Source organism: Nothobranchius furzeri, chromosome 5, assembly GCF_043380555.1.
Source record: "Nothobranchius furzeri strain GRZ-AD chromosome 5, NfurGRZ-RIMD1, whole genome shotgun sequence".
In the NCBI taxonomy this organism is placed as follows: domain Eukaryota; kingdom Metazoa; phylum Chordata; class Actinopteri; order Cyprinodontiformes; family Nothobranchiidae; genus Nothobranchius; species Nothobranchius furzeri.
The window spans coordinates 15,938,700-16,008,525 of NC_091745.1; the positions used below are offsets into that span (position 1 = coordinate 15,938,700).

Consider the following 69,826-nt stretch of genomic DNA (forward strand, 5'->3'; position numbering starts at 1 on the left):
AGTCGCACCAGCCATAAAATGTTTAATGAAGAAGAAAAAAACATATATTAGTCGTATTTTGAGGGGCAATTTTATTATTTTTCTTACTAAATCTGAGACCAAGCGTTTCACATTGCAAGACAAGTACCGGTAACAATAACAGAATAAACAACGCAGGCGCAGCAGCGCGCCGCGGTCTCCAGCAGAGGATGGCGGTGTTTGAAACCCTCCCAGCGGTCCAGGGGAGCTTGTTCCTGGGTCGAAGCCGGCCCGCAGCAGCGCGCCACAGGCTCCAGCAGGTGATGGTGGTGTGTTTTTTATTCCTAGCGGGGCAGGGGAGCTCATTCCTGGTCCAGAGCCGGCCCGCAGCAGCGCGGTATAGGTTGGGACAGGCGTGTGGGGTTACCATGGCAACTCTGAGGTTTTGAAGCAACTATTTTATGTTTTTTAATTAGTGCTGCAAGTTTTTTCTTACAGATAAGGAAAAATCCACAAAATGTTATTAAAATAATATTTTAATTCTGAGCACCCTTTTCTAAAACCACACACAGCATCAGGAGGACACCCTCCTTGCACCACAGCACAAAGCCTCACTTAAATAATAAAACTGTAAATCAAAACCTTCAGACGCATCATGAACAAAACAAGAGTTTAAAATTGGCTGATGGCAGCCAAACACCTGAATACGTCAATCTGGATTAACATGGTGCATGGGTCCATCTTTTATTTCCCGGCTCAGTCTGTCCAGTTCTGCTTCTTTTCTGTCAACAGTGTTGGGAATGTAGATTTCTGCAAGTTCAACTGTCTTTTTGTAATTTTAGACAAGGAAGAAGAATCCCCTATAAGCTCAGGGATTGGTCCAGACGTCAATCTGCCACCTCACCACTGTCCCACTTAGTTTTGGGCTCCTGCCACCAGTCAGCCAGGAAGGACTCCTCGTAGTCCCCCATCCCCTCAAATTCAGCATCAGGATGTTCGGAGCGAATGATGGATGTTTCTTCTGGACTCACAAAATCCTAAAGATGACAAGAAAACACAGACAGTTCTCAGAAATCAATCTTCCTCTCCGTTTGCCTTTTAAGTGTCCCCCTCTGTAACCCAGAGTTTCCTGTCCTCCCCCTCTCCAGTCCACGCTGTGTGTTTTAGGAGGTGGGAGGAGCTGACCCCAGTTAAATGGACGTGGCACAGTCTCAGTGGCCGACACCTCCCAGCCACATACCACACACTGCTGGCGGAACACACAACCCCTCCTTTTCATCCTCACTTTTTTTTTCCTTCTTCTTCAACCACAGCTTGGTTTTATGCAGAGTTGTTCTTGTGGTGGTTTAAAGCGTTGTTTCATCCTGTCTGGTCATGCAAAGAGTTTATCTGCTGAGACATCTCAGACTGGAACCTCAGCAGCACCTGACAGCTGAAGGAGTTCTGATTGTGCTGTTTGGAGAACCTCTCTGGGTTAAAGGTGACAGTGGAAACATCAGATTGCTCTGGTTCCCAGGATGACACATGAAAAGGCCTCATCAAATAAATAATCCCAGCTCACCGGAGAAACAGCTTTACTACAGCAACATAAAAGGAAAGATAAGAAGAACTGTGTGAATCCGAGATGAAAATGTTGCATTCCTCTAAGGGGCGGGGCATTTCATCTCATAGTGAAGCCAGCCACTAGGGGGCGTGTCAGTTACTTTCAGCTTTAAAGGGCAAGTCACCCCCTACCAGAGTATTACTCCACTCCCTCTGCCTGTTTGGAAAATGCAATAAATGCTGTTTCCTAGCAGGCCGAGAGGGCGGAGCCGCTAACAAATACACACACAGGCTCACAACGACATTGTGACATCATATGGTACCAGCTAACATTCTAGGGTACCTCTTAGCCAATTGCAATGGAAGATTTAAATTCAACTGCAGTGCAGAGTTCTTACCTGACAACGGCACAACGCTGACAGTTTTAGGCAGAAATTTTTAACTAAAATGCACTAAAGCGCAGAACTATTGACTACACGTGTCTGCAGCACGATTAGACACGCATTTATATAGTTCAACAGAAAAGAAAGTTGATTTGGGGGTGACTTGCTCTTTAACCTCTGACTTACCTTCCTGTGTCTAGTTATTATACAGGATGATGGGTCAGAGGCCCTGATTCACCTCTACAGCAGCTGAACTCAGTATCTTACTGAGCTGTTGTTTGCCACTTGTTGGAGAAGGAAACCTTCAGTTGGAATCTCACTTGGTACAAATGACACATGTAGGTCACGTTTTAGATCTGGCTGGGCTACATGGGGCATAACTTAAAGGATACTTACTATGATTTTTTAAGTAATAATAGCTTTAAGGTCTATAAATAACATGTTTGTAACGTTTTTGCTCTAAAATCTTCCCACATAAAGCGGTTTCAGCACTCTCATCAGTTTCAGTACCTTCCAGAATGAGCCGTTTCAGGGCACTGTCACTTTAAGACAACAAGTTAGAGCTGGCCAAATAAGGCAAATTAGTCTGTTTCATTCTCAGTGTGTTTACCCCCTTACATTTACACTGCTTATTTTGTTCAAACAGAACTGTGCAAACGTTTTAGGCAGGGGTGGAAAAAATGCTATCAACAAAAAAAGATTTTAGAAAAATAAATGACCCCAAATATACAGCCAGTCATTCAGAACCATCTTCAGTGTAAAGAAGTCCAGTGTAGCGTGATGAATTGTCCATTTCTGACCTAAAAGGCCCTGCTCTGTTTTGCTCCGCTCAAAGCAGAACCAGAAGTTTCTGACACAGAACTAATCTGCATGAGATATTGCTCAAGGTCTCATGCTCTGCACCAAAACTGTTTCTTTCTTTCCAGCTCAAGAGAAGAATGAAGACAAAGGACTCTTTCTTTTAATAAATCAGAAGAAGTCTATTTTTAATAAAGCTAATCAAAGTGTTAGTCAATAATAAAATGTGAACCAATCTGTGAAATGACAATGTTTATGATTAGATTTTAATAAGTAATGTAACTTAAATTGTTTCCACTAGACTGATCACACGTAATGTTAAGAATCACATGACACATTTCCCTTTTCTGATCCATTCAGAACCTTCCAGATCTGACGTGAGGCATGGTTTGTTGGTGCTTAGTAGATCTGTCCTTTTTTGACTTGACCGTAAATCAAAACATCCAAATTATAAAACTATGCCCACGTCATCCTTAACTTCAGTTCAAAGCTTTCTAGAGAAGTTGTTGGAGTGGCCAATCCGTAACTTTCCTCTTCAGCCGAAAGAACCAACAACAAGCTGGATTAAATCTGTTGCTGTTCCACTAGCTGCAACAGTTCCTTTCAGAATAAAAGCTGAACCATCGACCCCTTTTTGGGTCTCGCTAGATGCCAATAAAACTGTCGTGACCTGGAAGTATCTCAAGACTGGACTGGTCGGCAGCCGCGGCTGTGCTACAGGCTTTGGCTCCAGAAAAGTCCAAGCTGGACCTCTTCACCTCCTGATCTAGACGGGGACTTCCGCCAAGGGTACGTAGACTGACAGAATGGTGTCTCAGTGCGCTATAAATTTCCCAAACCAAGCCTAGCGCGAAACATCATCTTCACTCCCATTAGAACTAATCGTTTCTCCGGATCTGCTGGTTCTGAAATATTCACACATACACCATCGTCAGTCTTACCTCACCTTAGTTACACCATACACCTAGTGTTAAAGTTAGTCTAGTTTTAATTTGTTTAGTAATAAATCTTTAAACTTTTAAAACTTGACTCCTATCTTTTCTTGAAGTTAATACGAAGTGTTGCTCAATCCCTGCAATAAAAAGATCCGATCTTCTGATTAAATTTACTTACAGTAAAGGGGCATTATGGTAGTTTGACAGTCAAAACATGTATAGAAATAATAAATTTGTTCTTCATACATTCTCCTGCAATGCCCTGGTCCTGTACAATGAGCCCTGGCATTCTTACTGTGATTGCCTGTTTTTCTGTAAAATCACAGAAAAAGAGAGATGCTCGGGTCGAGCAGGCTGCTTCATGCGCGCTCACACTCAGGCATCGCCCGTAGCATTTGCTATCCGTAGCTTTAGCAGCAGAGAGAGAGGCAGTGCCACTTTGTCGCTGTTCCTAACGCCTAGTGATTAACCTAGCTACATTTCTGAGGACCCTTAGCTACTTTCTGTAGAACTTTCTTCTAGATATTTCCTGCAAATTAGCAACAAAATAGCCATTTTCACTCCAAACCGTTCTTTGGTTTGACGTTGTTTCAGCTGTCATCAAGGATATAAATGTTACAGATACAAAGGACGTCACCGGTGCTTTAGCTCACCTAGTAAGACGTCGGACTCCCATGCTGAAGTCCTGGGTTCCATTCTGGGTGTGAACATAGGTCACTTAGAGTTTATTTTTTACATTAATGGTATATTTTTTTACAGTAAGATGCCCAAATATTTATTTGAGACTCGCCGAACGGCATTGAATTCACAGATAAAAAAGATGTGGGTTCAACTTTCATTTTGGAACAATTTTTCAAGCAAGTGAAGGGAATGATCTGAGCATGCAGGAGGACTGACCCATCATAAACCTTTCTCGGCTGTGCTGAAGAGAAAGGTACAGAACCACATTATTTAATTAATTAGCTGTGCGTTCTCCTGTCCTCTGTCCTCCGGGCCACACACACACACACACACACACACACACACACACACACACACACACACACACGGGACTGTCTCAGCTGTTATTTTCGTTAAGGACTGTGCACGTACAGCATGCGTGCCTCATGCACGAGCCCCCCTATTGAAGCTGCCGTTACGCTTTTGGCCTGAGGGGGCAGTCGCGAGCATAAAAATTCAAAACTCTATAAAGTCCCTTTAAAGATCCATTAAGGTGATATTTCATATTTTATGGTTTCTAATTAAATGTAGGAACATCTTCTCTACACCAGAAAGGGATGGTCTGGCCCCCACAAAGCCCTGATCCCAGGGTTATGGTTAGTCATCATGGAGTGTGTCTGGGATTACAGAAGAGACAGAGGGATGTGGGGAAGCTTAACCTGGTGAACTAGAAGCTCCATTGGAACCTCTGCGGCCCCTGGCAGCATTCTGGTGGGCCAATCACAGCTCTCTATAGAAGTTTCAAGCCGATAGAACGCTGTGATTGGCCGGCCATTGTGACAAAGGGTGGTCACACCAAAGATTGATTGAATTTAGATTTATCTTGTTTTTTTCACCGCTTTTAGTTGATTAATGTAAATAAATGATTAAAACTTTGAAAGTATCCTACTCCTACACCTGCCTAAGACTGTTGCACAGCACCGTGTATCGTAAATTACATGGAAACTGCATCCAAATTCGTTTAACTCTTTCATATGAAAATAGTCACTTATAATTATAACAAAATTTCAAAATGGTCACAAAGTACAAACATGTCTCAATTTATTCCCACTGTGCTCTCCAACCCCAGAATAAGACTAGAATACCGGCTCAGTCTTGCTGCTGATTTCAGTTACATATGAGAAGCTGCAGCCACAAGGAAAATGAAGGAAAAGCTTTGTTTCATCATTCAAATAAATATTTTAATACCCGATTATTGATTTACTACTAATACCAGCATGTATGCTCAGAATAAAGCAATGAGGAGTCTCTGCCCTCACAGCTGAGAAAAGAAATGTACCTCATCGTCGGTCTGTAGGTAATTCCGTGCAAACTCGAGCATCTCCTTCTGTTTGTTCGTCTGGTTGAAATAACTCAGAGCCTCCTGGAAAATAAAACGCACCAAGCTGACTCCGACAGCAGCTGTAAACAAAGCAACAGCTACAAATTACAGCCGCTGTTTTCTCACTGCTTGGTCTGAAAGGCCTAAAGTTTTTTACAGCAGTGCCAAATTTACTTCAGTGGCAAAGCAACTTTATATGCCGCTGCAGCTCCGTTTACTATGAGGCTGCAGCCAAATTTACACCATGTAAACAATAAGAAAAAAGTGGAAAAGCAGTCTGTTTTTACACGACTATATAAGTGTGTAATCACCACCCTGAGATGGTGTTAACAGCCACGCCGGTGCCGCTTACGCAGCATCTGGTCCAACCAGCAGTCCTGCTGCAGATGGATCAAGACGTGAGTTTTTACTTACAGGCCGAGGCAGAAAGTCTTCTTCCTTCAGGCCCCACTGCTCCCGGTAGAAACGATAATAAGCTACATTTTGCTTCATCACCTGGTCGTCAGAATCAAACAGCATGTAGCTGGCTGCACAGGGAGCAGCGTTCTTCACATCGTTCACTGGAAAACAGGAGGGAACGCATGGGGCGCTGATTGTAAAGTTGTACAGTTAAAATGATCACATTTAGTTTTAAATAATGATAACTATGTGGAATCTAATCAAAATAATAAATTAAATGCAAATATGTAAACAATAAAAGTGTCTGTCAGTTAACAATACTTATCAACAGACATGTAATGCATCTTTCCAACAGAGAAGCTTTTGATTGTAATCATATACGTACACGATAATAAAATACTCAATATTTCAACAATTATACTTGTAAATACACATTTTCAGAAAGGGCACTTGAGCCACTGTTCTGCCTTCTTCTCAAAATTCCCCACGTAGTAATAGCTTGCGAGTAATCCCTTTGCCGAAGTCTGCATCGATGCACACTTGGGCAAAGTGTGCATCAAGGTTGCAAAAAGGGCATGGGCGATTTCTGCACTTGAAAGTTGGGATATCCTAGTACTCGCATCCCAGGAACGCACAATTGAGGGGTGCAAGGGTGGAAGTGTGAGTGTTGGGACTGGGTCAGTGTCTCATTGCAAAAACATGGTAGAAAAACGAAGTCTTCCAGTCAGTTTTATTTAGACGTATGCTTTCCAAGATCTAAATACAGACAGTGGAGTGATCGCTCGTTCTCTGTGGCAGCTACTGACATAACTCTAAATCTGGACTAATCACACACCTCTTTCATAAGGCTTTGGAATGTAACGGAGTGTTGTAATTTGGATTGAATCTTCTGACGTTGATTTTAGCATTTTCATTTTTATGACTGTTTTTATAGTGGTTCTTAAGTGTCTTTGGTGTGTTCTTGCTGTGTTGAAATTCTAATTCCATCTTTTAGTTCTTTTTAAAACACAGAAAGGTTTTATTTACCTGCGACGCTTCGTTTGCGGCTGCAAACTTCGTCAGCCTGAGCGTCTGCCTGACGAAGTTTGCAGCCGCAAACGAAACGTTGCAGGTAAATAAAACCTTTCTGTGTTTTAAAATGAACTAAAAGATGGTTCTTAAGTGTTTTACTTGTTTTTAAATTCCATTTTAAATGTAAAGCACTTTGGTCACCCTTAGAGCTGAGCAGTGTAAAGCGCTATACAAGTAAATGTTGGTTGGCTGGTTGGTTGGTTGGTTGGCTGATTGGTTGATTGGTTGGTTGATTGATTGGTTGGTTGGTTGGTTGGTTGGTTGGTTGGTTGGCTGATTGGTTGGTTGGTTGGTTGGTTGGCTGATTGGTTGGTTGGTTGGTTGGCTGATTGGTTGGTTGGTTGGTTGGTTGGTTGGTTGGTTGGTTGGTTGGTTGGTTGGCTGATTGGTTGGTTGGTTGGTTGGTTGGTTGGTTGGCTGATTGGTTGGTTGGTTGGTTGGTTGGTTGGTTGTGCTTCACAAGACAGGATTTTTTATTTATTTATTGCTGAAAACGAGAAGGTGTGGACACGAGTTTCTTCTTAGTTAAGGTGCGTTTTCCTTTTTACAAAGCCCGACTACACGTGTACACGGTCTTAGATTTCCACATTTTAATTTTGTTTTTTAGATTTGATTCTAAATATTAAGATATAAGAAAAATATTTTTATTCCATTGTGAATATTTTTGATTGAATAAATGCATTTAGATAGATTCTAACACAATAAGGATTCCTCTTTAAACATTTAGTCATAACAGTGGGTTTTCCTAAACAAACCTTCATTTTACTACTTGTTTTATGTGATGCCACAAAATAGCTGCTAATTTATTCAATGTATAACTTTAACAAAGGAAGCTCCGTGAAAATGTGCATGATTTGAGCAGAACTGTAACCCTAAAAGCGATGACTCCTTTATAAATCGTACGTTTATAATATGAGAACTGGAGGTAGTGGTACATGGTGGCGACAAACTTCTCCACAAAGAAACCTCCGACGTTGGGCGTGAGCTGCTCCTCACATTTTACTTTGCACTTCAGCACATCAGTGAAGAGATCTGAGAAAAGAGTGAAAAAACGAAACCTTATTGTATCTGCTGAAAAGAAGCAGCTTGGTTCTCTTTTTGCTTTGTTACCTGCCAAAGTTGGATAGAAGTCCTTAAACTCTAAGATTTCATACGAGCCTTCGCAGCCTGCTAAGCAGAGGCTGTAGCTCTCATAGTACTGCGTGATGGCCTGCTCCATGTTTCTGGCACTGCTGCTGAAGTCCCCATTGTTGTAGAGCATCACACTCTTGAGGAAAACACTCTAAAGACCAGATTCATTTGTTATTTTTAAATAAGATGACGTTTAAAGGTGTGCTGCAGGAATGTAGCGCCACCGACTTCATACGGCTGCTCCTCGAGGTCGGTGAGATGCTCCTCCACATCGAACAGGGTCTTGTAGTAGTTCATGTTTTTGCTCAGAGATGGATCACCTGGGTTTTTCTTCAGGAAGGTGTGAGCTGCTGCTACAGCCTTCTCCAAGTTGTTCAGCTGAAGAAAACAAGAAATGATCACAGAGAAAAAGTACATTTTGTGGGTATTTTTAACACTGATATTTGCAGCTAAAGGCAGATGTTGGTGTTTTTGAATTTGGAAATTGGTGCCCCAAAGACTTGTCATTTGGACGCACATAGCACCAGGCACGATTTCACAAACTCTAGACCAAAGAGGAGAAGAAGAAAGGGGAATTGTTCCACTGGAACACTGGAAAGAGACGTGGCACAAGCTCAACTCGGTCTGCAGGAGGGCGCAGCAGGGAAACTTCATCTCTGACATTTCCTCTCAGCCTCAAACTGAATCCGTTCATTCTAACAAAGGAAGACTTATTCATATAAAAGTTATCCATGTGGTGAGCTGAGACTTGCTGCTTGCACTGAAGCTATAAAAGGTGATGTTTTATTCGGCATCTGCTGTGCCACATCACATCTGGCCTCACCTGGTAGTACGCATACTGGACGTACTTGTACGGAGTCCTTTGCTCAAAGGTTTCCAGTAAATCCCTCTTTGGGTAGGAGAGTTTAAACACCGGGAAGTCCGCCTTGCACTTTTTCAGACACGCAGCCCTCAGCAGGATGTGGCGCACAACGCGCAGGCTGCTGTCCGAGGAGGGGCTGTCTCGGTCCCGACTAACGGAGCTGCAGTTGCGGCCGCAGAACGCTTCGCTGTCCCGCAGCAGCCGGTGGAGCCGCAGGCTGAGCTCCAGGTAGCGGACGCTCTCGGCCCAGTTCTGAGCCGCGTACTGCTCCAGCGCATAGCTGTAGGCGGACTCCAGAGGCATGATGTCCATCTGGGGGAAACTTTTAAAGCTGTACTTCTCATACTGAGCCTCCACCAGGACGGCGCAGAGGAGGAGGAACAGGAGCGGGCTTCTCCGGAGCATCGTTTCCTCCGCCGGTTCTGATACTGACGGATCAGGAGACTTCCCTGCTACTCGCTCATGTCTGCCTGCACGTAGGCTGTGGAATCCCAGCAGAAATACACACTTGGCGCGGGAGCGTCTGTTGGGATTTTCAAAATAAAAGCTTTTATGTAAAACAAAAACTGTTTTCATAAACTCATCAAGTCTATTTTCCCATTATACTTGAAAAAAGGTGTGTTCGTTATTTGTCTGTTCAAAAGTACTTTCTTTCAGTTAGTTTCAAACTGAATGACATTTAATTGTTTATTTTAATAACATTTAGGCTGCTAAATAGTAAATGTAAAATGAATAAATAGACAAAATTACTAATAAAACTACGTGTAAATAAAATCACATTGCATTATCAATAGCAGTATCATGCCACCGGAGGAGGGGTGGGGTGGCAACAATTAAATCTCATAAATCATTTAGCCTATAGCTATAGTTACACAAGTAACTGAAATATAATTTCCCCTGTAAATCAACCCAACCAGTTCATAACATGACCTCTTGTGCAGATCCAGTGTCATTTATAATCAGGTGGTTTGTAAATTCTGCTCTTAACTATTAAAGTGAAGGTATAGATTTTTACTTCCGATATAGATGGGCTAATTATTTTGACTTGACAAACATCAGTCGGGACCTCCTGGAGGAAAAGGTCCAATTTTTTTCATTCTTGTTATTTTCACCTGACTCATAAAGTTCAAAATATAACTAAAATTGACCAATTTACGGATATTGATTAAAATATATACTCTAAGTGTGTTTAGTAAAATTATTTGTGATAACATTAAAATGTGAGTTATTATTTGTCTAAAGACCTTTTGTGAGCACCAGGCTGGTCCGATTCTGAACAGACACGTTTCAACATGGACCGGTGTCTTTGAATATCTATGAGCACATTTATCCATGAACTGAAATTTAAACATTTAAATATATTAAGTTTAATAAAGTCTTACTTCTCACATTTGACGTCATACAGAAGTAGACTTTTTACAACACAGTAGACACATTTGAAATATTTCTCTGAGATGCAGACGTGCAGCAATTTAATGAGGACATAAAGGCTTTTAATCCTAGGTTATTATTCCAAGCTCCATGTCTTCATGAGAACTGGGGAGTCCTGACATGGGGTCGGGCCTTTACACGTTTGCAGAATTCCATCAGAAAGTGGGTGGGGCCTGGGCCCAAGGCACCTCCTCCTCCGTGGGCTCAAGCCCAGAAAGTTTCAGTAAATGGTACAGAAAGAGGCCAAAGAGCACCGGATGTGGTTTTCTAAATAAAAGCACAGAGTTCAAACTGTAATTGTTTTCATCATCCCCACGTTTCATGTCAAACCCCTCTGCAGAACTTTAACTTTTATTCACAAGAACACTTGATGCCCACAGACCTGATTCATAGGAATGTTTTTGTGTTATTTAAAAAAAACTATTAAATTAAAATTGAGAAATTCCTTTCCCCCTAGTTTTTATAATCCCACGTTTCCAGCCCATTTGTGTTTTGTGGATCAGACTGTTTGGGTTATTTTAGGGAAAGGGCGCCCAGACCTTTTAAGGCAAGGGCCAATGTTGTCAAGTAAATAGTCCTCCCAGACCTAGAAACTTTGAATAACAAAATGCAAAAACGATTTTGTGGTGATTTTTTAAAGTTGTACTCCTCCACATAAAATTTGAACATGTTTGAAAATGTTGATCTACACCAATCCTGTTGGAAAAACAAAATTAATTCTTCTAGAAATAATTGGGGGACATAGATGACCCCTGGCCCAAATTGTGGTCCAGGGGCTTCAGGTTCTGGATTTTCTGGTGTGTCCCAACATTGACTTGTTTAGATGATGACCAAAAGAAGGAGACCATACAAACTGCTAAATCGAGTCTTCTCCATAGTGACCAATAAGAAGAGCCACTCCATCATCTGAGGAAGAGCTCAGAAATAAAGCTGCTGTTCCACATAGAACATCAACTGAGCTGGTTCTGGCCTCTATGACGATGTCTTCTGACCAAATATGTTTAATGTCTACTCTTTACAATTTCCAATACACAATACAGTCTGATTCTTAACTTCCAACACCGACATAAACTGATACCAACATAGGCCCTATAACACCACACATTTTCTATCACCCACATAAACTTTAAACATTATCTGTGCCAAATGTGACAACTGCTTCCATTCAAGTTAGACCAGCTGTGCCAAACAAACATCTCTGTGTCTCCCGGTGACGCAAGACCATTGGATGCCCTTTTTAATTGTACTTCGGATATTGAATCCTGGATGTCAGAAAACTTTCTCCAGCTTAACCGGGACAAAACCGAAGTTTTAGTCATCGGTCCTGAGACCCAGAGAGAGAAACTTTTTCCAAAGCTACGTAGCTTTGGAAAAAGTTTCTCTCTAAAAGTAGTCACTAACTATTAACTTGTCTTCTCAAGTGAAGAACCTGGGTGTGATTTTGACTCTGAGCTAACTTTTATTCCCCACATTAAGAATATTACAAAAATTGTTTTTTATCACCTGAAAAACATCGCCAGAGTCCGCCCCTTTCTCTCTCTGGCCGGTACAGAGACGCTGACGCATGCTTTTATCACCAGTAGAATTGATTACTACTGTAATGCCCTGCTTTCTGGTCTTCCCAAAAAAAGTACCTCAGGTTTACAACTCCTACAAAATTCAGCAGCTCGTGTCCTGACGAAGATCAGGAGGCAGGAGCACATTACACCACTCTTAAACATTGGCTTCCTGTATGTTTCAGGATTGATTTTAAGGATCTTTTAATGGTTTTTAAATGTCTTCATGGTCTTGGGCCTTCTTGTATCTCAGAACTGCTTCATAAATATGAGCCTTCGCGATCCCTGCGCTCCCCTGACAGCCATCTCCTCGCCATTCCAAAAGTCAGGACACACTCCCAAGGCGAGGCATCCTTTCAGTTTTATGGCCCTCGCCTCTGGAACAGTCTGCCAGAGGACCTCAGGGCCGTAGAGAATGTTCTTGTTTTTAAGGCCAGGCTCAAGACTCACCTTTTTAGTATAGCTTTTAAGTGATTTTGATCTATTTTAGCCTGTTTTTACCATCTTTTATATATTTTATCAGTGTTTTATTACTTACTCTTTTTAATTTAATAACACATATTTTCCTACATATTTATTTTAACTTGTAATAATTATTAGTTTTAACCCGTCTTAATACTTTGTGGTACAATATTTTACTAATTTAATGATATGTTTCTACTTGGTTATCTTTTGTCAGTGTGTTTTATTTAGATTTTTATTTATCAGCTGTTTATGTTTAATTTGCTTCTTAACTTGTTATCTTAGTCTCATTAGTAAACTAGTATTTCCTCTGTGGGGGCCGGCTGCCCCGGGGGCAGCGGTGGGCTGTGGCAGCCGGGGTGCTTCCCATGTCTACTCTTGCCAAGGCTACTGCTGCCAGTCTTGGTGCTCCCAGTGCAGTTGGCACCTTCAATGGCGTTTTCGTTATCTTTGTATCTACTACATCTGCACTCAGCCAGCTGCCCTTTCTCGATTACGTGTGTGTGTGTGTGTGTGCGTGCGTGTGTGCGTGCGTGCGTGTGTGTGTGCGCGTGTGCTGGAGTTTGCATCTGCTTGGGATGGGATTGAGGGAGGGAGGAGGGAGAAACAAAGGGGATCTCTTATGTGAATCTGTGTGGGAGGAGTGGGAAACCGGCTGCTGTCTGGTTGTTTTTAATATTGTAAAGCGCTTTGAGCTGCATTTGTATGAAAAGCGCTTCATAAATACATTTTGATTGATTGATTGAAACAAACAAAAACATCATAAAATGTACTTCAGATCTGCCATATTTAGACATTCTGGGTGAGAAGTAGTTGTAGAGTGATGTATCAGGTGTGTGTGTGGTGTGTAAAAGTTGTGCCTTTACAAGAGTAAAAACTGATGCCGATCATTTCAGATGTTATGTTTCAAAGCTAACATCGGCTGACTTTAACTGCTTTTCTCTGGAGTCGTTTTAGTCTAAAATAATCATTTCTGTCCTAGGAATGCCCCGTGAGTAGGTAGAAGGGGAGAGTGTTGCTGGATGTCAGTGTTTACCTCTGCAACGTGACGCCACAGAGGATTTTGAGAGGCTATTATTTTGAAATCCCAAAACGGAAGCTGCAGTCGTTCATCCAGCTTGCGTCCGTCTTCCAGCGGTCCAGATCTCTGCTTCCTCTCTTCTCACTGACCCACCTCATCCGGCTGCGGACGGGAGTCTCGTCTCTTGTCTCCAGATGGACTTGGACACATGTCTCAGACTCGTCCTCCTCCTGCAGGCGGCGAGCTGCAGCCCCGGGCTGCTGGTGGACGTGCTTGTGGACCGCTACGACGTACCGAAGGTTTGTCCGCGAGAAGTGCGAACGGAAGACTTCATCCGTTATCACTTTAACGGAACCTTCCACGACGACGGGAAAAAGTTCGACTCCAGGTGAAACGAAAGTAATTTCAATGCTGTTTTTAATTCTCATCGTTCAGCGGTGCGCGTGCACGTGTTTGTGCACGACCGGCCAGGATCAGCTGAGAGTGGGTTCATGTTGCGTTTACTGATGGATGCGGACGTGTCAGCCCACCCGCGTGGTTACAGACATCACTTTAAACGTTTATCAGATTTATGCTTCGGTTCAGTTACCAGAGAGGTCATTTTAGTTTCACTGTTTAAAGCTAAAGAACGACATCTAAACATGAATGTGTTGATTTTAAACTAAATATTACGCTGATCCAGAACTGAAGTACCCTACCAAAATAAAAGTGGGGTGAAGACACCCCCTATACTCCATCTGAGAGTCATTTAGATCAGGTCTGGATATTCTCTCTACACACACGTTACTCATGACTAAACAGACCCACACTAAGGCAGCCCTATTCAACAGGTGGCCCAAGGGCCAGAACTGGCCCATCGGTCATTCAGGGCCGGTCCTTGCCCACGTACCTCTTAGTAAATAATTTGTTTAACAGCTGAGGCTTAATTGTCAGCGCACAGTTAAGAACGTCTTAAGGCATGGAGCGCCGCCATTTACACTGCTGGAAGTTTACAACAGCAGTTTCTTGGGAAAACAAGTTGTCTCCAAAAGAGGAGACGCAAGAAAATAGAAAATGTAAACAAACTAAATGCTGAGGGGGAAACCCATGTGCCTTGTCCGTCACCTCTTTTGTTAGCCTAGTGAACTAGACCAAACTCTTGCTGCTTGCTTATGTTTATTTAGTCTGGCTTGGCACGCTAGTCATTTGTTTGCTATAGATAGAGAATACAGGGGGATTGACAGACTAGAATAAAGACACTAAATAGTGATGCACCAATATGAAATTGTTGGGCCAATACAGACATCCGAGACGTATACATATTGAGATCACTGTTATGAAAACCAATATTTGCCGATACCGATATGCTGACATTAATGCTTCTCAAATCAGCAGATTTTGTATAAAATGAAAATGATTAAAGCTGAATTGCCATTATTATGTACACACACAACACACACATTCACGCTGACGATGATTTAATTCACTGTTCACGTGACTAAACAAATACACATCACCCCCTCACCCTCTGAAACGGGCAAGGCAAACAAATAGAGACAAGATGGAAAAAAGATCAGTTGTTAATATCGGCCCAGTTTTATTTATCGGACCGATACAAATATGTTAAAAAATGACTAATATTGGCTGATACCAGTATTGATGCTGATATATTGTCCATCCCTAACACTAACACTAAACTACCAGCAAAGTTGAGTGATTTTTCACTTGGAAAGCTACAATATCTCTCTGAATTGCATGAATTAAGAAATAAGTCTAATAAGAAAAGACAACGGTACAATACAAAAGATGGAGTACATGGAGATGAGTGGCCAGCTGGCAAAACTAGGGTGACTATTTGACCCAACAAGAAATCTACCTGAATACCCCTGATCTAAAGGGCATGTTATACTGGAGATCTCCTCACCTGACTTATTTTGAAAGGCTTCATCTGAATGTGGAGGTTAGCTTTAGTTAACCACGGTTTTACATCAACATCTTGTCACGACGTGCTGCGGAGCGGAGCTAAGGCGAGGATCCAGACCGGGTGAGACAAACAGGCAGGCAAGTAGGAAAGATTAACATGGGTTTATTAAGCACGCTGACACTGGAACAATGACTCCACACAGGACACAAAACAGACGGGGTTTAAATACAGGAGGACCGGGAGCTAAGGTGATTGGGAAACAAGAGGCAGGTGGGGGTAATTAACGAGACACAGAGCTGAACTAAACAGGGAGACAGGACAGGGTGTGACAGTAACCCCCCCCCCCCCCCCCCCCCCCCCAAAGGCCGATCCCAGACGCCCACCGGAACAAGGAGCAGGGCGGGAGGAGGGGGACCCGGAGGGAGGGCCCAGAGGAACCGAGGGACCGATGGAGAGGCGGCAGGGATCAGCAGAGTCCGGGGACCTACGCCTGCGGCAGAAGAGGAGGCGACAGGCCCTGGGAGGCCGGCGCCTGTGGCAGAAGAGGAGACGAGGACGGACCCTTGGGGGCCTGCGTCTGCAGCATAAGAGGAGGCGAGGACGGACCCTTGGGGGCCTGCATCTACGATAGAGGAGCTCTGCAGGCTGGGCCGGTGACAGCGTCTCTGCAGGCTGGGCCAGAGCGACCTTCAGAACCACCCTCGGAACCGGAGACGGTGGAGACGTTGGACTGGAAGGAGCGTCGACACCTGGACTGCAGAGAGCATCCTCAGACAAGGCGACATCAGAGGAGGCGTCGACTTCAGAGGAGGCGACGTCGTCAGACGAGCCGACTTGGGAGGCGACGTCGTCAGACGAGCCGACTTGGGAGGCGGCGTCGTCAGACGAGCCGACTTGGGAGACGACGTCGTCAGACGAGCCGACTTGGGAGACGACGTCGTCAGACGAGCCGACTTGGGAGACGACGTCGTCAGACGAGCCGACTTGGGAGGCGACGTCGTCAGACGAGCCGACTTGGGAGGCGACGTCGTCAGACGAGCCGACTTGGGAGGCGACGTCGTCAGACGAGCCGACTTGGGAGGCGACGTCGTCAGACGAGCCGACTTGGGAGGCGACGTCGTCAGACGAGCCGACTTGGGAGGCGACGTCGTCAGACGAGCCGACTTGGGAGACGACGTCATCAGACGAGCCGACTTGGGAGGCGTCATCAGACGAGCCGACTTGGGAGGCGTCATCAGACGAGCCGACTTGGGAGACGTCATCAGACGAGCCGACTTGGGAGACGTCATCAGACGAGCCGACTTGGGAGACGTCATCAGACGAGCCGACTTGGGAGACGTCATCAGACGAGCCGACTTGGGAGACGTCATCAGACGAGCCGACTTGGGAGACGTCATCAGACGAGCCGACTTGGGAGACGTCATCAGGCACGTCGACTTGGGAGACGTCATCAGGCACGTCGACTTGGGAGACGTCATCAGGCACGTCGACTTGGGAGACGTCATCAGGCACGTCGACTTGGGAGACGTCATCAGGCACGTCGACTTGGGAGACGTCATCGGGCACGTCGACTTCGGAGACGACTTCGGACACGTCTACTTCGGAGACGACTTCGGACACGTCTACTTCGGAGACGACTTCGGACACGTCGACTTCGGAGACGACTTCGGACACGTCGACTTCGGAGACGACTTCGGACACGTCGACTTGGGAGATGTCATCAAACACGTCGACTTGGGAGACGTCATCAGGCACGTCGACTTCGGAGACGTCATCAGGCACGTCGACTTCGGAGACGTCATCAGGCACGTCGACTTCGGAGACGTCATCAGGCACGTCGACTTCGGAGACGACTTCAAACACGTCGACTTCGGAGACGACTTCAAACACGTCGACTTCGGAGACGACTTCAGAGGAGACAACTTCAGAACAGGAAGGGGCGTCGACTTCAGAACAGGAAGGGGCGTTGACCACAGGACCGGACCGGGCGTTGACCACCATCGACTTCTGGTCCGGGGGCGTCGGCTTCGGGTCCAGGGGCGTCGACATCTGGTCCTTCGATTTTCGAACCGTCGACCTCTGGACCGCTGGTCTCTGGACCGCTGGTCTCTGGACCGGAACCGTCTGCTTCTGGTCCGGGGGCGTCTGCTTCTGGCCCGGGGGAGTCGGCTTCTGGTCCCTCGACTTCTGGACCGCCGACTTATGGAACAGATCCGGTACCGTCTGCTTCCGGGCCAGTACCCTCTGCCTCTGGGCCCGATCTGTCAGCTTCTGGGCCGGTGGCAGAGCCGCTGCTGGGAGAGCTGGGAACGATGAGGAGAGGAGGGAGGTCAGATCGTCCAGCTGTAGCTCCCTGAGTCTGAGCGTCCGACGGAGCTGGACCAGCTCAGCCCGCTGACCGGCGAGCTCCGCTGGGTGAACCCCGGGCTCGCTCCTCTGGCCCTGAGGCGAGGAGGAAGTTGCATGCTGGCCCGAGGCCCTCTCCTGGCGGTTCGGGGAGGTTAGAGCGTCCAGGTGAGACTCCTGGAGGCTGATGAGCTCGCAGAACCGGCCGAACTCCGCCTGGAGTTCTATCAGCCGGGCTGCGATTGCTGCTCCTCCCCCTGCAGACGACGGAGGCGCCGGTTCAGCAGGAGACGGGACTGGTGGTCTGGCCGGGCGCGTGTCTGAACAGCCGCGCCGGGCAGGGGCAGAAGCGAGCTCACAGCTCCGTCTGGAGACCCCGGATGGTGGTGGAGTCCGGCATCTTTCCCCACACCGTGGACCGACTCAGGGGGAGCAGATGGCCAGCCTCGTGCCCTCATAGCTGGAGCGATCCTGGAGCCTCTCCCGGTCCAAACTCCCATCCGGTTCCGGGAGGGCAGCGAGGATAGCCGAGGGTGCAGGTCGGTGCCGTCGTCTGCGGCGAGGCGGATCTGGAGCAGAAGGAGATGGAGAAGCTGGCCGGTGGTCGGACGTGAGCCACTGGAGAAGGCAACTCCACGGGAGAATCTCCCCGCTGGATCCATTACTGGGTGGTGGAGTCATTCTGTCACGACGTGCTGCGGAGTGGAGCGGAGCTAAGGCGAGGATCCAGACCGGGTGAGACAAACAGGCAGGCAAGTAGGAAAGATTAACATGGGTTTATTAAGCACGCTGACACTGGAACAATGACTCCACACAGGACACAAAACAGACGGGGTTTAAATACAGGAGGACCGGGAGCTAAGGTGATTGGGAAACAAGAGGCAGGTGGGGGTAATTAACGAGACAGAGCTGAAGTAACAGGGAGACAGGACAGGGTGTGACACATCTGGATTTACCTTTAAGTTTAAAATGAAATAAAAAAATTAAACTTTATAAATTCAGATTTATTGTTAATGATTATTGTTTTTAGCTTGTTTTTTTTTTTTTTTTTGTAGTTAGTAAAATGTTAATTATGTCAAAACTGGCTGTTAAATGAATACTTTACTTCACAACCAGAGCCATAATTAAGTCTGTATAGTTTATTATAGAGCTGGTGCTTTATTTCTGTTGTCCTCCTTGTGTTTCCTGCAGCTATGATCGAGGGAAAGCCTTCATCAGTCAGGTGGGCCTGGGCAGACTCATCACAGGGATGGACCGAGGGCTGCAGGGCATGTGTGTGAACGAGCGTCGGAGGATCACCGTCCCGCCTCATCTGGCCTACGGCAGCATCGGAACAGGTTTGCATCTAAAAGGCTCGCCAGCTGTTTTTTGTCTGACGTCATGTGAGCTGGCTCGTGCCGATCTGTGCTGCTGATCCTGCAGGTTGTGTGGTTCCTCCTGATGCCACCCTAGTGTATGATGTTCTTCTTCTGGACGTATGGAACACAGAGGATAAGGTCCAGTTCCGCACTATCAGCAAACCTGCTAGCTGCAGCCGCAGCACTGCAGCAACAGATTTCATCCGTTATCACTACAACGGCACGCTGCTGTCTGGGGAAACCTTTGACTCCAGGTGAAGATGCTCTTCCTGTCCCAGAGTTGTGCGCCGTAGCTGCGCTTTTAGGTTTTCTGCTGTTTTTTTGAATTTCCCAAAAGTGTCAGCTGCTTTTGTTTTCAGTTATGCAAGAAATTCAACCTACGACACCTACCTGGGACAGGGCGACCTCATCAAAGGACTGGACGAGGGTCTTCTGGGCATGTGTGTTGGAGAGAGACGCGTCATTATCATCCCTCCTTTTCTGGCGTACGGAGAAAACGGCAATGGTAAAAACTAAAAGTCTAAGTAATGATGGGTATTTTTACTGGTAGTATTTTGTGGCTTTATTAGCTCTAGTATGCACATCATCTCTATGGTTTGAGCCAGTTTTATGTTTGTTAGTCCTTCTTCTGCAGCCACTGTAAACATTTGCAGCAGATGCACACACACATGTTTATTAGAAGGCTGAAGATGGTTTAAAGGATTCTTTCCAGAATCTTTTCATCTTAAAGCTTTTAATAGACTTGCACTATAGTTTAGTTTATTTTTATTATTGCAAGTTAGGACTGCCACTCTAGGTTGTCATTCAGACTTTCTAGAAAGGAAAGGGGTCGTGTTGACCATCATTTACAATGGCGATCTGGCCAAGAGGCAGCAGCAGCAGACACACAGTTAGCTTTACACCAAAGAAAAACATAAAAGATGAAAATGTAACAGAATGAAATGACTGTTTTCCTCTCCTCTGCACAGAACTAGTCTGCATGAGATATGGTCTCAAGGTCTCATGCATTTGTTATAAACTGCTTCTTTCCAGCTCAACAGAAGAATGAAGAATGGACTCTCTCCTTTTAATAAATCAAATAACTCTATTTTAATAAGCTAATCCAACAAAGTGTTAGTCAACAATAAGATGTGACCAATCTGTGAAATCAAAATATTAATAACTTTATTATAATCCTATAGAATATAATAAGTAATATGACTTTAAATGTTCCACTAGGACTGATCTCACGTAGCGTTAAAAGACACGACACATTACTTTACTGATCCAATCAGAATCTGCCAGATCTGACGGAGGCGTGGTTTTGGTGGTGTTTGGTGAAATCTGTCAACTTTTCATTCGACCATAAACCAAAACATCCGATGTATAAAACTATGCCCACGTCATCTTTAATGCCAGTTCAAAGCGTTCTAGAGAAGTTGTCAGAGTGGCCAATCCGTAACTTTCCTCTTCAGCTGAAAGAACCAACGACAAGCTGGATAAAATCTGTTGCTATTCCACCTGCTGCAACGGTTCCTTTCAGAATAAAAGCTGAACCATCATGACCCAGGTTTGGGTCTCGCTAGATGCTAACCAAACTGCCGTGACCCGGAAGTATCTCAAGACTGGTCTGGTCGGCTGCCGTGGCTGCTTCTACAGGCTTTGGGTCCATAAACGCCAAGCTGGACCTTTACACCTCCTGATCTAACGGGGACTTCCGCTCAGGGTAGGTAGACCGACAAAATGGCGTTGAATGTATTTATGAACCTCCTAACCAAAGCTTAACGCGAAGACATCACCTTCAGTTCCCATCAGAACTAATCGCTTCTTCGGATTTCCTGGTTCTGAACAACATTCCACATCACACCATTCTCCATCTCATCTACCTTAGTTACACCATACATTTAGTATTAAAGTTACTCTAGTTTAATTTGTTTAGTAATAAATCTTTAAACTTTAAACTTGACTCTCTCTCTTCTGTTGTCTCTGAGTGAATATGAAGCTGTTATCTAATCCCTGCAATAAAAAGGTCCAATCTTCTGGTTAAACAGTACCTACGGATCCATAAGTTTGATTTAATCTTTGCTATGGAATCTCATGTCTTATGGTCCATTAAATAACATGTAAATTAATTCATTACAAAAACATACAAGATCAAAATAAGATAAAACAGTTGGACATAAAGACAAAGCACTGTTATTATATATAATCTGTACAAGCAATCAAAACAGACTTAAAACAGTCTTTAAGTACTCAGAAGCACATTGATCAGAAACTATTGATCACAATGAATTATTGAAGATAGATGATGGGATGTAGCTAGTGAGCTTCAGTGATTTTTGCAGCTCATTCCAGTCGTACAAGTAAACATGCAAGTGGTGCAACAAATCAGTACGTTCATAATAGGGAGCCTGACCCCTACTGCACACTGGAAGCAAAAGCCACATGGAACGGCAGCGAAATGGCCCCGCTTCAAATAGAATCCATTATGTTCTATGGAGTGTAACAAACCAGCCGAGTGCGGAAGTTTTCAGAAGATAGGATCGGGTTCTTTTTTTTCCAGCGAGCTGCTTCTGGGATGCGTCGATTACCGCAATTAGTTAGCTTAGCTGCATGGTGGTGCAGTGGTTAGCACTGTTGCCTCGCAGCACGAAGGTCGCAGGTTCGAAACTCGGCTGCGGCCTTTCTGCGTGGAGTTGCGTGTTCTCCCCATGCATGCGTGGGTTTCCTCCGGGTACTCCGGTTTCCCCCACAGATCACAACATGGTATAAATACAGGTTATAAATTGTAAGTCGCTTTGGATAAAAGCGTCTGCTAAATAAATAAACATAAACATAAACATAGGGCTAGACAAGAAATCACACAGTTTCAGTGTTAAATGCCCAGTCATTTTCAAAATAAAAGTATTGCAGCGATGTAATTTCATACACTCACCTAAAGGATTATTAGGAACACCTGTTCAACTTCTTAATGCAATTATCTAATCAAGCAATCACATGGCAGTTGTGCATTTAGGGGTGTGGTCCTGGTCGAGACCATCTCCTGAACTCCAAACTGAAGGTCAGAATGGGAAAGAAAGGTGATTTAAGCTATTTTGAGCGTGGCGTGGTTGTTGGTGGTCTGAGTATTTAACAATCTGCTCAGTTACTGGGATTTTCACCCACAACCATTTCTAGGGTTTACAAAAGAATGGTGTGAAAGGGGAAAAACATCCAGTATGCGGCAGTCCTGCGGGCGAAAATGCCTTGTTGATGCTAGAGGTCAGAGGAGAACGGGCCGACTGATTCAAGCTGATAGAAGAGCAACTTTGACTGAAATAACCACTCGTTACAACCGAGGAGCGCAGCAAAGCATTTGTGAAGCCATAACACACACAGCCTTGAGGCGGGTGGGCTTCACAGTTGGGACAGTAACGTTGGCCTTCAAGCTAGAACGAGCATAATTTACAACCCCACCTCCCCTCTCACCTCTGTCAGCCCAAAATAAGTCAAATCTGAGATCACGACCCTCCTAAAAAGTAGAATCCTTCCTCCAGGTTCGAAGTGAGTCCCTGCAACTTGGCGTCTTTTCCCTGAGTGACGGTAGGATGGAGGAGACATGGACCAGTGGATTGGAGCTTCAGGACGAAGCTGAGCTGGAGGGCCAAGTTCTGGATTTTTTGGTCTGTCTAAACCCTCCATGGTCAGGAGATTAGGATTGGGAACAAGATCCTGGATCCAAGGAGTGGAATGAGTTTCTTCTGTAGGGTAGCTTCAGAGCAGAGCTGCTCCTCCTCAACAACAGGATTAGCTGGTGTGGTTTAGGCATCTGATGGAGGTTGTGTGGGCACAGGGAGGAGACCCTGTGGTGGACCCAGAACTTGTTTGAAGAATTATGTCGCCTCTGTGGTCTGGGAACACCTGGGTGTCCCCAGAACCTCTTGGATCTGTTATTCCTGCGACCCAATCTGGGATAAATGAGTGAAACATAACAGATGACCCATTTGTTGTATGTCATTTGGGCGTGGTCCAGTTCTGAAACTGTGTCTGGGTCATCAGCAGGGTAAGATGTGTTACCAGTGGATCTCCTCCGACTCACAGCCACAGTCTTGTTTTGTGTTGGTGCTGTCCAGATGTCCGTTCATTTAGATCTGTCGTAAATATTTAAAGATGCAAACCTTCAAAATATGTAGGATGTAAGCTTTTTATTCCTCCCAACAGGAACCAAGGTCCCCCCACAGGCGACGCTGGTGATCCAGGCGCTGATGGTTGACGTTTTTAACCCGAAGGACGATGTGGTTGTGGCGGTGAAGGAGGCGCCTGAAGGCTGCACCCGCAGGACGGTAGCTGGAGATTACATCCGCTACCATTACAACGGCACCTTTCAGGATGGCACCCCTTTTGACTCCAGGTAAAGATTCTTCTCTTTCTTTATGTTACGTTCTGGAATAAAATAAAGTTTTCTTTATTTGGGGTTTTGAATGCCTCAAACAGCTACCAGCGCAACAGCACCTACAACACCTACGTCGGTATGGGGTATGTGATCCGAGGGATGGACAAGGCTCTGCAGGGCTTGTGCGCGGGGGAGAAAAGGCGGGTCGTGATTCCTCCTCACTTGGCGTACGGCGAAGGAGGAGTTGGTGAGTTTGATGGTTGCATTTAGGCAATTTTAAAACGCCGTCGAGTTTTATTGATTTACCTTTTGTCCTCCTCCGGCTGCAGGAAACCTGATCCCTGGCTCTGCTGTGCTGGTCTTTGACATCCATGTCATTGATTTCCACAACCCCAAGGATCCGGTGGAGATCAGAATCACCCACAAGCCTCGAGAATGCAACACGGCCAGCGGCGCCAACGACCTGATTCGGTACCGCTACAACTGCTCCCTGATGGACGGCACCCTCCTTTACTCCTCGTGAGCGCCGCCCGCTGCTGCCTGTGCAGAACTGCATCCTCCGTCTCCCTGCATGTAATCATTGCCGGCTCCTTGTCCGACACATTTCACGGGGTTTGGAACTGTAGGCATTTCTGTAACTATAGCAACAGCATGAACAGCTGCATGGCTTCAGGTTTTGGTACCCGGGTGAGTTTTTCCTCAGCTGGATTTTTTTTTTTACGATCTTTTTTGTGGATTTGCAGGGACCAGTATGACTCTCCTTCAGTCACAACTCTGGGAGCCAATAAGGTGATTCTGGGTCTGGAGGAAGGTTTGAAGGGCATGTGTGTGGGTGAGAGGAGGGAAGTGGTGATCCCTCCTCACTGGGCGCACGGAGAAAACGGAGGTGAGGAAATACTCTAGTGCATGTTTGACCTTGTTTGTATGCACGTCCCGGTGCAGTAGTATTAAAGAAGTCTTCTCAACTCTCCTGTTTCTCATTCTGTGGAGAAATTTCTCCACTTTGATCTCATAAAGTTAGGAAAGAAACGTGCAAATTATAAATCTAAACTCTGGGTTCAGTCAGGAAGGGTGACACGGCTTTTATAGCAGCTCGTCGAGCAATGCAGAGGAAAAAACGGGAGAAATTTTTAACATCATAAGACTCAAGTTACAACATCACAGTAACTTGTGATGAGGCTTCAAATCTTTTGCAAACCAACTTTTCTTCCTCCCATATTTTAAATACTGGTAAAAGTCTCACAGCAGAATTCGACCATAAACCAAAACATCCGGATTTTGTGTTCCTCCACCCTCGGGTTGTCTCTGCTGCAGCACGGATGGTGTGTGTTTCACTGAAAAAACATTTTTGAAATCTTATTTCTTATTCTAACGGCTCACTCTGGGTTTTTCATGCAGGCTGAGCATGAAAATAGTCTCCTACACCTATCTCCTGCATTAGCTTCTGATAGAAAACAGACGGTGAAACTCTAGGATTAGAAAATCCTGACAGATCTACGTCACACTGTCACTAACATTCATGAACTCGCCCATCTTGGCTCACGACGTGGAAGGTTGTTGGTTTAGCGTCCAGGAAACAGCAGAGAACATCTTGGCTAGTAGAAGCTAACAGTTAGCATTAGCAACTCCACCACCCGGCTGAGCTCCTCCAGGCTTGAGTTATTTGTAGAAATAAAAGATCATCGTTGTAAGTCAGTGGTAGAGTCGTGTTGCTGTTATCCAGAGGTGAGATGTCAGGAAATAAGACTCCAAATCCTGCCGTCTGAAGCTCGGCTGTGATGTGGCTCACTTCTAGTTCCAGGAAATGGTGCACCAGTGTTTTTTGTTGCATCGGCATCCTTCAGAATGTCCTCATGTCCATATCAAATCTTGTCTCCTGACTGGACACCTTCAGCTGCTGGAGTTCCTGGGAGTGCTGTTCTTCTTTTTGAGCTGGAGTTGATGGAGCTGCAGAAAGGTGTTCCTGAAGGCTTCATGTTTGTGTGGCTCGGAGACATCCCAGATCCTCTTTTCAATGCTCTGGACCTCAATGGGGACAAAGAGGTCCCTCTGGGGGAGGTTAGTAGACCAGATTTAACTCGTGTTTGCATCTCTCTCTTTCTAATCTGTAAACGGAGTCAAATTCTTACTTTCTACAGTTTTCAGAGTTCATCAGGCTGCAAGTTAAAGAGGGCAAAGGTCGTCTGCAGCCTGGGGTTGACGTCGACAGTGTTATTAAAAACATGTTTGATGATCAGGACAGGAATAAAGATGGGAGAATTGTGGAGGACGAACTAAAGATCAAAGACGAGGAGGCGGAGCAAGTGCGACGAGATGAGTTATGAAGAGCACACGTCTTGGTTTCATGCTGCCATCTCAGACACAGAAGCAGCTAAATCGGTTATGAACAGTTTCTCCGAATGTAAAAACAAAACAGCCGACATTAATAAAACCAAAAAGGAAAAAATATTTATATCATAGTTGTTAAATTGTTTGCTGATGTCATAGACGGCCTTAAACGGCTGGGTTTCAGGAGCAGTGACGCTGAGGCGGGAACTTGGCGGGTCACGCAGAGCGGTTTATTTTCCACTAGTTGTCCTGGTCCAGGCAGCATCAATCCACACCAGCATGAAAACATGCACCCTGCTGCTAACCGGGCTAAACCAACTACCCCAGCTCACCAGGGGAGCTCCTCACCCTAACCCTTTCTCAACTTTATTTAAATACAAATATTTTCATAACCCATTACCTATACATACAAATATACAAATCCTAATTTGCATCCAAACACCAGGTTAAAAACACCCATAAGAGAATCCTCATTAGAATATTTCCCCCACCCTCTCCGCCGGGCCTCAACCGGAACCTTTAAATGGTGCTCGGACCCCCAGGGAAAGATTTTAAACTTAAGGTAGTCCCCACCCCGTTCACTTTTTCAGCCGACACCAACTCAGAATGCACCAATGGCTGGAAACAACCTGAATCCAGTAAGGCTTCCTCCTCATGTCGATTCAGCAAGACTGACATGTGCGTCGGTGCCTGGCGTAGGGAGTCTGAAGCTTTTATTCTGAAATGATGAACACAACTGGTTGTACAGTATGTTTTAAGTACGTGTCATAAAAGGATATTTTATCATGTTATGACAAAATAAACTTTTATAATAAAACAAACTGATTATTCCATTTATTGCACAGAGTTTATTAAACAGATTAAAAAAACTAACAAACAGGGAGAACCTGGTTTGTAGAAGGTAAATATTTGTGACGGTGGATGAATAACAGCAGCAAGCGGGTCAGAAAATGAACAAATGCCTTAGATCCCTTAAACTTGATACCAAATCGGTGCAGAAAAGTGTGGCAGAAGCAAACAGTGATTTAAAAAACGTATAAACCATGATAGAGGATATTTGGCTGCACCAACATCCTGGTCCTAAAGCACAGCAGCTGGTCGGGACAACCTGGGATCACCACAGACCCGTTCAGGTAAGTGTGAGTTTTAGGATGATAAAAACGTTGGCTGCTCCCTCCCTAAGTGCTCGGATGGTCCCAGAGACGCTGGCGCACGCGGGACAACTAACAGTTCACTTGTTTCCAGTGAGGTAGAGGACGATGGCATTAGGAACTTCCAAGGTTTCATCTTTTATCAACACAATGTCATACGAGTCCAGGTAGGCTTGTTTCCGTTCCTCCACCTGGACAACAAAAAGAAGTTCTTAATACTGTTATGAACCTGTTATAAACAACAGCACAAGTTCTTTGTTGACCTTGTCATTAAGGAACCCAATCTTTAGGATATTCTCCATGTCTTGAACTCCGTCAGCCATGTTCAGATCCCCTAGAGAGTCCCCTAGCAGCAGGACATTGGGCCGAGTCCGGAGCTCCTGGAAGTGGCCCGTGTTGAGCAGCGCACCTTCCCTTTTATTGTAGATGTGAATCAGCTCGCCTTTAAAGGCCCTCAACACCCCCTGTCCAATCAGATGAAGTCATTTAAATCCCTGCTGTTGGTTTGAAGTTAAAGTCAGGTGCGTGACGACTCACAGACTCGTCAAAGTCCATGTAGTTGGAGAAGACGTTGACGTTGGAGTGGAAGACACCAGCTTGTCGGATCACCTCTTCCAGGATGTCTCCGATTCCGGCAGAGAAGATGAGCAAAGGGATGCTGTGCTCATGTAGGTGGTCAAAGAAGAGCGGGTAGCCCTCCCTGTTAAGACACCCCAGCATGTTGTAACTTAAAGCTGTAAGAGTACAACGACACGTCTCGAGACGTTCCCTCACCTCAGCATGGCGTCAGACTCACGCACCGCCTCAGCCAGCTGGTCTTTCCTGATTCTCTGTTCAACTAAGAGATCGTGAGCTTTGGTCCACCTGTGACATGAAGAAACATCTGAAACCACAGACCCCCATCAAATGTATGGACCATAAGCGGTAAATGTCAAATACTCACCACTCCACCATTAACGGCAGCTTCTCCTCCACTGACAGTGACGTGTCGATCTCTATAGGATAATATGTCTTCAGAAGAGTATCGAGCTGGGGAAGAAAGGAGAAGATCATCAAAACTAACTGAACAGGAAATGCTGACATGAGCTCAAAATGTCTTTAAGAGTGAAGCATATTCTTTAATAGACAAGATTATGTTGATTTATAGGACATGCGTTTATAAACAAGTATCAAGATTTTAAAAAAAGACCGTTGATGCATGAAAAATATAATTGAAATCTATCAAAGTCTTACTTTTGCTGACTAATGTTTTCCAGGAAACCACTAGATGGCAGGGCAGGACTTGTTAAGTGTATTTGGCCGAACTTACAAATAGAAATTAAAATTTTTAAGTAAATATGCAGGTTTTTGTTTCAGTAACTGATGTATACATAAATGGAAATGTATTACTCTGTTTATTTAATTGCAAAAACTTGCAATCGATACTGTTAGGATACTTCCTACCTTTTCTCTACATTCAGTGGAGATGGCTTTGCTGTTGTCCAGAATATCTGCAAAAGAAAAGTAGACACGAAAAGTCGTATCAAGCAATAATAAATTAGAATGAAAGCAAACAATAAGGAGAAAATCCACAGGAAAGATAATAAAAGGTGGCATGCAAAATAAAAGCTGCAAATTTCAAATCAAAACAGTTTGACCACAAAAAATGTTGCAACCTCTTCTTCCTCCTCTCCTCCCTATCTTATCCCAAGGCTCTTTGTCTGTCTTTGGGTGCACGGCTGCTTCTGCATTTTTTTCTGGAAACTATTAAAAATGGACCTGGTCAGTTGGTCTCTCAACGCGATTTTTTCAACAATGAGAACGGGAGAAGGGGCTCCCGGATGCCCCTCTGGGACAGATCCAGTTGGGCACATCATGGACTCCTGGAAACAGTGGAACCTGATCTGCCTCTCCCAACTGTCTGTAGAGGATTCTGAAGACGTCTGGATATTCGTGGTGTTGGTGTCGGGTTTCCTGCTCTTTGGCCTAGGAGGCTTCCTGGCTTACCGGAAAATTAACGAGCTGTCGAGGAATATTGGCGCTCACCCCGAGCTCAGGGATGGATTACACCGCTCTGTGAATTCACAGACTCAAATAATTGTCAAGATGAGTCGTAAGCTTGGCACAAATTCATGCGTTGGCACAAAAGATGGATGCCATCAAGGAGCGAGTGGATGAATCAGCACGGATTGGGATAGATTAATTTATGCCTTTATTGGATTTTGAGGGGTTGAGGACCAGCAGAACTCTAAAACAGAGGAAATTATCTCCGTCTGGTCCCAAAACAAGTTCTTATCTGAATCTGGTGCCCTTGAGCCTGTGAGGCTGAAGTGAATACCCCCCTCAGAAGAAATGTGGAATGCTGCCGTCACCATGGCAACTCTGTCTCCCTATCCCGGCCTGGGCGGGACTGCGAGCTGTGAAGGCCGCTGAATCGTTCCAGGAGTCACTGTGCCCTCTAAACCCAACGACCTGCCACCTCTGTCCAGACTGAAGTGAAGAGCGCTGCTTATCGCAGCTGCTGCTGCTGATGTGTGGAGAGTCCCAAAACCCTACCACCCCACCTAGTGGACACTTATGTTATGTTATATCTACATAACTGCTGTTGCATTTCTGTCTGAGGTGTTTTTTTGCAGAGCAAAGTTGCCCTCCAGGTGGAGGGTAACTCTGAAGTGCCTTTTTTTCCCCTCCACCTGACCCAACCCTCATGTAACCCTCTGATCTCTATTAAGGTAGCACGACTCGGGTTGCGAATGACCACAGTCACCAATTCTTGTCATGTGTCTATGTATGTCTGATCTCAGAATTGTGTGTACTGAAACTCTAATTTCCCTCTGGGATTAATAAAGTATCTTTGATTTTGAATTGAAATGTTATTACTCCACAACTCGGAGCTGATTTGTCATGAAGTGCACTCACTGTGGCAGGTTGGGCAGCGTTTTCCATTGTGAGAAAATCTTGTTAAAGTCATGTCAAAGTCTGAAATCACCTGAGCAGAACAAGGAAATAATGTTCAACACTACCTGTAGGGCGGATTGTGTTTATGAACCGTTTGAGTGGAGGTACCTGCAGGGTGTTGGAGCCAGCCTTTCGGATGGACTGCATGATCTGTTGAACCCGCTGAGGGTCCTTCATACACACAGAAGAGTTGGACAGCTCTGGGACCTGAGCAAACACAAAACCACGAGATGAAAGTAAGTTTAGTAACCGACAAACCAGACTGACTCACTGAAAGATAATCACATCCTTTTCTGAAAATCACAAGCTGGTATCAAAAAAAGCGCCTGCTAAATACATAAACAGGAAAACCTAAAGACAGAACTTCTGTCTTCTTTGATCTAACTGGTTAGCCGCAGTAACTTAGCTTAAAATAGTTTAGCTTGCTAGAAAACTAATTTTTCGTCCTGCAGTCAAGCTTTATGTGTCTGACGTTTTTCTAGGCGTTTACAGAAATGTTTTACCATTTTTGAGGTTCTGCTTTGATGTTAAGTTATTTAGACAAAAACAGATCCTTGAGAAGCCGGTTTGAGCAGGACTAGGCTAAAACGACATGTTGATTACTTCCTGGAGCGTCGGAATTTTTACTAAGCAGATTTTAATTTAGATTAAAATGCTATTTACTCGTGCAACATGTAATTTATTAGATATATGTAATGTATCAAATCGCTCAAATGCAGTAACTTAGTCTGGATTGGTTCATCTGCACGTTCTGTCGCTGGGACACGCCATTTGCTATAATTTTATTCCGAGCCTAAAAATGTAATTGAAAGCACCAGCACGTGGGGACAGTGTGCGCTCTTCCCCGCAAACCAACGCACCGATCATTGGTTCCTCCCTTAGTTGTTTATTTATTGACATTCTTCGTCACAAGAAAAGGTTACTAAACCAGATTATAAATGATACCATTTTAGACTCTTATTTTACAGAAAAATAATTTGCCAGTTCTAATATAATTTTAAAACAATTTAATAAGTTAACAAGCTATTTTTAAATATTTCAGCCAAGGGTATATACATGTACGGAAAACTTATTAAAATTTGCATGAAGGAAAATTGCTATTTAAAATTCAATTCATGACAGTGGGCAGACTGGATTAAAATTGCTAAATTACAACACACACACACACACACACACACACACACACACACACACACACACACACACACACACACGATTAGAAAAATGCTACACACTACATGTAAAATACTGTTTTAATTTATCATCTTTAAAGAGCCCAGGGATTAAGAATATTTTCTTGATTACATTACATTACTTGATTACATTCTTGATTACAGGATGCTGTGAGGGCTGCCAGAACGGCCTATTTTGCAGACATCATTGAAACAAACTCCAATAATCCTAAGATTCTCTACAAAACACTAAACTCTGTTCTGGTGTATCAGGAGCCTAGCTTAATGTCTCCTACAGCTGCTGGAAACTCTGAAGCTTTTCACAGATTCTTTGTTGATAAAGTGTCAGGCATTAGAGCAGCTATTTCTGGTAACTCTGTTGACCCGGTTCCAGTTCCTTCATCACCACCCACCCTGAGCTCCCTCAATACTGTTTCATACTCTGAGCTGAGTAAGCTTGTTGCGAGGCAGAAGCCATCTGGCTCTCCACTTGACGTTCTGCCGCCTCGTCTCTGGAAGGCTGCCTTTCCGTGCCTTGGCCCTTCACTTGGTCAGATTATCAATGGGAGCCTCAGCACAGGTGTGGTCCCAGCTGCTTTGAAAGCAGCAGTTATTCGGCCGACCCTGAAGAAACCTGGTGCTGATGTCTCTGTGATCGAAAATTACAGGCCTATCTCTACCCTGCCTTTTACATCAAAACTGCTTGAGAAAGTCGTTTATCAGCAGCTGGTCTCACATTTAGCTGACTCTGATCTGTTTGAGGTTTTCCAATCAGGGTTCAGGTCTGGCCATAGCACAGAGTCTGCTCTACTGAGGGTCCTAAATGACATCTATCTATCACTAGATCAGGGAACATCTGTGCTGCTTCTGTTATTAGATCTGACAGCAGCCTTCGACACAGTTGACCACGCGATTCTACTGGATCGCTGGAACGATGGGTTGGGATCAAAGGGTCAGCTCTGGATTGGTTTAGATCGTATCTCCACAACAGGACATTCTGTGTTAAGCCAGGCGTACACTGTGCGACTTTTTCACTCGTAGCACTCCGCTTCAGCTCAAACTGTACGACTTCCTCGCAGGGCAGATCTCAAGAGTCATGCGCTCACACTGCACGACCCAGTTCTCGCATGCAACCTGACTGCTCACACTGTACGTCTGGTAGCAACACGTCGGCCCTAAAAATATGCTAAAAATAGCAGTTTTTACTCAACACGTCAGACTTTTTTGTCTTGTCTTGCCTGTTGTCCTTCGGGAGTGCTGCAGTAGGACACACAGGGATTTATGGTGGTTGGATGAGGAAAACGAAATAAAGAAAGTAAATCTGTGTTTTGTGATCAGTTTAATTTGACATGAACACGACAAACACGCTTTCTTGACAATCCTTGTGAGTAAAAAAAACGTGTAGAAACAAAAACGAACAGCGTTTGTTATTAGGGAAATAGTGAGCGGCGTTGATGCAGGATTGCGCATGCGCCGTGAGCGGTTCTGATACTTTTTGGGTCGCAGCTGCTCGCAGCGATACCCTCACGAGGGACGAGCGGAAATTTAAACACGCCAGAAGTCCGTGCGACCTCACGACTGCTGATCGGCAGCTGGTCAGTTGGTGTTAATCGCCTCTCGTAACCCCCTGTACACTACACGACGCTCGGCGCAAAACTCGCCCCAATGTCGTGGATTCTCGCACGACTGGAAAATCGGCTCAAAAAAGTGAAAAAGTCGCACAGTGTACGCCCGACTTTAAACTGGGTGATGTTTATTCTTCATGGGAGGGGCTCCGCTGGGGGGTCCCGCAGGGGTCGATCCTTGGTCCTCTTTTGTTTGCCATTTATCTGCTACCTCTGGGGTCAATCTTTCGTAAACATGGCCTATCATTCCATCTCTATGCTGACGATTGCCAGATTTACTCTCCATTGTGTCAGGAGAAAGGTCACTCTATCCAGTCCTTTGTGTCCTGTGTTAACGAGGTGAAATCTTGGCTAATGGCCAACGTTCTGCATCTGAATGAGGGAAAGACAGAGCTCATTGTTTTTCACCCCAACAGCAGGAATGTGGATCGTTATGTTGATCTTGGGCCTCTTTCTCCATACTCAAAACCAGTTGTGACCAGTTTGGGTGTGAAACTTGATGCAGGACTTAAATTTGATGCTCACATCAATTCTGTGATCCGGTCCAGTTTCTTTCACCTGAGACGCCTTGCAAAAATCAAGCATATGCTGCAAGAGCCCACCTGGAGCGGGTACTACATGCTTTTGTAATTTCTAGGCTTGATTACTGCAACTCTCTATATGCAGGGTTGTGTCAGTCATCACTGCGTCGCCTACAGGTTGTGCAGAAAAGCGCAGCCAGGTTCCTGACTGGGACCAGGAAACGGGACCACATCAGTCCGGTTCTGGCCTCCCTGCACTGGCTTCCGGTTCGCTATCGTTCACACTTCAGACTCCTTGTCTTTGTTTTTAATTTCTTCCAGGGTGGTGCTCCCCCCCATCTGGCCACTCTCCTGAACAGACATTCCCCATCACGCGCTCTGCGCTCCTCTGACCAAGACCTGCTCGCTGTCCCTCGTTCTAGGTGTCGTACTCGCGGGGACCGGGCTTTCTCAGTCCTAGCACCGTCACTATGGAACCAGTTGCCACTCTCAGTTAGGCTGTCCCCATCTCTGCCAGTCTTCAAGAGCCACCTAAAAACACACCTCCTCCGCTTGGCGTTTCCTGAACAGTACTGTACAGTATTCAGCGCCTTGGGCTTCCTGACAGGGTTGCGGAAGGCGCTTTATAAATAAAGCTTTCATTTGATTTTACATTACAAATTCACACATTAAATAATCAAACTATCAAAATTATTTAAATTAGCAGCAGTTAAACAATATTACCTGAGATAATCAACATTTTGACACAAGGAAGATTTTCTTCTCCAGTTTAAGAGACACGTTCCTTGACACTCAGTTGGTTCTAACGTGTAATTTTATTGTCACTGAAACAGCATCTGTTTAAAAGTGAATGAATAAATTTAAGCTTTGTTGTAGAACACATAAATGTGTATTTTGCACATGCATGAGCTGAAGTCCAATAAAATAACAACGCATGAATTATTTTACAAAACATCTTTATTTGCAAATGAGTTTATTATTTCATACATCCATTATAAGGACAAAATGTCCGACTACCACATGCAAAGCAAACACATAGCTTATTTCAGTTAATATTTGCAGTGCCATGTTGGTCATGAAGTGGAAATGAATATCATTTCTGCTCTGTAACCTCGCAAAGCCCTGAATATCACAACAACCCTCTTCTTTTTGTTTTGCCTGCAATCACGATTCCTTTCCATTCCATCTCTGAGTATTTGGCCGACAACAAATCAATATCGCATCTCCCACTGGAGGTGAAATACAATAAATCAGGGTTTTTCCAAGGCGTTAAGGATAGAAACAACTCGACCGATACTGAAAACACGTTTGTTCAAAGCTGCTGGAATCTGGAGTTCTAAAAGAAAACAACAAACAAATCCTTTCCCCAAATACAATCACCTTGTCTGATATGACACAAATAAAATAAGTGAAATCAAAGTGCAGCGGCGGCGACTTCGTGCCTCTTTAAGACTTCTCAAAGATGTTAAAAAGTGCAGCTCCAGGAAAACGTCCACCACTCTTTGCTGATAATCCTGCGCAAACGTGACTCCTAAGCACTCCTGCAGTCACTCATATAAACATTTTCCTTCCTCAAAAAGGAATGCGTCGACAAAGACTTAAAGTGCAAAAAGCAAAGGAATGATCGAGCCATTGTCACTGGTTTAATGCAGTGGCAGAATATTTAGATCGCTTCAGAAAACCGTTCTCTTAGAAACCCGGCGGAGGAAACCACACGAACAAAAACCCGCCACAGCGGTTATTATGACTAGTCTAGAACAGGATTACACCGTGAACGTCTACGGAGATGCTGAGGCTAACAAAGGAACACGCAGAGTTTAATAGTGCGGTTATAGTTTACGTTTTTTTTAAACCAGCATTACATTTCCATGAAGGGATTATCACAGTGTTACAATGGAATGATGAGACTTCATTAGGAATGCTGTCATCACATTTTCTCACCAGTACAGGCATCCATACCAATGGAATGTAAAATATCCGTAGAAATGTGCACATATACAGCTTTATACGTACAAATAAACAGCATCTGTATCAACATCAATGGCTAAAGTAGTTTTTGGCTGCTGTATAACACTCTTATTCACATGTTTACATCCATCCTCCACAGGCTGTACACACCTGCCCACGTGTTTCATGGCTTTTCACGAGTCAGTGATTAACAGAACGCAGCGCGCTTTCGATGAATTGACTCCACAGCATGGGCAACGCGCTGCTTACATACGCACAGGCTGCGGTGAGATGGCGCTGAGTGGGGAAATCTTCGGACAGAGCTGCATGATCAGTGAACGGAGCAGAAGACGACCTGTTCAGCACTCAATCTGCGACTGGAGCTGTCGGCGCAGGGTGAGCGTGCGCCTGTGGAGCTGCTGCATCTGCTGCATGCGATCTCTCTGGCGAGCTAGGTTCTGGGGCATGGGATACCGTTGATAGCCGTACAGGAAGCGGTAGGGAATGCGCACGTGGCAGGCCGTTGCACGACAGCGGGGCTGCGGCATGGGCGGCAGCAGCATCCAGCGCTTCCTCTCGGCGCAGTACCGATAGGCTTCCTTGCGGTACTGCTTGTCCACATCGTCGCTGTTCTTCCAGCCGCCGATGATGAACACGTCCTCGTCAAAGTAGCAGATGGCTGCGCCCTCGATGCTGGTGACCTCTGGGGGCAGGCTCTCCAGGATCTCATCTGAGATTCGAACACTGATTTTCTGCCTGGCAACCTCATCCCGCACCGTGTAACTCTTCGGGCAGCAGGAAGCCGTATGGTAGAAGTTAGTCGACGCCACCGCCATTTGGAAGATGCAGTAGTTGTCGATGAGTGGCAGCGAGTCGACATCCTGCCACTGGCGGCTCTCCGTGTCGAAGCGGGTGGTCACCGTCTTTAGTCCATCCTCATTATCCGTATCGACAGGCGTGCGTGCCGTGACGTAGACGTAACGATCCTCCACACTCACCGCCTTCACGTCCCGCAGGATCTTGGGAGCCGATTCCAGATTGTGCCACTTGTCCTGCTCCGGCTCGTACACACTCACATCTTTGAAACCCGGACTGAAGTTGCCATGACCACCGATACTGTACAAGATATCCTTAATGCAGGTTAGGCCGAACGAGTGCTTCCGCGTGGTCAGGTTGCTGACCTGCTCCCATGTGTTGCGATTTGGGTTGTAGCGCTCCACGGTCTTAGCAAAGCCCGGTTCCATGGAACCAGCTACATAGACGTGGGACTCTGTGGTGGCAATGGCGTGGCCGTCCAGGTGATTGTGGATGTGAGGTAGGTTGACCCAGCGATCCTCGTAAATGAAGTAACCCACGCACTCACTCAGGTAGTCCCCTCCCTCGGAAACACCACCCACCACCATGATGACGTCCATGTTCTGCCCAAAGCGTGGCTGATAGGACATGTGTGAAGACCAGAACTCCATATCCAACGACTTGAGATTCTCAAAGCGAATAGCGTGGCCCTCTACTGCGTCTGACACCAGGCGGAGACACACCTCGTTGGACGCCACCAGCCGTTCATTTTTAACCACCCTGGCCAGATAGGTGGGCATAATCTGGGGCAGCCTGAGGAGGCGAAACAGCTCCTCGAAGTAGCGGCTCCGCTCCTCCGGGTTCTTTTGCACCCACTTCTGTACGGCCTCGAACAGCACCTCCTCTGAATCCACTGTGATCTCTGCGTCCGACAGCCAGTCCCGGACCAGGTGGAAGGGCAGTGTGTAGAACTCTTCATCCTGGATGACCTTGTGGAAGTTACGCCGAATCATGTCTGCAGCGCGTAGAGCCAGCTGGTCCAGCGTGTACATGTGAGCGAGGCTGTGAACGGCCACGCAGTTGGTCAGGCTCAGCTTCTTCTTCAGGAACTCTCCACAGAAATCTTTCAGCTGCAGCAGCAGGAACCTGACACGAGCACAGAAAACACACCAGAAATCACAACTGCTGCTGCTGACTTCAATACAGCGGCTCGACTTGTTTTCTACACACCGTGCACCAAACCAAGAGCTACAAAAAGCCTCGTGCACGTTTTCTCTCCTTAGTATTAAATTACCTGTCTGCCAGCTCCAGTACTTCATGCACGTTGCAGGTGCTGACGCGGATTTCTCCTGTGTACATGTACTGGATGACACTCTCCACCGTCTCCGGGTCAGGCCCCAGCTCTGAGCTCCACTCCTTCATCTCCACCCGTCCGGACAGGGACTCGGAGAACTGTCCTCCCAGCAGCGGGGTGAAATAATCGGTGGCAGCAGCCAGAACAGACCTGTGGGCTGAAAACTCGCAGCTCTGGACGCTCCCGGTAGCCGCCCTGCTGCTGAAGGCCAGCGTTACGTCGCAAAACAGACCCTGCTTCCTCTGCTCGTTCTGCCGTCGAGACAGCTCCGAGCAGTGGGAGGAGGAGGTGAAGTCCTCGGCCTCTTCCGCGTCTCCGTCTCCAGCTAGCGCGCTAGGCGTGCTGCCGCCGCCGCTCCTGGTGTTGTCCTCCGGGTTGGGGGCCGCCGCTGCCATTCTGCTGCCCGCGCTGGAGGTGAGCGGAGGTGGGAGATGAAGTAAACTAGCAAGGGAAAGGAGGCGACATACGCAGCCACACATACATCCAGGAGGGGAACGACGGAGAGGCGTAGTGATTACGTCACATCCGTGATTTCAAATAAATTAGAAAGAGCTACAATCGGTGCTTGACTTGTTATGTCTAACTCCATGTAGCACCGCCAGTGTTCCTCTGATGGTTGGTTCGCAGTCACGATCCTTACTAGCCTAGTGAACTAGACCAAATTCTTGCTTTGCCAGACTAAATAATACATTTATTTAGTCTGGCTTGCCAGGCTAAATCCTTACTAAGCAACTTTACATCATGAACAGGGGCGCAGATAGGATTTTCTATCTGGGGGGGGACAGATCCCCCCCGTCCCCCTATCTGCGTGCTTGATTATGAACACAACTTAAAGACCCACTCTGATGAAAATCGTGTTTTTTCTGTTTTTAACATATTCTTGAGGCTTTACGCAACAGGAGACTTCTAAAGAAATTTAAGCTCAAAATTGCATTTCTGAGTTCAAATCACTGTGAATCGGCAGCAGATGAATACATACAGTGGGTGGAGCACAAACTCCACTGCGCTCAGCTCCAGCCTGGATTCCAGCCCTGGTCCCCTGCATGTAAGCTGTGTGCTTTACCAGACTGGTACCCCAGTCTTCCACGCCAAAAGCTCCGCCCACAACCCAGGGGTGAATTTTTAATGAGCCACTGCCACTATGTAGAAACTAAGTACTAGAAAACAGCACACGTTTTGTGATTTAGGCTAAAAACAGCATAATCATAGTTTAAAGACACTATTTAAAACAGCTAAAAATATTATTAGAGTGGGTCTTTAAGTGCTACAGAAACACATATCATGCCTTTAGAAACTGAAATTATGTATTACGTTTAACCTTTAGCCTTATTTTTTAATCATTAATGGGTTATCTTACTAAAACTTTTAATCTTTGACCATCTCTAGTGCTATTCTTATATATTAACCTTTAACCTTTTATTGTAACATATAATAAAAACCAACATATTGCACATCTCTGATTTTGCAATGAACCTTGTAAAGTTTGTAAATGATAAATGACAAATAACCCGCACTTGTATAGTGCCTCTCAGGGTAAGGACTCCAAAGTGCTTTACACTACAGTGCATCATTCATCCATTCACACACACATTCACACACTGATGGTGATGGGCTACGATGTAGCCACAGCTGCCCTGGGGCGCACTGACAGAGGCAAGGCTGTAGTACGTGAGCGCCGTCTAGTGGGTGAAAACAAAACCGCTACATTCTGTAACTGCAGCATACAAAATCTACAATGGTAGCAGAAGTAATTGATTTTATTTTAGTTACGTTAAAGTACTCATAAAGGGGTTTAAAAATAATTGAATAAAAGTGAAAGTATCCAAGCAGTTTCTGACTTAAAGAGATACTGTGCAACTTTTTCATATTTGTAAATAATTTTCTTGAGCCAGTATGCTAGACACTGATGAAATGCCACTCAGACCCCTACTGCCCTCTGTGGCAAGAATATGCCACTTGCAATGTCAGAGTGGCAGGCATCTGTTGGACTTGGAGCTGGCATGCTGACATGCCAGGCGCTACAGTCTGCTTCCAGCAAGTTTTCTGCATGCTTTAGATCATGAACACAGCTGATTTGTTTTATTTAGAGATCAATCACTTATGTAGACACTAATGAAGGCTGGGGAGACATTTCAGTTGTTAGAATAAGGTGTTAAAATGACCAACATGCAGCAGTTTAACCACAAATAATTAATAATGGATACTGGAGGGTGTTAAAGGCAAGCAAAACAGAAAAGTGCCTTTAAAAGTAAAATGTAAGAGCATTCAATTAACATTTCATATGACTTGTGTGTGTAGAAGTGTGCTGTTATACTAGGGCACAGGTCGGCAACCTGCGCATCAAAGAGCCATTATTACCTGTTTCCCACAGTAAAGAAGACACTGGGAGCCACAGCAGAGAGCTGCTTTAACCAATCACAAAAGGTGACAGCAGCCAATACCGGTCGCTCGTGTACGTCAGATTTATCTTTCAACAGAAGATAATCAATAAAACGATTTGTATAAAATGGATCCGGAAGTTGTAGCCCGTCTCTGCCTTTTGCTATTTTTCACCCTGTTGGTGTTTTTACTGAGCAGGTGCCACTTTTGTCTTACGTTTCTTTTTAAAACATGTTTAGACTGTTCAGAATACAAATCCAGGCTCTGTCACGTTTGATTGTTGTAATTAAACTTTGTAGGTGGGGAAGGTCAGAAAAGGATCCTCATTTACAGTGACGGAGATAACGACGCAGTGCGCCTGGCTCTGGTGTTGATCAAGTTTAATTTTATCTCTTTGCAACAATTTTCACAAGAAATCAAAACAAGGCAGGGCTTGTGTTGACCGGACAGTTCCCGTATTTGACCGTTTATTTTGACGGAGAAAGAATAGAAAGAATTACACCGACGCATGCAGACGAACTGACATTTTATTCTACGCACATTGCAGATGTAGCTAAATCACTCAAGAAAAGATTCCCATCTGAACATCTGAGCTGGACACTGCTCAGCGCAGCTCACTGTCAGCGCGTACATAAGGTCCACAGCGAGCTGAAGATGTGGAGAGGGGCTTGGAGCGCGTCGCCAGGGGCGGCGTTAGGCCCGGCTACTTGGGCTCAAGCCCCGGATGTTTTATGAAAAGCCCCGGATCTAAATCGTGGAAGTAACATGCAGTACCAGAGTCCAACAGAGAGGGAGCAGCTGGCAGTAGTTTGTATACAGCCTGCCTGAGCCTCCACCACTGAAGAAGAAGCCCTTCAGCAGCCGGCTTCTTCTACACTCTCTGCCTGAAACACATGAGTGAAGATGGACATAAGGACGTTTTTTTAGACCAAAAGTACAACGACAGAACCCCAGCTTTGATGAGACTGGTGTTGACTCAGGTTTGTGAGTCTTATTTGAAAATATTTGTTGTGCTGCTGGTTTGCCTAAAGTTAGCTTATCAGGTAAAGTTGTTGGAGAAAGAAAGGGAATATTTACTATCATCTCACACTAAACACTAACAGGGGTACAAGACATATATGATGTTGACTAGTGCGTGTCACGTGTGTGTGCGCGCGTGCATGTGTGTTAAGCCCCGGATCTTCTTCAGTCCTAAATCCGCCCCTGCGCGTCGCAGAACCAGAGCGCATGCGGGAAGGTTCCTCCCACTGAAGCGAGCGTTTTCCAAACCCAGTCTCTCAGAGAGACTTGTCACTTAGAAAATGTTCCCTGATTATGAAACTTTGGCTGAATAGCGCTTGTTCCTATCTCCAATGTGGCGACACATCCATGAGCCGTCTGAGAAAAAGCCCAGAATCTCACATTCTCTTCAGCTTAGAAAGCTCCTATGATTACGCACAAGCGTGATCCGTCAACCCGGTCTCACAGTAAGACCGGGTTGGACCTGTTCAGGTTTATGCAGACAATCTTTACATAAAATTGACATACAGATATAAAATTAATTCAGTAAAATATAAAGCATTTTATTTAAATATCCATTCATTATTTTACAAGCACAGAGAGCCGCATCAGATGGATGGAAGAGCCGCATGCTGCTCCAGAGCCGCGGGTTGCCGACCTCTGTGTAAGTACTATCATCTTTGGAACTACACATTCTGCCCACAAGGGTGCATCAACTCCACAAGTACCAACACTCGTCATGTTAGAGTCCCCCTGCACACACACACACACACACACACACACACACACACACACACACACACACACACACACACACACACACACACACACACACACACACACACACAGATTCTAATTGGATTCAATTCAGTTTATGACAAGAGTCGTCTCAAAGCACTTCACACAGTAAAAATTCCAGTACAGGTCAGTTCATTAAGCCAATCAGTAAAAAGTTTCCTAAATAAAGAACTCAGCAGGTTGCGTCGAGTCACTGCCTAGTGTCAGAGTCTTTACAGCAATCCTCATACTAAGCTTGTAGAGAGGAACCTTTTAACAGGAAGAAACCTCCAGAGGATCCTGGATCAGTATAAGCAGCCATCCACCACGACTCAATGGGGTCTTTTGCACCTAAGGCGGTCAGCAATGAGGGGAGGAGGCTCAGAGGTGAACCTGGTTTTCGTTGCTGGATGTCTCCTGGCTCTTAGGATGATGTTTGGCATGCTCATCTACAGATCCAAAAGGTCCTCAGAGTAGAGCTGGAAAATGCTTAAAGGATGTAAATTCAACTTGTCTTCTTTTAAATAACTTTGATGGAGACTGAGGATGGAGATGAACTACAGCGAGTAATCAAGACTAGCAGCTCTCAAAGTATTTTCAGATTTGAAGCTAACGCGTTTTACGGGGTAAGATTAACGTTCATATACTTCATGTGGACCAACAATAGGCCAGGAAGGGGCCCCGTATGTGGTCAAACCAGGCCCCCACAATCACCCCTCACCACTAGGCAAAGGTGTGAACTTGGGTCACATGACTTGGACTCGAGTCAGACTCGAGTCATTTTTTGAATGACTTTGACTTGACTTGATAAAATCTATAAAGACTTACGACTTGACTCGGACTTGAACGTCAATGACTTGCGACTTGAATCGACTTGCATCTGTTGACTTGGTGCTAGCTTGAGCATATTTGGTATTTTAGCACAAAAGTGGCACGGCATGGACAAAAATCATAAATCGTTCTTCGTTCTGGGTTAGATATTGTTCTGCAGCAGCACTTTGTTTATAATCAGCTTCAGTTTCGGCTTGTTTGAGCAAATAAATGAAGCTTAAAGAAGCTTTTATTCTGAAATTTATTTATTATCATCATCATTAAACTGAAGTTGGACAGATGACTTGATTATGACTTGAAACTTCAAAGTTGAGGACTTGGACTTGACTTGGACTTCCACATCATTGACTTTGGACTCGACTTGGACTTGACTCGAGACTTGACTGGAAAGACTTGTGACTTACTTGTGACTTGCAAAGCAGTGACTTGGTCACACCTCTGTCACTAGGCCTATTTTGTTTAAGGACATAACACTTTGGAACCAAAAAGTAACTAAAGGAGGATATGAAGATTCCACATGAGCAAAATACAAATTCTGGCCAGGAATGATGTAAAGGCCAGTGTTTTAAAGTGAGTGGGAGGGGCTATGTGAACTAATCATGTTTTTAAAATGAAACAGATGGGTTTAACACATTTATCAGAAAATCAGAAATCTTCAAAGAGAAAAAGAAAACTTGGAGTTGCATTACGTGTGCATGCAATTTTTTTAATGGCCTGTATTTGCATAGCGCCTTCTTAGGGTTCTACAACCCCCCAAGGCGCTTCACAATCAGTCATTCACACACTGGTGGGCATGAGCAATGATGTAGCCGAATACTGGTGTCATCGGTCCCTCTGACCACTACCAGCAGGCAAGGTGGGTTGAGTGTCTTGCCCAAGAACACAACAGCAGCATTCTCTGGTCGGACCCGGGATCGAACCTGCAACCTTCTGACTACTGGACAAACTGATCTACCTCCTGAGCTGCCCAGATGTAATAACAACGCCAGTTCGCTAACAACGTGTGTGTCTTTGTTCACAGAAGCAGGTGTCTTTGGGGCTGCCAGCGGAGGCTTACAGCTGTGCTTTGTCATAAAGTAGTCCCAAGTCTAAAATAGTGCCTGTGGTTCTTTTATGTTACTAATTATTTTTACATGCAGTTAGTCTGATTATTTGGTCACCAAGCAGAATTGGGATCACTACTGAGAGATTCAGTGTTTTTCAATGTCAAGGAACCTTGCCTTGATTTCTTGGCCCCGCCCCGGTTGCCTAGGTGATACGTCATCAGCAGCTGCCGTGTTCCAAACGGTTCCAATGTTCATGTTATACTGAGGTATGTGTTGTCCGTTTGTTAGCCGTTTAGCTAACTGAGCAAGGATAAACGGGGTCATGGTCTGAGGTGAGCTCATCCTAGCATTCATTCCAGGTGAGCGGTGTCTGAATGGGACCAGCTGCAGATCCATTATCAGCCACTGCTGGCTTAAAAGGAGGAGGAAGACAACTAATCAACGCCAGTCGAATACTCCACACGGGTATATCGTTGGAAACTCTCCTGCCACTCAGTCTCTAGGAAACTCTAGTCTAGTTGTATTTTTGATTTTTCTACTTGACGTTGCTCCTTGTTTTTACCAGATCCTGCTCAACTACACCCCTTCAGCCAAGCTCCTGGAGCTCTCTTCAGGCTGCATCTTCCTTCCCTCAGTCCTGTTCACCACCGCTCATCCACCCCCCTCTGGAACCCTTATCTCGACCCCACTAGACACTTGGATCCTGCCACCTCAGACCTAACAGACCTCTGCACGAACCATCTCCCCAGCAGCACTGTAAGACCTCCACTCTTCCTCCACCTTCAAACCACCAGGCCTTCCTTCTAATCCAGACTCTACTTGTAGGTCCTGTCATGTTGTGGTGTAGATGTCTAACCCACGACATACAGAATCAGCATGAGACGGGGAAAGTGCTTTAAATAAGAATTTATTAAAAGGAAACCAAGGGAGCAGCTTGAACGTAGCTGAGTTCTGTCACAAAGGGAGCCCGTGCGGGAAATCTGTGGACAGATGGGAGTCAGATCCAACTCAAAGGGGAAAACAAGGAATCGGAATTGTGTGGGGGACTTACAGTCTGGAGAGGGGGAAAAGTAGCTCGAGGGAGGAGTGGTCCGGTCTGGGCTGAGAGGGGATTCCTGAAACTGAGATCCAGAAGGGGAGACGTGGAGGGAGCTGAGTTGGTGGAGATCCAGGGAGCTTAGGTGGGCAGCTGGAGGTGGTTCTGGCCAGGGAGCAGCTGAGAGACAAGCAGGTTGAGTTCCAGAGAAATAGCCAGTTGGGGATGAAAGTGGAGGTTGATCTGGTGAACGAGAGCAGGAAGAGTAAAATGCAAAATCCAAAAATCCAAAATACATCTAAAATCTCAAAATCCAAAAACAAATCTAATTCTCAGGAGGTTACGGAGCTCGAATAAGTTTCACAAGTGGCTGTTAGAAGGTACCCAGGTAGAGTAATCATCCAGCGAAGTGTAGGAGTCTCCCAGCTGCTTAAATACCCCTGGCCAGCTGATGAGCAGATCTGCTGCAGCTTGGTCACCTCCAGACACGCCCACCTGCAGAGGGAAAACTCAAAAGACAGGGAGTGACAGCAGGGAAATACCTCAGACCATGACAGTACCCCCCCCCCCCCCCCCCTCAAGGGACGCCACCCGGCGGCCGAGCAGAGGAGGAGGAGGAGGAGGAGGAGCGGGCCAACTCGAAATCCCGGATGAGAGAGGGGTCATCGATCCATGACCGCGGGACCCACTGTCGATGTTCCGGGCCATAACCCTCCCACTCGACCAGGTACTGGAAACCTCGGCCACGAGGTCGCACATCCAGAAGGCGCTGGACACGGTAACCGAGGCCCCCGTCAGCGAGACGCACAGGAGGCGGAGGGTCGACAGGAGGGCACAGGGAACTGGAGATGACAGGCTTAAGAAGGGAGACATGAAAAACGGGGTGTATCTTCATGTGGGACGGCAGATCCAAGCGGACGGAGGACGGGTTGACGACAGCAGAAATTGTGTAGGGACCAATGAATGTGGGGGAAAGTTTTTTGCAGTGGTCCTTCAATCTGATGTCCCTGGTGGAGAGCCAGACGCGCTGTCCAGGTGCATAGTCTGGGGCAGGACGCTGGTGCCGGTCGGCCAGACGCCGGTTGCGTTCTGCAGTCCTCTGTAGGGCCTGTTGCGTGGCCGCCCAAACCCGCCGGGTCCCCTTCAGGAACTGAGGAACGGAGGAAACTGTGGAGGGAAATTCAGAAGGGAACAAACTGGGTTGAATACCTGTCGAGGCCTCGAAGGGGGATAGTCCGGTGGCGGAGGAGACATGGGCGTTATGGGCGTATTCGATCCATGGAAGGAGGGTACTCCAACTGGAAGGGCTAGAGGAACACAGACAACGGAGCATGGCTTCTACCTCCTGATTTAGTCTCTCGCATTGGCCATTTGACTGCGGATGAAACCCAGATGTTAACGCCACCTTAGCTCCTAAGCAGGTGGCAAAGTCCCTCTACACCCTTGAGACAAACTGCGGGCCGCGGTCTGAGAGTATCTCCGCAGGGATGCCATGGAGCCTAAAAACATGCTTAACAAGCAGAGTGGCGGTGTCAGCGGCAGAGGGTAGAGCCTTTAGCGGCACTAGGTGACAAGCCTTGGAAAAACGATCGATAATGGTCAAAATAACAGTAAAGCCTCGAGAAGGGGGAAGACCGGTGACAAAGTCTAGTGCAATGTGGGACCAGGGCCTGGAGGGAATGGGTAGCGGATTTAATAGTCCAAATGGGGGTTGGTTACTTCCCTTATTGTGGGCACAGGTTTGGCAGGCGGAAACGTACTCCTTGACATCCTTAAACATAGTTGGCCACCAGAAAGACCTCCGGATTAAGGCTACGGTATGTAACGGAATCAAAGTGATGTAACTATCTAAAGTTGTATTTTAATACAGTGTTAGTAGTTCACTTTTTATAAACAGAAGAATAGGCTGTTTTTATCATCAGGGAGTTTAATTAAACACTCTGTACTGACTTTGAGACAAGAAAAGAGAGAGAGATGGGATCGTTTGAGAATCTTTAATTTCTGAATGATAAATTCTAAACAATCTACCAGGACTAACTCTGTGATGAATGAAAATGGATTCGGATGTTGTGTTGGTGCGTGTGTGTGTGTGTGTGTCTGGTTCAGATTCTCTAGGCTGACGTCAAAGAATCTGGTCGTCTTTGTTATGACTAGATATCACGAGGCTTATAAAGTGATGACATGAGCCGCTATTTTGCTGTGTACGTACCCAGTGGGGGTCTCCCAGGTAGATCAGGAAATGCCAGGTCTGGAGACCTCGGATGTACGCTGGAGCTGTCGGTGCAGCGATCACAACGTTTCAAAGCCCGTCTGGAGGGTCGACCCCGGTACCGTTCGGCGGCGTTGACAGGTGCTCTTATTTTGAAAGGACGTCGTCTGGTTGTTAAACGACGAAAATCTCCCGCTTCACAGTTCTTAGTTTAAAGAAGAAAACACATCTGGCCAGGCTGCGCTTTTCTTTAGGATGATGGTGAATAGAACTGAAGTCAAAATGGAACTGACTTAAAATGGCGTTGCCTTGTTTTATATCTCTGAATTGTTGATAAGTTGGAGTAAAGTGGATTGGACACTTGAAGTCAACACCAGATTCTCCTGCGGCAGCCGAAAGCTCTGACTGGTTGGAACAATGAGTCATGCGTTTCTATGGAGATGAGGATCAGTATGTCTGTGCCGTAGTCCTGTTTTCATTAAACATAATTCATGACATATTTATTTCACAGATCATTCACTTGATTATTGTTGATCAACATCTGTTGTGCTTAATAATTTTAATCACAAATAAAGTACTTTGATTAAGTAAAGTTTCTTCTTCTCCTTCGGACTCTTCTCCTGGAATGTAAACAGTCTGAGGAACACCCGACCTTGGTTTTTCTACACGGTGTTATTGTGCACAGGGGGCAGCTGTATGGAGTTGAAAACCATGAACTTCATAACCTTACAGGTACGACTGACACCAGGGTGGGCAGAGAATTTGGCGGTGTGGCCCCAGGTAATCACCCTATGCCTGACGGAAGGAGGAACAAACAGGGTGCGGTTGGGTACCTGATTGGGACAGGGGTAGTTCTTTTGAGCCTCGAGCACCTGATCCCGTATCTCCCAGGTAACGGCTCCCAGGACACAATCGGGGGGTATGATGGTAGTAGGCTCGGGATCTGAATTCACCGAGAACTGTCGTGAGAGGGCGTCGGGCTTGATGTTCTTGTTGCCAGGTCTATAAGAAATGATAAAGTGAAAACGAGAGAAGAACAAGGCCCACCTGGACTGACGTGGGTTGAGTCTCTTAGCTTCCTTGAGGTAGGAGAGATTTTTGTGATCCGTCCATATCACAATGGGGTGCTCAGCTCCCTCCAGCCAGTGCCTCCATTCCTCCAAGGCGAGTTTTATGGCCAGGAGCTCACGATCTCCCACATCGTAGTTCCTCTCTGCGGGTGAGAGGCGCCGCGAGAAGAAGGCGCAGGGATGGAGGCGGTGATCTGTGGGGGAGGTTTGAGATAGAACAGCCCCGACTCCCGTATCCGAGGCGTCAACCTCGAGTGTGAATTGCTTTGCAGGGTCTGGACGGGTGAGAATAGGTGCCTGAATGAATCTCTCCTTTAACTCACAAAAACTTCTGGAGGCTTCAGCATTCCAAATGAAAGGCCTCTTTACCGAGGTTAGTTGTGTCAAAGGGGCGGCTATCTGGCTGTACCCCTTAATAAACCGACGATAAAAATTAGCGAAACCCAAAAATCTCTGCAGCTGTTTGCGTGTGGAAGGAGTGGGCCAGTCCTTTACTGCCTGTACCTTTTCGGGGTCGGGTCCCAGCCTTCCTCTTTCCAGTACGAAACCTAGGAACTTAACAGATGGGACATGGAATTCGCATTTCTCCGCCTTAACGTAGAGCCGATTTTCGAGCAGGCGTTGGAGAATGGCTCGGACATGACCAGTGTGTTCCTCGGGGGTCCTCGAAAAAATCAAAATGTCGTCAAGATATACAGTGACGAATTTGTTCAGGTAGTCGCTCAAAACAGTGTTAACCAGGTTCTGAAAAACGGCTGGTGCGTTCGTGAGGCCAAAAGGCATGACTAAATACTCAAAATGCCCTATTGGTGTTTTGAAAGCCGTCTTCCACTCATCTCCCTCTCTGATGCGAACCAGATGGTAAGCATTTCTGAGATCTAATTTGGTGAATATGGTAGCGTCCTGTATGGGTTCAAATGTGGATGACAGTAAGGGTAGTGGATACTTGTTTCTTATGGTGATTTGGTTTAAGCCACGGTAGTCTATGCAAGGTCTCAGGGTGCCGTCCTTCTTGGAGACGAAGAAGAAGCCGGCACCCAGAGGAGAGGTGGAAGGCCGAATTATGCCGGATGCCAGGGACTCGGAGATGTACCGTTCCATACTTTCCCGTTCAGGTTTGGAGATGCTGTAGAGACGGCTAGAGGGAAGAGGTGCTGCGGGGAGAAGATCTATGGCACAATCATAAGGGCGGTGAGGCGGTAGGGAGGATGCTTTGTGTTTAGAAAATACCTGCTGGAGGTCATGATATTCATGAGGAACCCCGGTGAGGTCGGGGGGTGTGATTTTCAGGGCTCGAGGCTCGGAACTAGGTCGGGCAGGTCCCAGACAGGTTGAATGACACTTGTTGCTCCACATCTCCACCTGGTTTGTGACCCAGTTAATGCGGGGGTTATGGTTCCTTAGCCAGGGATGACCCAGAACCACCGGAGACTGGGGGGATGGAAACACAAAAAAGGTGAGTTCCTCACTGTGGTTACCTGATGTCATAAGGCGAATGGGTGCCGTCTTGTGGGTGATCGAAGTGAGGGAGCCCCCATCCAAGGAGGACACCCGGCAGGGTGTTTGTAGAGGAAGGGTGGTGACCCGGAGTTGCTCCACTAGCTGTTGGTCAAGGAGATTTAGTTCGCAACCTGAGTCAATTAATGCCAGAGAGGGAAGAGTTATTTGATTATGTGACAAAGAACAGTCCAACACACACCGAGAGTTTAAGTCTGACCGAGAACCACCCACCAGTACTCTCGGGGCTACTGATGGGTCCTGTAGTTTTAACTGCTTGGGGCAGTTGGCCACAAAATGCCCAGGCATGCCGCAATACAAACACGCCCCTGAACTCATGCGCTTGTTTCTCTCCTCTTGGGTTAATCTAGCTCGGCCAATCTGCATGGGCTCACTGGGGGGCGGAGCTGGAGCTGCTGGATTCACATTTTGCGGGCAGTTAAGACGAGAAGGTAATGGGAAGTTGTTACCTCTTTGGCGTGCCTTATGTCTCTTTTCCATCCGACTGCACAGTGCGATGAGACTCTCGAGATCAGGTGGTTCTTGGCAGAAAACGAGTTGATCCTGAAGCTGCTCGTTAAGAGCCTGGGTGAACGCCCCTTTAAGTGAGGCTTCATCGAGGGTGGAGGTGGCGGCCAGGGTTCGAAACTCTATGGAAAATTCAGCGATTGAGAGCTTCCCCTGACGTAAACTCCAAATCTGTCTGGCCACATCGGCCGCTGACTCAGGCTTGTCAAAAGTCATTTTAAAATCTGCCAGAAACTCGTCTAACGAGTTCTTGAGGAAGCTCGGGTTTCGGCTCTTTGCCTCCGCCCACCGGAGTGCCTTGCCGCGTAGAAGACCGGTGATGTAGGAGATTTTAATTTCATCGGTGTAAAAGGACTCCGGTGATCTTTGGAAAGCCAGCTGGCACTGGAGGAGAAAACCTCGACAAACCTCCCGATTGCCATCAAAAATCTCCGGTGGAGGAGAGGTGGCGACCCGGAAACAGGGTAGATCGGATGGTGCAGGAAGAACGGGTCCGGGCCGACTTGGAGCGGGGAATGAGGCTTGCTCCGGAGAGGTGAGTGGGTGGCTTAACTCCTTTATCATAGTTCCTAATTCAAACAAAGTCTGGTTAGTGTGGGAGAGTTGATCGGACAAAGAATGGAGCGTATCCATGCTTTCGTTCTTTTTTAAACACAGAAACAGTTTTGTTTACCTGTTTGTATCTACGGTTTCGCCGAACAGCTGCCGGCTTCTTCAGGCTGACGCTGATGGTGGCGCGTCACTTCCTTCTCCGTTTATCTGCGGGCAGCAGAGGACGTTGTCGCCCTCTACTGCCCGCTCTCCCCTCTCCGACGATGCAGTCCCATGCGTGGTCCAGCGTGTAAACTCCGTCGTCCCTGTTCATGGTCCCACATCCACGTCTCCTTATCTCTATTGCTTCCTTGATCCATCTTTTGTATTTTTGTTGTTCGGTGGTTATGATCCGTGTGCTGTCCCAGTCCATTATATGGTTTTCTCTTAAGCAATGATCTGTTACGGCTGACTTTTTTATTGTGCTTTCTGCTTCTTCTTTTGCTGCTCTTGTGTGTTTACGATTTGCCTCTTTCTCGCACTCCTTTCTGTGTTCTATTGTCCGTGTATTGAGTTGGCGTCCGGTTTCTCCTATGTATGTTTTATTGCATATTTTGCATGGGATTTCGTAGATGACTCCACATTTTTGTCCAGCTGATATTTTGTCTTTTGGGTGTACTAATCTGTTTCTAACTGTTGTGTATGGCTTTGTTGGTGTGTTTATGTTGTGTTTTTTCATTGTTGCTCTTATTTTTTCCGTTATGCCTCTGATGTATGGTAGGGTTATCACTGGTTTTGGTTCTTGTCTTTCTGGGTTTCTGGTTCTTTTTTTGGGTTGTTCTTTGCTTTCTGTTTTTGTTTGTTGTTTTCCTTTGTTTATTGCCTATGTCGGGTATCTGCAGGTCTTTAAAGCGTGTTGTATGTGTTTGTCCTCTTGTTTACGGTCTCTCTCTTCTGTTATTATGTTTGCTCGGTGATATAATGTTCTGATTACTGACATTTTGTGTATGGTGGGGTGTTCTGATGTCCATAATAGATATTGGTCTGTGTGTGTTGGTTTCCTGTATGTGTTTATGTTTAGGGTCCCGTCGGTCTGCCTGGTGATTTTCATGTCCATAAATGCTATGCTGCCTTCTGTTTCTAACTCATAAGTGAATTTTATGTTGCCCGTGTCGTCAATATTGTTTAAGTGTTGTGTTAGTGTTTCTGTTTGACCTTTTGGTATGATTTCCAGTATGTCGTCTACGTAGCGTTTCCATAGTTTTATTTTGCAGTTTGGGGGGGGGCTGGCTATGGCTTTTTGTTCCAGGTCTTCCATGAAAAACTCGCACAGGGTGGCTGATAACGGGTTACCCATGGCGAAGCCTTCCAGTTGTTTGTATATTGTGTTGTCGTATGTGAAGTAAGTGGAGTTAGCTACCAGTCCTATCAGTTGTGCTATGTCATCTGCTGTGAGGTTTGTCCTTTTATGTAAAGTTTTGTCTTGTCTGATTCTGTTAACTACTATGTCTATGGTTTTTTGGGTTGGTGTTTTTGTGAACAGAGATGTGACGTCATGTGAGATGAGTATGTCGTTGTCTTCTGTTGTAATTTCCTTTAGTTCTTTTGCCAATTCTATACTATTTTTGCAGTGTTGGTCTGTATTTCCTAATAACGGGCTGATGATTCTGCTGATATCTTTTGCCATGTTGTATGTTGGTGTACCTATGCACAATAAAAAAGTCAGCCGTAACAGATCATTGCTTAAGAGAAAACCATATAATGGACTGGGACAGCACACGGATCATAACCACCGAACAACAAAAATACAAAAGATGGATCAAGGAAGCAATAGAGATAAGGAGACGTGGATGTGGGACCATGAACAGGGACGACGGAGTTTACACGCTGGACCACGCATGGGACTGCATCGTCGGAGAGGGGAGAGCGGGCAGTAGAGGGCGACAACGTCCTCTGCTGCCCGCAGATAAACGGAGAAGGAAGTGACGCGCCACCATCAGCGTCAGCCTGAAGAAGCCGGCAGCTGTTCGGCGAAACCGTAGCTACAAACAGGTAAACAAAACTGTTTCTGTGTTTAAAAAAGAACGAAAGCATGGATTTACAAAGACACAGCAAGAACACACCTAAGATGTTCAAAAAAAAGAATGGAGCGAATTACTGTGCTGTGCCAGGGTGGCGGAAACGACGGAGGGAACTGATTCTGTATTGAGGTTAGAGGAATGGCTGGAAGATTCTGTCATGTTGTGGTGTAGATGTCTAATCCACGACATACAGAATCAGCATGAGACGGGGAAAGTGCTTTAAATAAGAATTTATTAAAAGGAAACCAAGGGAGCAGCTTGAACGTAGCTGAGTTCTGTCACAAAGGGAGCCCGTGCGGGAAATCTGTGGACAGATGGGAGTCAGATCCAACTCAAAGGGGAAAACAAGGAATCGGAATTGTGTGGGGGACTTACAGTCTGGAGAGGGGGAAAAGTAGCTCGAGGGAGGAGTGGTCCGGTCTGGGCTGAGAGGGGATTCCTGAAACTGAGATCCAGAAGGGGAGACGTGGAGGGAGCTGAGTTGGTGGAGATCCAGGGAGCTTAGGTGGGCAGCTGGAGGTGGTTCTGGCCAGGGAGCAGCTGAGAGACAAGCAGGTTGAGTTCCAGAGAAATAGCCAGTCGGGGATGAAAGTGGAGGTTGATCTGGTGAACGAGAGCAGGAAGAGTAAAATGCAAAATCCAAAAATCCAAAATACATCTAAAATCTCAAAATCCAAAAACAAATCTAATTCTCAGGAGGTTACGGAGCTCGAATAAGTTTCACAAGTGGCTGTTAGAAGGTACCCAGGTAGAGTAATCATCCAGCGAAGTGTAGGAGTCTCCCAGCTGCTTAAATGCCCCTGGCCAGCTGATGAGCAGATCTGCTGCAGCTTGGTCACCTCCAGACACGCCCACCTGCAGAGGGAAAACTCAAAAGACAGGGAGTGACAGCAGGGAAATACCTCAGACCATGACAGGTCCAGTTCTGCCCCTCTTCCTTGCATCTCCCAGTTTGGGACGTCTTTAGTTGTGCACCGTTTAAATAAAACCTTTGTTTAATTTTACATTTGTCTCTTGTGTTGATTCTGCATGTCTTGGGTCAAGCACTTAAACCCCAACATGACACACGGGAGGTGTCTTGTAGCCTAGCCTTGGTCAAAAATTACCCACAAATACACCGCAGTATTTTCCAAAAGACGGCGGATCAGAAGCCGGCAGCTACTTCGGGGGACAATTTTAAAGTTTAAAAGTAAGTCAACTAACTTAAAATGGGTTTTTTAGATCCAAAGAAGTTTTCTATTGTTGGTTAGTTGCAGCTTCGGTGGCTAGCTGGTAGTAACTCGCTTATATTTTTTATTTAATAAACATATACACAATTTAAAAAGTAAAAGGCTCGTTATATATTCAAACTAATACGTATGAAATATAACGTTGTCTTCCGTGTCACACGATGTTACGTGACCGACGTGGAAGCCGCAGTCACGTGATGCAAGTCTGTTCCATTTAGCCGTTTTCTTTGACCAAGGAAGGACGGGGTCCTCGTAAGCAACGCGCCTGTCCTCACAGGGCATCGCCTCGCAAGGCCAGGCTCTTTGACATTGAGAAACACCCATTTGATGGCTGTTTTTAAAGTTGGATCTATTCACTTGCTGTGTTTCATGCTATCAGTCAATCAATCAACTTTTATCTATACAGCACTTTATCCTATAATACATGCAACTCAAAGTGCTTAACAAATTAAAAAGGCCCCACATACCCAAATTCCCTCCCATCCCCAGAATTTTAAAAACAGTCTGACAATAAAAAACCCTTCACAACACTCATTCTCCAGCACACACGCACACACACACACACACACACACACACACACACACACACACACACACGCACGCACGCACGCACGCACGCACGCACGCACACACACACACACACACACACACACACACACACACACACACACATGCCCCCTTCCCCATGGTAAAAAACACGATTGTCTGAGATCAGATGAGCCAAACCAGCTAAGTTAAGGATAACACCATCAGGGGAGCCATCCGCCCCAGCAGCAGCAGATCCACAGCAGCAGCCGAGGCACCGACACAGGGCGCCCAGGGCGGGGGGGGGGGGGGGGGGGGGGGGGAGACCCCCACCTCCACCTAGGCACACCTGGAAAGCACTAGGCCGCCACAGTTGCAAATTAAATCCTAAATCCACAAACGACCACCGCCGCCGGGGCAGAGGGCTCCCCCAGAGGAAGCACTGAAAAAAGGTTAAAATAGGGTTAAAATATAAAATCAAAAGAGCTAAAATGAGAATTGTAATATAAAAAGTTATATAGACATTAAAATAATGTTGATCATAAATCAAGGTAAAAAACTGTTTAAAAAGCACGTATAAAGAAAGAATACATTAAATAAATAAAAAAAATAGATAAATAACCAAAGTAATTAAATAATTTAAAAAGTGAGAGTATTCAGTTAAAAGCTAAGCTAAAAAGATGGGTCTTGAGCCTGTTTCTAAAAACATGCACGTTCTCAGCAGCCCTGAGGTCCCCTGGCAGCTCGATCCAGAGGCGAGGACCGTAGTACTGGAAAGACACCTTGCCGTGAATATGCGTCCTAACTTTAGGGATGACAAGGAGACGGCTGCCAGAGGAGTGCAGAGACCTTGTGGGTTCATACGGTAAAAGCAGTTCTGAAAGATAAGAAGGCCCAAGACCATTAAGACACTTAAAAACCGTTAAAAGTATTTTGAAATCATCCTGAAACATACGGGGAGCCAATGCAGTGATTCTAAAACTGGAGTAATGTGCTCCCGCCTCCTGGTCTTTGTCAGGACACGTGCTGCTGAGTTTTGTTATAGTTGTAAACCTGAAATCCTCTTTTTAGGAAGACCAGAAAGCAGGGCATTGCAGTAGTCTATTCTACTGGTGATAAAAGCATGCATCAGCGTCTCCGTATTGGCCCGAGAGAGAATGGGGCGGACTCTGGCGATGTTCTTTAGATGATAAAAACCTATTTTGGCGATATTTTTAATAAGATGGATAAAAGTCAGCTCACAGTCAAATATGACACCCAGGTTCTTCGCTTGTGAAGATGGATTAAAAGACGGTGATTGTAATTTTGGTAAAAACTTCTCTCTCTGGGCCTCAGGACCGATAACTAAAACTTCAGTTTTGTCCTGGCTGAGCTGGAGAAAGTTTTCTGCCATCCAGGATTTGATGTAAAAAATGCAATTAAAAAGTGCATCCATTGGCCGTGTGTCATCAGGAGACACAGAGATGTACAGCTGTGTATCATCAGCGTATCTGTGGAAATTCACCCCGTGTCTCCTGATGACACCGCCAAGAGGGAGCATATAAAGGTTAAAAAGCACTGGGCCTAAAATTGAACCCTGGGGCCAGTGTTGGGAACGTTACTTTAAAAAGTAATCAGATATAGTTACTGATTACTTTGTCAAAAAAGTAACTCAGTTACTAACTGAGTTACGAGATTATAAAAGTAACTAATTACCAAGAAAAATAACTACTTAGTTACTTTTTTCATTAAAGAATGCTAGAAAAATGGGTTCCCCTCTTAATTGAACTTACATAATTTACTATACATTACTACAATAGTGAAATATAAATGACTAATGACTGGAACATAATAAAATGTATATCCAAATGTTTTTTATAAACCTGAATCATTTAAATAAATAAGCACTCAACAGGAGGAACTACTAACAGGAGCATCAGTCTCTCAGTCTAGTTAAATTACAGAAATGAATGTAATTTTGCACAGCATTTAAAATTTTCCAGCTTCACATAATTGTGTGTTTTTAGCAGCATTTCTGTTGCTGCTAGTCTAGTAATGGTTAAATAAATAAATAAAATCCTTTAAAATGACACTAGAAGAGGCACAAGCCTGATGGAGGACTTACATTTACTAACGTGGGTCAGACCCAACCACAGAAGAGCTGAAGCTGGGTGGTAAACACACACAGGTAGTTCTAATAACACCTGAGCTCCATGCCGTCTGAGACTGATGCATCAGTGTTACAGCGGGACTAAAGACATGATCAGAAACAGGTTACAGCTGGATGATCTAGGAAGGTAGAAGATCAGGACGTCTGAGCGGTGAACAGGTGAGCGGGCCTTCAGGACGTCTCGCTGTCACGCTAAGGGCACGGCTGCAGATCCACACCTGCAGCCGTAGAGAATTCATCACGTCTTCCTCGTTCTTCACGGGCCGTGATGTGCTTGGATGAAAACATCTGCCTCTTTAGCTCCTGATCAGCTGATGACAGCTTCAACACACCGCGCTGCTTAACGCACGCATTTCCTTATCAGTAACAGAAACGATCGTTTTGATAAAAGAAGACGGTAATGAATTAGTTTGCTCGTTACTGAGAAAATTATTTTTTTTTAGTAACGTGGTTATTTTAAACGGCTGATTCCCATCACTGCTCTGTTGTGTCTACAGCATGCAGTGACAGTGAGAACACTGAGGGTCTCCGCCCACCCGGCCAATAATCATCGTGTTTGTAAGTGTGTTACCGACACCTCTCTCTCCCTGGCTGCAGCTGAAGTGTGGCGGTCAGAAAGCCTCACACTGTTGCTCAACGTTCGAGAAGCACATAGTAACGCATAACCTTTCGTCCCCAGTAACGGTAACGGCGTTGCAACAGTGGGAAAAGTAATTAATTAGATTATTCCGTTACCTAAAAAAGAACGCCGTTATACTTAAATGGCGTTACTCCCAACACTGCCTGGGGCACACCACATATAATCCCATGAACCCTCGAGGAACAGGTATCCAAACTCACCATAAAAGTCCTGTCTGTGAGGTAGGATGTGAACCATTGGTGAACAGCACCAGAGAGGCCGATCCGTTTCAAACGAGTTAAAAGAATAGTGAGGTGTCATGGTCTGCGTCTGCGTCTCCCCTCATGTGTCTCCCTGTGTTCTCCATCCTTCTCTAGGTTCTCCTTTTGTGTCTCCTAGCTCCCTCATGTGTCCTTGTCTGCGTCTTCCTCATGTGTCTCCTTGTGTCCCTCATTTGTCCCCAGATCTTCAGCCCTCTCGGTTGCCCTCCTCAGGTATCCCCCTCCCAGGTCCAGTGCTCCCGTGGTCCCCTTTAGGCCTAGTCCACACGTAGCCGGGTTTTTTTTAAACGAATATCCGCCCCTCCAAAAACTTGCATCCACACCACCTCGTTTAAAAAAAAACTCTGTCCACACGTACCCGGATAAATACGTTGTTAAGGACATGCCAGACCTGTAGGCGGCAGTACTTCCCCCGTTCTTAACCTCGTCCTTCGTCTGTGGTCTTCCGCAAGGAGCAGTAATTCCACTTGCAAAAACAAACAACCAAAAAGCGCTTGGACAACTGATAAAGCGAGCGCAGCTCTGAGAGCATCCATGCTGTCGGCTAGTGTAAACACAGGTCACACACGTGATGTCAGCATTTTTTTGTCGCGGAAAGTGACGTTGCGGACCTTAAAACTCCGGTTTTGTCTGTCCACACGCAGACACCCAAAACGGAGAAAACGCAGATCTTCACTTTGGCCGGAGTTTTTAAAAAGATCCGTTTTCGTGTGAAAAAACTCCGTTTTCGTGTGGATGACAGACCAAAACGTAGACAAATATCTACGTTTTGGCAGATCCCCGGCTACGTGTGGACAGGGCCTAAGTCACGCCCCTGTAGTTTTTCTTTCTGTAGTGTTTTCCTGTAGTTTCAGCTTCCCCCTTAGAATATTAGTTCTGTTTGCTGCTCTTCTTGTCTTTAGGTTTTACTCTTAGATCATGTTAGTCTCCTCCCTGATTAGTTAATTGAGTTCACCTGCTCTCTCTCTCCCCACACACCTGCAGCTCATCTCCCTCTCATCCTCCCCAGTATAAAACCCTGTCTGTGTCTTAACGTTTTGTCGGTCCATTGTTTGTTGTCGGCGTTGTCTCGTTCCCTCTCTTGATTCTAGGTTTTGATATCTCCAGGTCTGCTCTTTAAAGGAGCTCTTAGTCTCTAGGTCTCAAGGATTTTACTTATTAGGATTTTGGATTTATGTTTTTTGGCTTCCTACCCTTTTGGATTATTTTTTTCCCCATCAAAATAAAGGGATTTTACTTTATAACTCGCTCCTGCCTCGTGTCGTCTGGGTTCCCTGCATTTTGGGTCCAAACCTCCTCCCAGCTCACATCGTGACGTGGTCTACTGTGTCAAAGGCAGCACTTAGATCCAGCAGAACCAACACAGTCACCTTCCGTTTATCATAATTTACTCTAAAATCATTTAAAATCTTCAGAAGGGCTGTCTCGATGCTGTGGTTCACCCTAAAACCAGACTGAACTTTTTCGAAGACATTATGGGTGTTGATAAAACCATTAAGTTGGATAAAAACAATTTTTTCTAAAATTTTGCTTAAAAATGGTAAGTTGGATACCGGTCGATAATTGTTTAAGTCATTAAAATCTAAATTGCTCTTCTTCAGCAGGGGCCTCACCACCACCCTTTTAAACGCGTCAGGAAAGACCCCCCGTCTGAAGGGAGCTGTTGCATGGAGTATAATCAGACTTGTTAATGTACGGAATTAAGTCTGGATTATGTCTCTCATTATGTGAAATCAATTCTAGGCTTTCCAAAGTGTATCCGTGTGTGTGTGTGTGTGTGTGTCCCTACAGCCTTGTCTCTCATCACTCCTGAAGTCATAAATTGCTAGTTGCCTTCACTGAGCTGTTTCGGTCTCATGGTTTTGTGGTAACCTTTTTGACCTCCAGAGAAGTGGAGGAGGCAAGGAGGCTTATTCTGGAGAAAGTCCAGGTGCACCAGCTAATGGTTTATCCCAGGAGTGGGGAACCCTGGTCCTCGAGGGCCGGTATCCTGCATGTCTTTGCTCCAACACTTCTGATTCAGTGGTTGGTTCACCTGTTCTGCAGCTCATCAAGCTCTGCAGAAGCTTGTTAATCACCTGCTGATTGAAATCAGGTGTGATGATGCAGGATTGAAACTAAAATATGCTGGATAGCGGCCCTTGATGGACCAGGGTTCCCCACCCCTGGTTTATCCAAACAAGACATAGACTTTTAGAATCGATAAAATTGCTCCCCCTGACAAGCAAGAAGGAGGGGCAACGACGGACTATTGTCAACAGCATGCAGAGAAGAGGAAAGCCTGCAGGAGGCGCTGAGAAGAAGAAACAAGTGAACGATGAAGACTGGGAGAAGAAAAGGTGACATCATGACATCCAAGATTTATGGTCTCTTCGGGGCCGTTGGAGAAGTAACAAGAAGAAGAGGAACACGTGACCAGGAAGTCTGAAGTCTGAAGCAGCAAACAAAGAAATGACTTGGGGGGGGGGGGGGGCAGTAAATAAAAAGGAGCTACTGGGTCTGGAGAGTTGGCCTTTGATGGGAAGAGTTTGTGAGGTAGAGAGATGGACAGGAGGAAGCTTTTGCTTTGAGCTTTTGTCTGTGATAATCTGACCTAGTGTCATTTTTGGAGAGCTTATTCAGCTCAACTTTGCTATAACTTTATTGGCAAAGAGTTGTTTCACTTTTGAACCCGCTGTGTCGGGGTTTTGTTTGGATTGTTATTCTTTTTTCATCTGTGTGAAATAAAAAAAGGATTTACGAGTGGGGTCTCCTCCTGTCGTAACCGAGTAAAGGTGAGATGCTGGTTGTAAATGCCATCCCAAGGTGTTATTGATGTAAGTTTTTCCTCCATCCTAGGCTACAGGTAAAGTCAGTTGTCTCCTCAACATAAAAGGAACAGCTGGCAAGGGTCTTAACCTGAAGTGTACATAAGCTTCATGGGCTGGAGGGGTGTGTAAGTGTGTTTGCTCCTCCTTTGTGTCTGCTTGAACTCATTTTGGTCAGAATTAGAAGCCCTGGGTGAGGTGGTGATTGCTAATCAACTCTCTACAGAGTAAGAGTGTTTGTTGGGAACTAGATGCCATGCTCACTACACCGATTACAAGCCAAACCCTGAGATTTAATAACATCTAGAAGAGTGGAGCTAGCCCGGTAAATTGGCAATTCATCATATTTAAAACCTCATCTTTAAAAGAATCATACAATTGCTTAAAAAATCTTGTGGGAATAGGGTCCAAGACACATGTGGTGGCTCTCACTGAGGCGAAAACTTTATCAAGACTCTCAGCTTCAACCAGGACAAAACTGTCCAGTGTTTCCTCAGGTAGACTCAGATGTGTCTAAAACCACGTTACATTGAGAGGATAAAATGTTACATCTGATGGTGTCTACCTTCCCTCTGAAGTGGGCAGCAAACTCCTCACAGAGAGTGTTTGAGGGGGTTTTCTGAGTTGAGTTTTGGTTGGAGTTGAGATCGAGATTGTGGAGAAAATAATTTTAGGGTTATTTTTATTGTCTGGGAGGATTTTGGGTTAGGGTTTAACAGTCTTCTGTTAAAATCATTGATAAGGGCATCACAAGGGGCGGAGACGTTAGTTGGAGGGATATTGTTAAACGCTTCAAGAAAACCAGCTGTCACTTCAGGGGTTAGATGACGCTTCCTTACAGTTCTCACAGACGGCCCGCACTGGATAACGCTGGTGATGTTAAAAAATACGCAATAGTGATCGGACACTGCCAAGTCGACAACAGAGGACACACCAGTGGACAGGCCATACGTGATGACCAAGTCCAGGGTGTGTCGTCTGTTGTGAGTTGGCTGCGTGACATGTTGGGTAGGAGAAAACAAATGGTTTAGAGTGATGGGATTGTGTACAGATGAGGCAGTTTGTTGAAAATGATTCCTGTATTGTGACCAAACCTTAAGAGTATTTGTACCACGGGATTACGTTTTGAAGTGAGGCAGATTGAGTGACAACAGAGAAGACCTAACGTCTCTAAGGATGTGGAAATGCACACTCTTAGTTATACCACAGCATCGCAGGAATCTAGCCAATGTGTTAATTTATGAACAGGAGTGGACCAATAATAATAAAAAAAGTTACACAAGGCAAGGCCACCATCAAATTTCAATCTACATAATAACAATTTCCTCACTGAGATGTTTCCCTCTCCACAAAAACAACAAAACCAACTGATCAAATAGCTTGAAAAAAAAGCTTTAGGTAGACAAACTGGAAGGCATTGAAACAAAAACGGCAATCGGGGCAGGCCATTAATCTTCACCAGACAGAGGTGATAAATTCCGTATTTGGAAATCAGATTTGAGCTGGGTGATCAGAGGTGAGAAGTTGGAAGTATATAAGGAGGACAAAGTACGAGTTACATTGACTCCTAAATACTTGGATCCAGAGGGGATACGCCGAAACGGAGTACCAGATTGTTAAGACTTCATTAGAAAACATTCACTTACAGAAAAAATATTCTTGTAGCCAGATAATGAGCCAAACCTATTTAACGACAACACTATTGGTGATATGCAGGACAGGGTATCAGAAACATACAAAAGTGTGTCATCTACATAAAGGGAGATTTTATTTAAAGGTTGGATAAAAAAATACCACTAAGATGAAGAAGGGATTTCAAGGCTGTTCAGTGATGATAGCGAACAGTGAAGGGGATAATAGACAGACAGACAGACCGACAGATAGACAGACAGACAGATCTGTCTGTCTGTCTGTCTGTCTGTATATATATATATATATATATATATATATATATGTATATATATATATATATATATATATATATATATATATATATATATATATATATATATATATATGTATATATATATATATGTATATATATATATATATGTATATATATATATATATATATATATATATATATATATATATATATATACATATATATATATATATATATATATATATATATATATATATATATATATATATATATATATAGTCATCAGTAAAGGGTTGTCTTCTGGGTTTTACTTTTCCTGTGATGTCACAACAAATGATGTCACTAGATTCCCTGTGGTGGCCTGCTGATTGGACTGACACTGACTAAAGCATTTTAATGGGCACCTAAACTTTGCCATGTTTATTTTACAATTCATTATTTCGATCAGCGATGCATTAGCGGTTGTGATGGCCTGATGAAAACGATTTAAAGAAATCATGTAAACGATGCATGTGTGAGATGTTTGGGTTTAAAGATCTGAACATTCACCTTTCCCTTCCAGTCCCCTGGGGGATGGGATTTTAGGCAAAGTCAGAAATTGTTTGAAAACTCTGTGATTTCAGAAGTGAAACAATGTAGAAATCTGAGTATTATTGTATCACGTTTATTACATCTCTTTAACCTCAGTTATAGAGTTGTGAACACACAACACAGAAGCACATTCAGAGACGAGGGCAACTAAAACTTCCCTTTTCCCACCAAATTTGGATAAATGTCATAATATTCCCATAAAGATTCACAATGGTGCCTGGCACATACACAACATTTACCTCAATAAATTACGTGCAAATGACTAATAATAATAAACGTCTCAGATGAAGAAAAACATTCTGAATCAGATAAGAAATCCTTTTAAAGACTCAAACATAACAGAGGTTAAAAATTAAAATGAAACATAAAAACTACTCAGAATGTTGCGCTTGTGGTTAAATCTGCACAAAGGAAAGTCATTTATCACAGACATCTAAATCACCTGCAGAAGAAAACAGCAGTGATCACAAAAGCTTCACGTTTGGCACCGAACGCAGACGGACATTTCAGCTCTGAAAACATTACAGACAAATACATACAACCTCAGGCTTTGCTGCAGAGAATGTTCTGGATAAATCCGTATTATTGCGCTACATGATCATGTCGTGAGTCTGTAATAAAGACTCGTGCTTGATAAACACGTCTGAGGCAAACTGATCAGCAGTTTCATCAAACACCCGAACAAACTGAAGCTTCACAGATGAGCACGTTTAGATAGTTTCCACAAAAATGAACTGAAAATACACTCCTACAGCTGCAGCAGTCGTAACACCTTCCCTTTATATTATCACTAAAGTGTCAGATTACAGTGTTGACTGGTGATTACATGGACATGTGCTCCGGAAGCACATAGGAGATGTCATCCCAGGGGTGGCGGTACAGACCCTGCTTCAGCCTCTTCTGGTCCAGGTAGTGTCCTGAAAACACATGAAATTTAACAGATGAACTCCCAGGAAACACACCTACTGTTGAGGAGATGCCAGCGTGGCGCCTGACATGACTCACCGATGAACCCCATGCTGCGTCCCAAAACAAAGATACCGTTCAGAGCCCCGATTTCTACAAACTCATCAGCTTCATCCCTGAGACAAACGTGAAGACAGAGGTAACATTATTCATGTCTGGTTATTTTGTTTAAGTAAACACGTAGAAAAATAGAAACAACCCGTTATCTTCCCACCAAACAATCAACGTTGCATGGATGTGCAGATCATACTGAGTCCGTTGGTCCAAGATCAATTCTGGACTTATGTTGGACGTGCACACCAGGTCCACCATTCAGATGCCTAACTATGACCCCATTTGGACGTCCATATGATGTGAAACATTTGGACCTTGGGTCAGACAGCTTTTTGGACATCATGGACCCTGAGATCAGTGGACTCAGTGATCTCCTTTAAAAAGCACCTGAAGACTCACCTGCTCAGGCTGGTTTTGGTGTGACCTTCATCACCCTCTCCTTGTTCTGCCTTCCCCAGGATCCACTGAAGGAAACCTCTCTCTCTCTCTCTCTCTCTCTCTCTCTCTCTCTCTCTCTCTCTCTCTCTCTCTCTCTCTCTCTCTCTCTCTCTCTCTCTCTCTCTCTCTCTCTCTCTCTCTCTCTCTCTCTCTCTCTCTCTCTCTCTCTCTCTCTCTCTCTCTCTCTCTCTCTCTCTCTCTCTCTCTCTCTCTCTCTCTCTCTCTCTCTCTCTCTCTCTCTCTCTCTCTCTCTCTCTCTCTCTCTCTCTCTCTCTCTCTCTCTCTCTCTCTCTCTCTCTCTCTCTCTCTCTCTCTCTCTCTCTCTCTCTCTCTCTCTCTCTCTCTCTCTCTCTCTCTCTCTCTCTCTCTCTCTCTCTCTCTCTTATTCCAAACATGTCTTTGATCATTTTTGAAATCTTTTTTATATTTGAAATGTTTTGTTTTTGTGAAACACCTTGTGACTTTTATCTTGAGAGGCGCTGTAGAAAAGATTGTTTTCTTTCTTCTTTCGTTCTAACACAGGTGCAGGAAGTCATATAGAAATGTTGTTGCTGTTGATAAACTACATGACAGATAACCTTAAGTAAAGCTTTAGTTATTTTTAGTAATACTAAAAACATTAAGTCAGGAATCATTTAAAACCAAATGATCTTCTGACCGTGTGAATCCACCACAGGTTCTGAGCAGGTCCACGAAGGCCACACCGATGAGACCGTCCACATTCAGGATCAGGTTTGGTTTCTACTCAACAGAGAAAACAAACGTTAGAAAACGAGTCAGTTTGTCCACAAATCATTTAGAAAAAGTCAAAACTCGTACTTTAGAGGTGGTGATTTTTTCCACGTCTAAAGCGTAGTCCAGCAGCTGAGAGGAGGGAAAGTTCTGCTTCACAAAGTCCTTCAGGATCTGAACCCTCATGTCGGGATTGTTAATCTGAAGAAGCACAGTGTCGGCCGTGACTCCAGCCTTTCTCATCCAGAACTTTGACATGACCTTAAAATTGTCTCTGCATCTGTCCACTCTCCATCCTTACCGACTTAACTCTGTGTCCAATTCCCATAATCAGCTTCCCTTCCTTCTTCATCTTGTTGACAAACTCCATGGGCAGCATGCCGCTGTCAAACGCGTGGCTGAACTGCTTTGCTGCAGCATCCAAAGCCCCTCCGAAGCGGTCACCCTAAAGAAATACATGCAGGTGTGTCTGAGGTGGACTTTCATCAGGTGTGTAAATACAGTAAATGAATCATTAGAAGTGTCTCACAATGGTGAGAAGCCCAGAGGTGAGGCTGGAGATCAGATCTTTTCCAGCTCTGGCACAAACAATAGTGTTGTGAGCCCCAGAAACAGCAGGACCGTGATCTGCCGTCACCATTAAACACATCTCAATGAACTGGCAGGCGTACTTCGGCAACCTGCCCAAAAACACACAGAATGGTTACGTAGGTCAGGAATATGTCATGATCAGCTACTGCCAGCTACGCGTGGAAGGGTCAGACCTCCTCTGGAACCAAAGCAGCCCCAGAGTTCCTCCCAGGCCTATGTCTGCCTTGAAGACCTCAGTGATGGGCATCCCAGCATAGAGCAGCTCCTGGCCTCTCTCGTCACAGATGCTGGTCATGAAGGAGGCTGGTTTACGGATCAGACCAAGCTCCTGCTCAGAAGAGTGACGAGGAGACAAGGGGTTTAGATTCAAATTCAAAGATACTTTATTAATCCCAGGGGGGAATTAGAGTTTCAGTACACACAATTCAGAGAGCAGACATACATGGGCAAGACACATGACAAGAATTGGTGACTGTGGTCATTCGCAACCCTGAGTCGCGCTACCTTAATAGAGTTAAGAGGGTTACATGAGGATTGGCTCAGGTGGAGGGAAAAAAAGGCACTTCAGAGTTACCCTCCACAGGGAGGGCAGCTTTGCTCTGCAAAAACCACCTCAGACAGAAATGCAACAGACTTCAGACATCACACAACATAAGTGTCCACTAGGTGGGGAGGTCTGGTTGGGGACTCTCCACATGTCAGTGCATGCAGCCGCGATAAGCAACGCTCGTCACCTCAGTCTGGACAGGGGAGGGAGGTTGTTGGGTTTGGCCTGTAAATGGTAAATGGTCTGTATTTGATATAGCGCCTTCTAGAGTCCTGGAACCCCCCAAGGTGCTTTACAACACAATCAGTCATTCACCCATTCACACACACATTCACACGCTGGTGGGGATGAGCTACGATGTAGCACTGACAGAGGTGAGGCTGCCGAGCACTGGCGCCACCGGTCCCTCCGATCACCACCAGCAGGCAACGTGGGTTAAGTGTCTTGCCCAAGGACACTACGACGACAGGCTGAGCGGGGCTCGAACCTGCAACCTTCCGATTACGGGGTGAGCACTTAACTCCTGTGCCACCGCCGCCCCGTCGTTTAGAGAGCATAGTGACTCCTGGGACGATTCAGCGGCCTTCACTGGTCGCAGTTCCGCCCAGGCTGGGATAGGGAGACAAAGTTTGGGGTGGGGGTGGGGAAGATTTGTTTCAGGCTCGAGGGCACCAGATTCAGATAAATTGTTTTGGGGCCAGACAGAGATAATTTCTTCTCTGTCTTAAAGTTCCGTTGGTCCTCAACCTCTCAAAATCCAATAATGGCGTAAATTAATCTATCCCAATCCGTGCTGATACGTCAACTCGCTACTTGATGGCATCCATCTTTTGTGCCAATAATGAATCTTGGCCAAAGTTCCAAGCTTACGACTCATCTCGACAATTATTTGAGTCTGTGAATTCACAGCGCGGTGCAAACCATCTCTGAGCTCCGGGATTGAGCCAATATTCCTCGACAGCTCGTTAATTTTCCGGTAAGCCAGATAACCACTCAGGCCAAAAAGCAGGAAACCTGACACCAACACCACGGATATCCACACGTCTTCAGAATCCTCTACAGACAGCTGGGAGAGGCAGATCAGGTTCCACTGTTTCCAGGAGTCCATGATATACCCAACTGGATCTGTCCCAGAGGGGCATCCGGGAGCCCCTTCTCTCGTTCTCATCGTTGAGAAAATTTTGTCAATCACGTTGAGAGCCCAGCTGACCAGGTCCATTTTTAATAGTTTCCAGTTTCCAGAAAAAATGCAGAAGCGCCGTACACCCAGAGACAGACAAAGAGCCTTGGGATAAGATAGGGAGGAGAGGAGGAAAAAAGCGTCTGGACTCTCCAAGAGCCGGTAGCAAACAGATGATTTGTTTTGGTTTAGTTTTTATGTTCCCACCTGACTGAGGTGACAGGTACATCTTACAAAAGTGGAGGACACATACAACACAGAATAGAGCCAAAGAGCAGCAGGGACAATAAAGCCAGATGTTTTTTCATTAAATGTAATAATATTCTCTTTGTATCATAACATATGATACATAATACATTCATTTTATTTTTTAGTTTAATTCACCTGTTGCTGTCTTCACAAAAAACATGGAGAGATAAACTTTTTTTAATGGGAAGCAGCAGAAAAAAACTATAATCTTTTTTATTCCGAGTATGTCTTTACTTATTAACTGTGTAATTATTTGTTGGGGTTTTACACTTATGTTTTGAATAAATGAGATGAAGTTATGGTTTGAGTGAACATTAATATGATTTATTAACACCGGTCTTCCCTTGGGGGGCGACATTTTCTAAGGGACGCAACTTCAGGCAATATCCCTAACATCAGCGTTATATTCAGTACCTGTGCAATACCTGGATGTATATCTGTATGTCTGTGTCCGTTACGCTGTTTCTTCTTGGAAACTCACCTTTCAAGTTTTATTCTTTTTTCTACTTGCTGAAAGTTTTAATAGTCTACTGCCTTTGTGTACTCACCTGTATTATTTCTCCTATTCTCTAAGTGTATATCAAATCAAATCAAACCAACCTTTATTTATAAAGCACCTTACAGACATGAAACATGCCACCAAAGTGCTGTACAATCAAAATAAAACCAGCAGGGACAACTAAAAACCAACATTATAAACATAACACAATAAGAGCATGTAACAATGTCAGCAACAGCTAACCCAGAGTTAAAAGCCTAACGGTTAAGGGAAGGGCATTCCATAATCTCGGACCCGCTACCGAGAACGTCCTATCCCCTCTTGTCCTCAGCCAAGCTCTGGGAACCGAGTAAGTTATTGCAGTAACAGTAGTTGGTGCAGAACGAAGTACCCGACCAGGAGCGCGTGGCTGCAACACCTCTGACAAATAGGCAGGGGTCGACTCATTCATTGCCTTGAACACCATTAAGAGAAGTTTAAAATGAACTCTGACATTGACAGGTAGCCGTGCTGAGTTGCCAGAATTGGAGTGGTGTGTTTATTCTTTCTCTTGCCTTCCAAAAATCTCGCTGCAGCGTTCTGAACAAGCTGTAGGCGAGCTACAGTACCCTGACTTACACCAAATAATGGGCCATTCCCATCTGTACTGGGTCGGCCCGGGCCGGGTAGCCCCAGTCGGCCCCAGCCTGGCCCGGTTGATTCCACACATCCATGTCTTAAGCCCATGTGGGCTGATTCTACCCACCAATCAGAGGCTTGCTCTAATGGTAGGTGTGAATTTGCTGTCAGCAGTGGGTGTGTTGGCCCTGGTCGGCCTGAAGCAGACCCCCTCGAGAAGAGGGCTGAGAATGAGCCTTGGTTGGCCCGGAAAAATACCAGACCACCCAGATATGTAAACAACCTACGCTACCCGGCCCGGGCCGACCCGGTACAGATGGGAATGGCCCATAAGACAGAGTTACAGCAGTCAAGGTGTGAGGTGATGAAGGCATGAACAACAGTCTCAAGATCTATATATGCTGCCTTAACGAGTGACTTTCCCCACTGTGGGATCAATAAAGCCTATTCTATTCTATTCTATTCTATTCTATTCTATTCTATTCTATGAATTTCTTCTTCCATCTCAAAAACATCCCAGGTCTCCACCGTCCACCCCTTCTTTCAATTGTGCAGATCCTGTTGTATTGATGAGCCTGGATAAGGAGCTGGAGGCGCGTGGCTGGTTACCCAGGACGACCGGGGTATTAGATAACGCTGAGGTGACGACGTCATCCATTCTCTGCTCTTCCCAACCACCCACGACGTTGTGTCATGTCTGCATTACGTTATGTCACGTAAACAATCTAGTTTGTGTTGCCCCGAGAGGTTAGACACGGCCTTCTGGTTCTTTGTTTTTCACGAGGAAAGTGATAGAATTATTTTGTTTGTCGTTTTGACCTCAAGTCCACCCTGAAGCCCCAGATTTTCCATGTACAAAAACTGACGACCCCGGTAATGGTGTTCCTTTGGCGATCTGGAGCAGCCACAGACGGGAAATACTCACTCGAGCCCAGGAGTAATCCATAGGAACCGTGGGAGGAGGAGCCTCTTCAGCAGGCTGAATGACTCCTTTGGCAACAAGGTCATCAAACACAGATCTGCATGGAGCAGGATAAAGCAAAAATCTTTGAATCAGCACATCCTGGCATGGTAAACCAGTGGAAGGAAGATGACTGAGCACTGACTTGATGATCTCTCCCAGCTCATCAAAGCTTCTGGGGACAAAGGCGCCAGCCTCTTTCAGAGCCTTGTTCTTGGCTACTGCCGTCTCAGAAGCCTGGTTGGCACAAGCTCCTGCATGTCCAAACTGGACCTGATGAGGTAGTGTCAAAGTAATTCATTAGAAAGAGCCATTAGGTTTCTTTCCAGCTCTCTAAAGTGAGTCAGATGCTTTAAACTGAATGAGCCGGTTTTACCTCCGAGGTGAACATGGTGGCACAGGTGCCGATACACCAACACACCACAGGTTTTGTGACCCTACCCTGTTTAATCGCCTGGCAAATCTTGTATTCCTCTGTGCCCCCAATCTGTTAGAAACGTCACAAGATGGAGCAGTCGAAGAAGGCAGCAAGCAGCAACGCTC

General features: G+C 45.4%; 5 protein-coding genes across 7 annotated transcripts in view; 1 reads left to right on the forward strand and 4 right to left on the reverse strand.

Annotated features, from left to right (window-relative positions):
• Positions 1 to 476: 476 nt before the first annotated feature.
• On the reverse strand, positions 477 to 9,607 carry p3h4 (prolyl 3-hydroxylase family member 4 (inactive)). Its single transcript, XM_015974424.3, has 7 exons — positions 9,082 to 9,607; positions 8,487 to 8,636; positions 8,238 to 8,409; positions 8,031 to 8,159; positions 6,072 to 6,217; positions 5,616 to 5,699; positions 477 to 995 (listed from the first exon to the last, which is right to left on the reverse strand). The coding sequence occupies exons 1-7, from the start codon at positions 9,523 to 9,525 to the stop codon at positions 846 to 848; spliced, it is 1,275 nt and encodes a 424-aa protein (XP_015829910.1). The 5' UTR covers positions 9,526 to 9,607; the 3' UTR covers positions 477 to 845.
• A 4,070-nt stretch (positions 9,608 to 13,677) lies between these two features.
• fkbp10a (FKBP prolyl isomerase 10a) lies at positions 13,678 to 25,986 on the forward strand. Of its 2 annotated transcripts, none has more exons than XM_015974425.3 (10): positions 13,678 to 13,978; positions 19,031 to 19,176; positions 19,262 to 19,451; positions 19,557 to 19,702; positions 23,377 to 23,566; positions 23,650 to 23,795; positions 23,878 to 24,067; positions 24,292 to 24,434; positions 25,443 to 25,606; positions 25,687 to 25,986. In XM_015974425.3, the coding sequence occupies exons 1-10, from the start codon at positions 13,785 to 13,787 to the stop codon at positions 25,870 to 25,872; spliced, it is 1,695 nt and encodes a 564-aa protein (XP_015829911.3). In that variant the 5' UTR covers positions 13,678 to 13,784; the 3' UTR covers positions 25,873 to 25,986. The 2 variants fall into 2 exon arrangements, with proteins under 2 accessions (XP_015829911.3, XP_015829913.3); XM_015974427.3 differs by having other exon boundaries at positions 13,850 to 13,989.
• Positions 25,987 to 26,709: 723 nt separating this feature from the next.
• Positions 26,710 to 30,750, reverse strand: LOC107395133 (cytosolic 5'-nucleotidase 3). Of its 2 annotated transcripts, none has more exons than XM_054734215.2 (9): positions 30,688 to 30,750; positions 30,073 to 30,171; positions 29,926 to 29,995; positions 28,471 to 28,517; positions 27,971 to 28,056; positions 27,802 to 27,891; positions 27,565 to 27,727; positions 27,291 to 27,491; positions 26,710 to 27,218 (listed from the first exon to the last, which is right to left on the reverse strand). In XM_054734215.2, the coding sequence occupies exons 2-9, from the start codon at positions 30,139 to 30,141 to the stop codon at positions 27,108 to 27,110; spliced, it is 837 nt and encodes a 278-aa protein (XP_054590190.1). In that variant the 5' UTR covers positions 30,142 to 30,171; positions 30,688 to 30,750; the 3' UTR covers positions 26,710 to 27,107. The 2 variants fall into 2 exon arrangements, with proteins under 2 accessions (XP_054590190.1, XP_015829914.1); XM_015974428.3 differs by lacking the exon at positions 30,688 to 30,750 and adding an exon at positions 30,468 to 30,580.
• A 4,675-nt stretch (positions 30,751 to 35,425) lies between these two features.
• Positions 35,426 to 37,880, reverse strand: LOC107395134 (kelch-like protein 11). Its single transcript, XM_015974429.3, has 2 exons — positions 37,319 to 37,880; positions 35,426 to 37,170 (listed from the first exon to the last, which is right to left on the reverse strand). The coding sequence occupies exons 1-2, from the start codon at positions 37,855 to 37,857 to the stop codon at positions 35,589 to 35,591; spliced, it is 2,121 nt and encodes a 706-aa protein (XP_015829915.2). The 5' UTR covers positions 37,858 to 37,880; the 3' UTR covers positions 35,426 to 35,588.
• Positions 37,881 to 62,505: 24,625 nt separating this feature from the next.
• aclya (ATP citrate lyase a) overlaps positions 62,506 to 69,826 on the reverse strand; it is a 28,386-nt gene continuing 21,065 nt past the window's right edge. Inside the window, exons 19-28 of the mRNA XM_015974653.3 lie at positions 69,660 to 69,770; positions 69,429 to 69,556; positions 69,248 to 69,341; positions 65,403 to 65,557; positions 65,168 to 65,318; positions 64,940 to 65,083; positions 64,726 to 64,839; positions 64,565 to 64,647; positions 63,454 to 63,530; positions 62,506 to 63,365 (exon numbers count right to left, since the gene is read on the reverse strand). Of these exons, the coding sequence (XP_015830139.1) occupies positions 63,271 to 63,365; positions 63,454 to 63,530; positions 64,565 to 64,647; positions 64,726 to 64,839; positions 64,940 to 65,083; positions 65,168 to 65,318; positions 65,403 to 65,557; positions 69,248 to 69,341; positions 69,429 to 69,556; positions 69,660 to 69,770 (1,152 nt within the window). The 3' untranslated portion in view covers positions 62,506 to 63,270. The remainder of the gene's footprint in view (positions 63,366 to 63,453; positions 63,531 to 64,564; positions 64,648 to 64,725; positions 64,840 to 64,939; positions 65,084 to 65,167; positions 65,319 to 65,402; positions 65,558 to 69,247; positions 69,342 to 69,428; positions 69,557 to 69,659; positions 69,771 to 69,826) is intronic.

Bases quoted from the DNA above. Each gene is read 5' to 3' on its own strand.
- LOC107395133 (XM_015974428.3), bottom strand. The intron at 28,518-29,925 runs GTGAGTGCACTT...TTTCTTTTGCAG, and splicing joins ACGCTGCCCAACCTGCCACA to ATATTCTGGACAACAGCAAA. The intron at 27,219-27,290 runs GTCAACAAAGAA...TTTGTTGTCCAG, and splicing joins TTGGGTTCCTTAATGACAAG to GTGGAGGAACGGAAACAAGC.
- LOC107395134 (XM_015974429.3), bottom strand. From the start codon at position 37,857: ATGTGTGGCTGCGTATGTCGCCTCCTTTCCCTTGCTAGTTTACTTCAT. The intron at 37,171-37,318 runs GTAATTTAATAC...TGCTCGTGTCAG, and splicing joins GTACTGGAGCTGGCAGACAG to GTTCCTGCTGCTGCAGCTGA.
- fkbp10a (XM_015974425.3), top strand. From the start codon at position 13,785: ATGGACTTGGACACATGTCTCAGACTCGTCCTCCTCCTGCAGGCGGCG. The intron at 24,068-24,291 runs GTGAGCGCCGCC...GTGGATTTGCAG, and splicing joins GGCACCCTCCTTTACTCCTC to GGACCAGTATGACTCTCCTT. The intron at 24,435-25,442 runs GTGAGGAAATAC...GGACACCTTCAG, and splicing joins GGCGCACGGAGAAAACGGAG to CTGCTGGAGTTCCTGGGAGT.
- p3h4 (XM_015974424.3), bottom strand. From the start codon at position 9,525: ATGCTCCGGAGAAGCCCGCTCCTGTTCCTCCTCCTCTGCGCCGTCCTG. The intron at 6,218-8,030 runs GTACGATTTATA...CCTGTTTTCCAG, and splicing joins CCAGTTCTCATATTATAAAC to TGAACGATGTGAAGAACGCT. The intron at 996-5,615 runs GTACATTTCTTT...TGTCATCTTTAG, and splicing joins ACCTACAGACCGACGATGAG to GATTTTGTGAGTCCAGAAGA.